The 72,089-nt window shown below is 44.9% G+C and overlaps 1 pseudogene; it reads right to left on the reverse strand.

The window, feature by feature from the left end:
• Window positions 1-30,293: 30,293 nt before the first annotated feature.
• LOC141146495 (U4 spliceosomal RNA) lies at window positions 30,294-30,358 on the reverse strand (annotated as a pseudogene).
• Window positions 30,359-72,089: the final 41,731 nt, after the last annotated feature.

Consider the following 72,089-nt stretch of genomic DNA (forward strand, 5'->3'; position numbering starts at 1 on the left):
CTAGCAGCTCATCTACCAGCAGTACACCACCAGCTGTAGACTGTAGCCGGCAAATTTCTCTGCCCCATCTTCTGCAGCGGAAAAAAAAATACAGTCCCTGCCACCCACATGCCCAGCGCCTGAATGCAAGCTTGTCAAAGCTGTTGGATCTCCAACTTCTGCCTTTCAGCCTGGTGGATTCTGCCCCCTTCTGTGAATTCGCACAATGTGCTGTACCACAATGGCAGGTTCCCAGTCGATACTAGTTTTCACGTAAGGCTGTTCCATCACTCTACCATCACGTGGAAGGGAATGTTCTGGCAGCGTTGGGCAAGGCAGTCAGCTGTAAAATCCACCTTAGTGCTGACACGTGGTCCAGCAAGCATGGGCAGGGACAATATATTTTGTTCACAGCACACTGGGTAACGCTGCTTGCAATTCGAAAGGATGCAGGGCAGGCCTCAGTGCTGCAGCTTGTTGTGCCCCCATGTCTCCAAACAGCTGGTGGTGATGATGTCAGACCTGTGAGCTCTACCCCCTCCTCCTCCTCCTCTTTCTCCTCCTCCACCACCTCAATGCCCTCCTCTGCAGAATTGTCCTATGAACATCAGGTATCCCTAAGCGTTCAAAGGGCTTTTCCCAGAGTCAGGCTAAAAGGTGCCATGCAGTGCTTCAGCTAGTGTGTTCAGGGGACAGGAACCAGACCAGAGCAGAGCTTCTTGCAGCTCTGCAAGGACAGGCCCAGAGGTGGTTCACACCATGCCAGCTGGAACCAGGAATGGTGGTGTCCGATAATTACTCAAACCTCCTGTCCGCCCTTAGACAGGGTAAGTTGACACATGTGCCATGCTGGCACATGTCCTCAATTTGGTGGTGCAACGTTTCCTAAGTAGGTACCCAGGGTTGCAAGATGTACTAAAGCAGGCCAGAAGAGTCTGTCAGGTGGTCATACACAGCCAGTGCTTGGTTGGCTGAAATTCAGCAGGAATTTCACCTGCCCATAAACTGCCTGATTTGTGACATGCCCACCAGGTGGAACTCAACTTTGGGAATGCTGCAGCGGCTATACATGCAGCAGAGGGACGTCAACGAGTACTTATGTCAGTATGGCACGACGACAGGCTCAGGCCGCCTCAGCTTTTTTCTCCCATGCCAATGGCTGATCATTAAGGATGCATGCACTGTATTGTCACCATTTGAGGAGGCCACAAGGATGGTGTGCAGTGACCGTGCATGCATCAGTGACACAATCCCTGTTGTGTTCCTGCTGGAGCAGAATCTGCGTGGCATTATGGACTAGACATGTGCAGAAATATTTCGTTTTGGAATTTCGTTTTCGGCCGAAAAATAAATTTATTTAGTTACTCCCGAAATTTGTTTTTCTTTATTTCATTTTTCGTTAAAAACTTGCATTGATCCGAAAATCCAAATTAATTAAGGTTGAATCTGACATTGAAGGCTTATGGTGTCTGTCGAATGTTCAAAGAAGATTTGACGGAGCAGCTAAACTGTACGACACCGTATAGTTTAGCTGCTCCGTCTAATCTTCTTAGAACTTTCAACAGACACCATAAGCCATAATCCTCTTTGGTTCCAATCAGCCAATAACATTCATCATCATCATTATTTTTATTTTACTTCCCCCACCCAATTCCAGCAGCGATCTTTTCTCCCCATGTCGAATCTTTTCTCTCTATATCGAATCCTTTCTCTCTATGTCAAATCTTTTCTCTCTGTGTAGAATAATCTTGGACTAATAGAGTTAAGGTCAGGCACATTCGACCACAGGTTTGATGGACACAGATTGTTATTATCAGCATCATGTCGAATCTCCTATCTATATTGAACTGCTGTAGCAACGAAAACGTAAATAAAGCATTTGTTTATGTCGGATCTTTTGTTTTTTGGATTCTGCACTTTCGTTATCGTTTGTCAAAATGGATAACGAAAATACCTGAAATTCGGACAAAAACGCATTCGGACAAAAACTAATGCACATGTCTATTGTGGACAGGGCACTGGAGGCAGAGCAGCAGGAGGAAGAGGAGGACTTTCACTTTATGCAGACACCATCATTCCTATGTCACAGAACACACAGGAGAGAGAGGGGAGGAGGATGAGGAGGAGGATTCTGGCACTTTCATAGGCTTTGAAGAAGAGGAAGACATGCGTCAATCTGTAAGCAATGGCTTTCCAACCCCAGGACTCTTGGGAGTAGTACGTGGCTAGGAGGAGGAAGTTCCAGATGCTGTCATCCTGAGTGACCCCGAGGAGTCTGCTTCTCAAGCCTCTGCAAATTTGAGGCGCATGGGCAACCTCATGCTTCAAAGCCTGCGAAAGGACCCAAGAATACATGGCATAAAGGAGAAGGATGATTACTGGTTGGCAACCCTCCCTGACCACCGTTATAAGGGGAAGGTCTCTGAACTCATTCTGTCCCCACAGAGAGTGCAGAGGATAAAATCTCTTGAGGACACATTAAAGAGGATTTTATTGAACGTTTTTCCTGATTCTAGTAGGTTACAGTGTGGTGGAAAACGTCGTTTTGAGTCTTCCGTTGGTCAAGAAAGGAGCGCTGGAGAAGGCATCCGTCTGAGTGAGGCATTTCGGAATTTTTTTAGTCCTCCCCACCCAGGGCTGTCAGCTTCCACATCCCATCGGCAGCGTCTGCATCACATGGTGGACGATTACCTCGGGGCCAAAACAGAGACGGAGAGCTTGCCAGCTGATGATCCACTGGCTTACTGGGTCATGAGAATAGACCACTGGCCGGAACTTGCCCAGTATGCTATTGAGTTGTTGGGCTGCCCTGCATCCAGTGTGCTTTCAGAATGGGCATTCAGTGCTGCAGGAGGTTTCGTTACTGATCATAGAACGCGTCTGTCCACAGACTCTGTGGACTGTTTGACTTTTATAAAAATGAATCAGTCCTGGATTACCAGCTATGAAGCCCCTGATGCCGATGTCACTGATTAAGTGTTTTTGGGATGTGGAATCTCTGCAGGACTTCGAGGCTGCCTAGCTTTGAGGGTGTTCAATCATTTCATCTGGAAGAATGTGTTTGGTATAGGTTTCATGGGCACAATTAACACCCAAAGACCAATTTTTCTGCACCTGTCTGACAGGTGCATATCATTGCAATTTTTTACAGCAAGGCAAATTCTTGCTTTCATCAAGAGTACCTCTAAAGGTTTATGGTGTGAAGGCACCACCGACAGCCAAAAACCAATTTTTCTGCACCTTGCATATCATTGCAATTTTTTACAGCAAGGCAAATTCTTGCTTACATCAAGAGTACCTCTATAGGGTTACGGTGGAAAGGCACCACCGACACCCAAAGACCAATTTTTCTGCACCTGTTTGACAGGTGCATGTCATTGCAATTTTTTACAGCAAGGCAAATTCTTGCTTGCATCAAGGGTACCTCTATAGGGTTACGGTGGGAAGGTACCACCCAAAGACCAATTTTTCTGCACCTGTTTGACAGGTGCATATCATTGCAATTTTTTACAGCAAGGCAAATTCTTGCTTTCATCAAGAGTACCTCTATAGGGTTACGGTGGGAAGGCGCCACCAACACCCAAAGACCAATTTTAACGCACCCGTTACTTCTATCCAAAGTCAAAGTGACACCACAATGTATCCAAAAAATCTCTAATCTTGATCCCAGTGCACTACATTGTGGCCTCATCATACACACTGGCTCACCAGCTGTTGCTGAGCAAAATAAAAGGGGCTTGCAGTAAAAATGTCATTCTTTTTGGCTTTGTAAATTCAATTACTGCTGCAGCACATTCTAGACATGGTACAGATCTGTAACTTTACAGTTAGACTAAGGGGACCCCCTGGCACTATATTGAAATGATTTTTTCATGTTTAGGATTTCACTTTAAAAATCAAAAAAATCACTGCTCATTTAAAAATGACCTTTTTCACAAACTTGTTTTTATTGATCCATCCCCCCAGGGCAGGACCCGGACCCCTATAACCATTGTATGCCTAATTACTTGTATTTAAACCTTCAAAATGGGCACTTTTGATGTTTAATATTCGGGTCCCATTGACTTTAGTGGGGTTCGGTGTTCGGGTTCGAACGTTTGCGGTGTTCGGAAGTTCTGGTCCAAACCGAACAGGGGTCCGTTCAGCCCATCACTAATCTCTACATGTTGGAATAGACCACTGCACAATTCTGTTTTTCACCCATAATGCTAGCATATATACAAAATGCTTGCAACCAATTGTTGAAATTATAAGGACTAGACCTTCGCCATTCATCCTCAAATTTTTCACCATCTCTTTTTTCAAGCCTATTGTCTTTCAAAGAGGGCAATAATGAAAGAAAATCAACATAGTCTCCTTTCTATATCTTTTCTTTTATGGCAATATTTGAATGGAAACCTAACGGTGACAATTTACAAGAAAGAACTTCTTTCATACACGATTCTGGTATTAGAGATCCCGCCGTAATAGAAGGATCGGCAGACAAAGCAGGGGCAGACAAAGCAATATTTTGTAATACAGGAGAATCTACAGCATGCATATTATCTCTCCATACAGAGGCTAATCCAGCTTGAGCAGTAGAATTAGGTAATACAGAAGTAGGTAACAATTTTGACAATAATTTAGACATAGACAAAGCAAAGTCTTGTAAATGTGAGGCATCAAAAGACTCACCTCTGGACACTTGTAAATTAGACTGCAGCATTAACAATGCCTTGTGGAACCGCATCAGTAGCCATGGAATTAGCATCTACAGTGTCTTGTTTATAGCTAGTTGTCATAGCGACAGCATCAACAGCAGGCACATCAACACATAATTCACCAGAAACTGAAGAGTTAATTCCCAATGTATGAACATCTGAGCAGTGAGCAATGTCATCATGTAATTTGTTATTTAAATTACGTTTCTTACAGCTTTTCTTGAGACCATCTTTTTAATTTCTATTCCATAATCCTGTGGCATCAAAGGGGATTCAAATCTTTGCAGCCTCTTACAGCTTCTTTTCTTCAAAGCTGTAGGCCATATTGCGCATGCGTCGTCTTCTTCGACCGGAGAGTAGCCGAGACAATCCCGAACAGCTCCGAACAAGGGATCCTGCGTCATGGGGTCAATAGGAGGTCCCCAGTGGGAAGAAGAGGCAGTCGCAACAGGAGGAAGATCCGGAAGAGCAAGAGGGGCGACATCCACCAGAGTGTCATGGTAGAAAGGAGAACGTGGAGAAGCTGAAGGACCTGGATGGGGAGCCCTGTAGGCCGAGGATGAAGGGGGAGGCATAGGCAAACAGGACCGAAGCCACAGTTCTCCGTCGTCAGATCCGGCCGGCTCCATCATCTGGCGCAGCAACGATTCCATGGTACAGCCGCAGATGTGCTTCTTTCTCTTAATCCTGCTGACTGCACTGTTATGACACATTTTTCTTACTTTTATAGGTCTTTACCTCTGCCAGGACCGTTACAGACATCCTAAGCCAGTCAAAGGTAAGTAAAATAACTGACAAACTGGTTTAAACAGTAATATTTTACTGTCTACCAGCAACCCATATGTGGTGGGTGGGGACATTTCTTGCCCCCCCACCACTTTTATTACCTTTCACACTGCAAACAAATGAGGCTCGCAGCAGGGGTCCGGTGCGTCCCTGTTTTCCATTTCAGGGATGAATCAGGGCTGAATTTTTGCCTGAATTCGATCCTGAAATGGAGCCAAAGATGCACAGGACTCCTGTGCAAGCCACTCCGCAGCAGCCTGGTCAGAGAGCCGGTCACAATCTCCTGTCATGCGAATTGGATGCGCGGAAACCGCATCCAATTCACACTAGTGTGAACCCAGCCTTAATTACAAGGTCTTCAGATGTATAAACCCAATAAGGCTATTCCCCCACTGTATATCCTTAATAGAAAAAGGGATCATAAATACCTATAATAGTTAAAGCGGTAGTAAACCACATCCAAAAAAAAAAAGTGTCCTGGACAGTTTAAGTCATAATGTGTAATGCCCCGTACACACGGTCGGACTTTGTTCGGACATTCCGACAACAAAATCCTAGGATTTTTTCCGACAGATGTTGGCTCAAACTTGTTTTGCGTACACACGGTCGCACAAAGTTGTCGGAATTTCCGATCGCCAACAATGCGGTGACGTCAAGCGCGTACTACGAGACTAGTAAAGGCCAGTTCAGAACCAAGCGCGGCACCCTTTGGGCTCCTTTTGCTAATCTCGTGTTAGTAAAAGTTTGGTGAGAGAAGATTCGCGCTTTTTCAGACTCGTGGCTTTCAGATAGTTTTCTGCGGTTCAGTTTGTGCTTGTGGGTTTGTATCTGCTCCTACAGTGCGTGCAAGCAAGCTCCTCATGACTTTAAGTAGTCATTGTGTTCTTGTTCGTTCGTTACTGTTTTCCAGGTCGCTCTTCACAGGCTTTGTTGTTCTTCAGTGCGTTCTGTTACTTCGTTCTGAGCAGCCGACCGTTTTCTAGCCATGTTTGGTATACATACTCCTCGTAGAGTTTGTGCTGTGCGGGGGCTTGGTGTTGGGGTCCTGACCTTGACACAAGTCCAGTCCATGAACAGGGTGGAGAGGAGTTCATGGACCAAGAATTGGTTGCTTCAGCGTGACCAGTTCTCTCATATACCTTTGCTCCGTGAGATCCGTGAGAATAATCCCGATGATTTCAGGAACTTTCTCAGGATGACGGACCCCGTATTTCACCGTCTGCTGGCTTCACTGACCCCCTATATCAGCAGGCTGTATACCTGCATGAGGCAAGCCATCACTCCAGAGCAGAGGCTCGTCGCTACCCTGCGGTACATGGCGACAGGGAGAAGCCTGCAGGACCTCAAGTTCTCGACAGGCATCTCCCCCCAGGCTCTGGGTATCATTATCCCAGAGACCTGTTCTGCCATCATCCAGGTCCTGCAGAAGGAGTATATGAAGGTAAGATTTGTATCCTTTAATATCACATTTTATTGTATTGAATGATTGATAATATATTGTATTTCTTTCCTCATTCCCTAATTACCATGATTGTAATACCCTGTTTCCCCGAAAATAAGACCTAGCGTGATTGCCGGTGATGGCTGCAATATAAGCCCTACCCCCCAAATAAGCCCTAGTTAAAGTCCTTGTAGGTCTTATTTTCAGGGTAGGGCTTAGTTTCAGGGAAACAGGGTAGGGCTTATTTGGGGGGTAGGGCTTATATTGCAGCCATCACCGACCATCACGCTAGGTCTTATTTTCAGGGAAACAGGGTATGCTGTGAATGTCCCCTTTGTCCTCATGCAAGCAGGATTTTTATGTAATTTTTTTTTTTAGTCCTTCATACAGATTGGCCTTCAATAACCTCCCCAGCATGCTCTCCTGCCCTATATTCACCTCATGTAGTCACTTAACAATGCATTTTGTCAGCTCCATAGTAGTGCTTTACCCCAAACACCCCCTAAAATGTTTTTAAATGTGATTTGTGCTTTAAATTCAGGCAGAGTGCCAGAGGCTTTTTTTTTGTGATGTCCCCAAATCATTTTTAGTAACCCTCCCTCCCCCCAACTGCTAAGTCAGCTGATCCCAATTACCTATCTATCCTCAATCATTTATCTGCTGACTTTGCCAAACCCATACACACTATACCCACCTCTTTTGTGGTCAGATGTATGGATGAATTCCCCAAAGCATGTAGTGCAAGGGCCTGCCTGAATACTTTCAAATGGTACTGTTTAAACTTTTTATATCCTATTATTATCTTGACAGGTAATAGCAGAATGTCCAAATGTCCTCAAATGTGTACAGTGTGTATTTATATCTTTGTATTATGACACTTCTTACCTGTCCAGTGCGCTGGCAATAGTGTAACTAAGGAGGGGCTGTTCCAAGTAATACCCATTATTTAGGCATTCATCTCTCAATGAAGTGGAGAGGGTTACCTATCCAAGATTTCCCCACCCCCCATAATGTTAGAAATGGCCCATGAGAGGGGGAGGGGCAATATGATAGGTGTACCTTATACTTTGGTGTTGTTAAATTCCCCTTAATAAATGCTATCTGGAGGATGGCCAAGAATGTTTGTGTCTAATCTGCTTACCATGTTTATGTGCAAAAATATGAATTTATTTTTGTTTTCCTCAACAGTTTCCTTCCACGCCACAGGAATGGCAGACTGTGGCCTCCCACTTTGCCGAGCGGTGGGACTTTCCTAACTGCGGAGGGGCAATTGATGGGAAACACGTCCACATCGTCCCACCACCCAACTCGGGGTCGTACTATTTCAACTATAAGGGGTTCAATAGTATTGTGATGTTGGCGGTGGTGTCGGCTAATTACGACTTCTTGTATGTGGACGTGGGGAAGAATGGCCGGATGTCCGATGGTGGAGTCATTGCCCCGGACAGAGTTCTACAGACGACTCCAGAATGGCAGCTTGGACTTGCCACCTCCAGAGGACAAAGTGGAAGGACTCCCATTCGTGTTCGTTGCTGATGAAGCCTTTGCGCTGGGGGACCATCTTATGCGGCCATTCCCTATGAGGACCCTCACCCTGGAACAGAGGGTTTTTAATTACCGGCTGGCCAGAGCCAGAAGAGTGGTGGAGAACACATTTGGAATCCTGGCCAGCCGGTTCCGCCTATTTCTGACACCCATCCATATGGCGGAGTATAAACTTAATCATATAATCCTGGCGTGCTGTATTCTCCATAACTTTTTACGCAAACATTCCACCAACTATGCTGGCTCAGTTGGGCCTGAGGCCGGAATGATCCATGAAACAACACTGACGGCACTTGAAAGTGGCCGTCCTGGCTTGCCCTCCCTGAGTGCCCGTGATGTCCGGTTACGATACCTGGAGTTCTTTGCTTGTAGGGGGGCCATCAATATGCCAGCAAATTTGTGAAGCCTTTATCAAATAAAAAAGCAAAAAAAAGACAATCTTTGTGGACATTTACTGCTTGTGTTTGTTTTAGCTGACCGTGACAGAAATGTGTTGAGTCCAGAAAATGGCGTGATTGTGTAACCTTATACAAAGCACTATTGGGTGTTATTTACTAAAGGCAAAGACACTTTGCATTACAAGTGCAGTGAAACTGCACTTGTAGTGCAAAGTGTCTTTGCCTTTAGTAAATAACCCCCATTGTTCACAGAAAACAGCAATGACATCACCAACAAAGTGTTTTAGCGTTGACACAATAATCCACACATTCTTGCTTAACAATCTCTTTAATACCTGCACAATCACATGTGCATTTAGAAAAGTTTTTTCAAACAAAACAACATGTTTGTGGTATAACAATGTTTGGGGTAGCATTATCAGACAGATAAATGTCCATTTAAGCTAAAACAGGCATGTGTAAAACCAAAAAGAAAGCCACAAATCTTGAACTTACAAAGTTCACATTTGGTAGAACTTGAAGGCAATATCAGACATGAGCATTTAGGAACTGTGTTTGATATTACGTTCAGATGGGGTGAAGTCACCCCAGGAAAAGCCAAATTTGGAAGATGCACACAAATTTCCCAATGTCAACATGTGGTAGCTGCCATCACGGGGGATCAAGGGAAGTGTTTTGGGGGAGCAACCCCTTCCTCTCAGCTACTTTATTATTGAGGAAGGGGTTGTACCCCCAAAACGCGTCCATTGAGCTCCCGTGATGGCAGATAGCACATGTTGGCACACTGTGTGCATCCTCCAAATTAGGCTTTTCGACAAATCTTTCAAACATTTTGAACATTGGAGCACACAAAAAAACAAAGGGATTGGGAGGGGTTTTAAACTCGCCCCAAAACATCAATGATGTTTTTATTTTTTTGAATAACATCATTGATGTTTTTATTGAGGTTTTCCAATTCTAAATTACACCCCATGATTAGGGATGAGCCGAACACCCCCCTGTTCGGTTCGCACCAGAACATGCGAACAGGAAAAAAGTTCGCTCGAACACGCGAACACCGTTAAAGTCTATGGGACACGAACATGAATAATCAAAAGTGCTAATTTTAAAGGCTTATATGCAAGTTATTGTCATAAAAAGTGTTTGGGGACCCGGGTCCTGCCCCAGGGGACATGGATCAATGCAAAAAAAAGTTTTAAAAACGGCCGTTTTTTCAGGAGCAGTGATTTTAATAATGCTTAAAGTCAAACAATAAAAGTGTAATATCCCTTTAAATTTCGTACCTGGGGGGTGTCTATAGTATGCCTGTAAAGGGGCGCATGTTTCCTGTTATTAGAACAGTCTGACAGCAAAATGACATTTGGAAGGAAAAAACACATTTAAAACTACCCGCGGCTATTGCATTGCCGACAATACACATAGAAGTTCATTGATAAAAACGGCATGGGAATTCCCCCCCAGGGAAACCCCGAACCAAAATTAAAAAAAAAAAAATGACGTGGGGGGGTCCCCCTAAATTCCATACCAGGCCCTTCAGGTCTGGTATGGATATTAAGGGGAACCCCGGCCAAAATTAAAAAAAAAAAATGACGTGGGGTTCCCCCTAAATTCCATACCAGACCCTTCAGGTCTGGTATGGATTTTAAGGGGAACCCCGCGCCAAAAAAATAAAAAAAAACGGCGTGGGGTCCCCCCAAAAATCCATACCAGACCCTTATCCGAGCACGCAACCTGGCAGGCCGCAGGAAAAGAGGGGGGGACGAGAGTGTGGCCCCCCCCCCCTCCTGAACCGTACCAGGCCACATGCCCTCAACATTGGGAGGGTGCTTTGGGGTAGCCCCCCAAAACACCTTGTCCCCATGTTGATGAGGACAAGGGCCTCATCCCCACAACCGTGGCCGGTGGTTGTGGGGGTCTGCGGGCGGGGGGCTTATCGGAATCTGGAAGCCCCCTTTAACAAGGGGACCCCCAGATCCCGGCCCCCCCCCTGTGTGAAATGGTAAGGGGGTACTTACCCCTACCATTTCACTAAAAAACTGTCAAAATAGTTAAAAATGACAAGAGACAGTTTTTGACAATTCCTTTATTTAAATGCTTCTTCTATCTTCCTTCATCTTCTTCTTCTTCTGGTTCTTCTGACTCTTCTGGTTCTTCCTCCGGCGTTCTCGTCCAGCATCTTCTCCGCGGCGTCTTCTATCTTCTTCTCCTCGGGCCGCTCCGCACCCATGGCATGAGGGGAGGCTCCCGCTCTTCTCTTCATCTTCTTCTTCATCCTCTTCTCTTCTTCATCTTCATCTTCTCTTCTTTTCTTCTGCGGGCCGCTCCGCATCCATGCATGGAGGGAGGCTCCCGCTGTGTGACGGCGTCTCCTCGTCTGACGGTTCTTAAATAACGGGGGGCGGGGCCACCCGGTGACCCCGCCCCCCTCTGACGCACGGTGACTTGACGGGACTTCCCTGTGACGTCACGGGGAATGCCACAGGGAAGTCCCGTCATGTCCCGTGCGTCAGAGGGGGGCGGGGTCACCGGGTGGCCCCGCCCCCCGTTATTTAAGAACCGTCAGACGAGGAGACGCCGTCACACAGCGGGAGCCTCCCTCCATGCATGGATGCGGAGCGGCCCGCAGAAGAAAAGAAGAGAAGATGAAGATGAAGAAGATGAAGAAGAGAAGAGGATGAAGAAGAAGATGAAGAGAAGAGCGGGAGCCTCCCCTCATGCCATGGGTGCGGAGCGGCCCGAGGAGAAGAAGATAGAAGACGCCGCGGAGAAGATGCTGGACGAGAACGCCGGAGGAAGAACCAGAAGAGCCAGAAGAACCAGAAGAAGATGAAGGAAGATAGAAGAAGCATTTAAATAAAGGAATTGTCAAAAACTGTCTCTTGTCATTTTTAACTATTTTGACAGTTTTTTAGTGAAATGGTAGGGGTAAGTACCCCCTTACCATTTCACACAGGGGGGGGGCCGGGATCTGGGGGTCCCCTTGTTAAAGGGGGCTTCCAGATTCCGATAAGCCCCCCGCCCGCAGACCCCCACAACCACCGGCCACGGTTGTGGGGATGAGGCCCTTGTCCTCATCAACATGGGGACAAGGTGTTTTGGGGGGCTACCCCAAAGCACCCTCCCAATGTTGAGGGCATGTGGCCTGGTACGGTTCAGGAGGGGGGGGCTCTCTCGTCCCCCCCTCTTTTCCTGCGGCCTGCCAGGTTGCGTGCTCGGATAAGGGTCTGGTATGGATTTTTGGGGGAACCCCACGCCGTTTTTTTTTTTTTTTTTGGTGCGGGGTTCCCCTTAAAATCCATACCAGACCTGAAGGGTCTGATATGGAATTTAGGGGGAACCCCACGTCATTTTTTTTTTTTAATTTTGGCCGGGGTTCCCCTTAATATCCATACCAGACCTGAAGGGCCTGGTATGGAATTTAGGGGGACCCCCCCACGTCATTTTTTTTTTTTTTAATTTTGGTTCGGGGTTTCCCTGGGGGGAATTCCCATGCCGTTTTTATCAATGAACTTCTATGTGTATTGTCGGCAATGCAATAGCCGCGGGTAGTTTTAAATGTGTTTTTTCCTTCCAAATGTCATTTTGCTGTCAGACTGTTCTAAACACGGGAAACATGCGCCCCTTTACAGGCATACTATAGACACCCCCCAGGTACGAAATTTAAAGGGATATTACACTTTTATTGTTTGACTTTAAGCATTATTAAAATCACTGCTCCTGAAAAAACGTCCGTTTTTAAAACTTTTTTTTGCATTGATCCATGTCCCCTGGGGCAGGACCCGGGTCCCCAAACACTTTTTATGACAATAACTTGCATATAAGCCTTTAAAATTAGCACTTTTGATTTCTCCCATAGACTTTTAAAGGGTGTTCCGCGGCATTCGAATTTGCCGCGAACACCCCAAATTGTTCGGTGTTCGGCGAACTTGCGAACAGCTAATGTTCGAGTCGAACATGAGTTCGACTCGAACTCGAAGCTCATCCCTACCCATGATCTCCCCGATCAGGATCTGGGCACTTTCTGATGTGAAAGGATCTGGATCCACAACATCACGATCACCTAAAAAGAGAGAAACCCAAAAAAAAAGGTATCAAAAATATGCCGGCATCCATCTCTTACCTGAGCCTGTGGTCGCAGACACTCACCTGTTGTGGTGACTAGTTCCACCATGTCTTCTTCCTCCTGCTCTTCTTGGGTTGGTGGGATTTCACCTTCTTCCAGGGGTGGGGGTCTGTGTTCTCCTCGGATGGGGGGTGTCCTCCGAGTCTTTTCTCCCCTATGTAAAACAAAAATGCTATACTTAGCATACAGATATTTGATGGCAGAACTATAAAAAGGAAACATTGCTTGGAAGTGGGTTACAATTGTCTATTTTGGCAGAGTTCCAAAATGTAGCATTTTCAGTGTCCTTTGTCAAGCTTCAATACTTTACCTGTTTGGTACAAGCTTCACAGATGTAGCCCCCCCTATAGTATACACTGGAGCACCTGTGTGGCCCCCTAATAAAAATGGTGTTCTTGTGTCCCACACTAGTGCTCCAGTGTCCAGATGTGAAAACAGCTGCTGAGTGTCCTCTCCTTACACAGAATGTAGTTTGCATTTAATTCTAGTAACAAAGCCATCTACCCAACCAAAATAGTTTCTGACAAGTAGGGCGTAAAAATTGTGGCCAAATGCATATGGCCTAAACAATGGTGTTTTATAGGCTGAAAGAAAAATGTTTGATACGAACGAATAATGTACCCATGAACATGAAATTTGCCATGTAAAAATGTAGACTTGTAAGAAAAGCACATGGAGCAGCACGAACGTAAGAAACATAAAGAATAGGAACACAGGACAACTACTTACTTTTTTGCAGCACTCTCCGGATCTTTCTGTACTGCTCATGTTCTCGTAATTTGAGGTCCGACCACCGCTTCCTGAGCTGATCTTTCGATCGTCGTACCCTGAAATGCCAGTGCAGACTCTTGACCACTTTCGCCACGATCTTGGCCTTTCTGACATTGGGGTTGGGGTAAGGTCCATACTTCCCCTCATAGTCGGCCCTCTTCAGGATTTCCACCATCTCCAACATCTCCCCAAAGGACATATTTGATGCCTTAAATCTTCTTCTGGATCGGGACGTTTCAGGCTCCGGGCTTTCCTCCTCCTCGTTGCTATAATTAGCACGCACCTGCTGTGTCTCCGCCATGTGCTCTTCCCCCACTGCGCTGAACAAAAAGGGGCGGGGAATAGACTAGAAAGAATGTCAGGGGCGGGTGGAGTTACACGAATGCGCAGTGTGTATAAAGCGTAACACGCGTGCGTATTACGTACGATCTGTGAGCGGAGGAAGGAGCATCGAAAGCGCCGATCGTGATAATGAAGGTAAGATCTAAACTTGTGCCTATACTGCTTCGAAATTGAAGCCTATATTGTAACAAGATTAGGAGAGTTTGGCCTGACCTTAGGGTTTGTCTTGTGTTGTGTCTTGCAGAGAAAATGGATGGCTTCAACGACCACAATTTCCTCCCCCTATTCATAGACAAATACAGGGAGCTGCCCTGTCTGTGGCAGGTGAGACATCCCCATTATAACAATAAACAAAAGAGGCAGGCAGCGCTGGAGAAACTGCTGGAGTTGGTGAAGCCGGTGATCCCCGCAGCAACCATCCCTTATTTAAAAACCAAATTTGGTGGCCTGAGGAGCACTTATCTTAGGGAGCGCAAGAAGGTCACGGATTCCCAGAGGTCTGGAGCTGCAGCAGATGACATTTATGTCCCCAGGCTGTGGTACTATGAGAGGCTGCGATTTCTGTCAGACCACACTGAAGTCAGGGAATCCCTCTCCACCCTTCCTTCCACTCTTCCTTCCACCCCAACTGAGGCTTCTGATGTCCAACCTGGGCCTTCCAGCCAGGAAGAAGTGGAGGAGCCCAGCTGGAGTCAGGTATAGCATTCCTCTACAGAGTTCTGGTCAATAAATAAATGATGTTTATTAGATGTTATTATTGATCACTAATTGCTGATTGAAAAAAGTGTTTTACATATCAATAGACAGTAGTGGGTAAAAATAATTGGGACAAGAATGAAAAATCCTGGGCTCAGAAGGATAGTCTGTTATATTTGGTAACAGTCAATTTGCAACAGTCAGGAGGTGAAAATTGTGTGTGATTGATGAATAAAAAAATAAAACTATGTCCCTTTTTCATACACAGGAAGACCTCAGCCAGGAGGAGGTTGTAGAATGTGGCAGTCAGGAGGAGGCGGGGGTTAGTGGCAGCCAGGAGGAGGCGGGGCTAAGTGTCAGCCAGGAGAAGCCTGGGACCAGTCGCAGCCTGACTGAATCGCAGGTTCCTCCCCTCCGCCTTCCATATAAAAGAGCGAGGAAGATGACTCCCATGCAGGATTCAGCGCTCAGGCTCATTCAGGAGGCTTCTGCATCCCTCCGAGCCTTACCCACTCCTGAAGAGGCCTTTGCCTGCATGGCTGCCACCAAACTGCAGGGCATGCAGGAGGGTCAACGCAAGCTGTGTGAGGACCTGCTTTATAAAGTCCTAAGTAAGGGGGTGAGTGGGGAACTAACACCCAAGACCGACGTGATTGAGTTGGACCGTCCTCCTCCTCCTGCTGCCCCAACTCCACCACCAGAGCCACCGCATGGAAGGAAGCGTGGAAGGAAGACAAGAGAGTCATGACCTGGGTTCAGTCTGGTCTGACAAAAGCTGCAGTCTCTCGTATGACCACAGCCTGGGGACACAGATGTCATCTGCTGCTTTCCGGATCTCTGGGACTTCTGGACCAGACTGCACTCCCTTAGATAAGGACTCCTCAGGCCACCAATTTTGCTTGAAAATAGTTGATGTCTGCCCTAGGGGTCCAAGGCTTCACCCATTTCTGCAGTTTCTCCAGCGTTGCCTCCCTCTTTGTTTAGTTGTGAGCCCTTAATAAATGATTTTTTTTTGGAAATTTATACTCTCCTATGTGTGTTTTCATCCAAAAAGGACAGTTTGTTGGTGACGATTCAGGTACATTTCTAACATAAAATGTGAAATTAACAAGGGACAACAACACCAAACAATCTCCTATAGATTAAATAGAACAACATATCAATGGTGTTGTGGTAACTTGACACAAAAAACACACACAAACATTTTCAGGAGTACAAATAAAAATCCCAAAAACAAAAAATAAGCCTTGAAAAAAATACAAACCAAAAACAAAAAAATCGGCCTTAAAAACCAAAAAAAAAACCAAAAACAAAATAATGTAGTCAGATGTGACAAATCAAAATATATTGAGGGAATCCCGATAAATAGTAAAGAAATAAGTTTGTGAGAAGTGTGTGTGAATATGGGCAGCAAAACTACTTAATTCTTGTCACATTATAAAGAAGAAGAGAGTGCGCTGTATTAAACCATTTTTAACATTGCAGCGTGACGAAAGTGCTGTATCCATTGTGAACGCTAAGTTTACCAGACCGAGCTGTTCCGTGTCGGAATTTCTTCTGAGCATGCGTGGCACTTTGTGCGTCGGAACAGGCCACACACGGTCGTAATTGACGCGATCGGACTTTGTTGTCGGAAAATTTTATATCCTGCCCTCAAACTTTGTGTGTCGGAAAATCCGATGGAAAATATCTGATGGAGCCCACACACAGTCGGAATTTCCGACAACACGCTCTGATCGGACATTTTCCATCGGAAAATCCGACTGTGTGTACGGGGCATTAGTATGTTTGCATACTAGCACACTATGACAGCCTTACCTGGAAACAAAGCCCTTCAGCAGTGCACTGTCACTTCCATCTTCACTCGGTCTTCTTTCCACGGGCTGCAGCTATCCGATTGGCCCAGCCAGCGATGGCGTCACTCCAAAGCATGCACGTGGGAATCACTGTTTATGGCACAGTTCTGAATGAACGGCATGGGTATGCTGTGCCGGTGATGTCACCGGCTGGATCTAAAGTAAATTTCTCCTAAACAGTGCATGTTTAGGACATATTTACAGTACCTATAGGTAAAAAACATACACTTTAAGGGATCCATACATACAAAACCTCCTCTTAACACACACATAAACTTTGTGATTAACTGGAGTAAATCTTGTTCACGCATCCAATTAAAATTTGCATTCAATACACACAAAATAGGAACAGTGATAATGTGCGGGGATTCAAACCAGGTCCTCCTCCCATTTCTAGATAAATCACCTTTTACACCATCCAAAATAACCTCTAGATTACCTTTTTCTCAACTTCTTTCCAAATACAATCTGGTAGATTCATGGAGAGAAAGTAACCCAATGAAAAAGAAATTCACTTATTTCTCGCACCCTCATCAAACCTTCACCAGAATAGATCATATTTTTCTAACAATAGGAATGATACCAGAAATTATTGCATCAGATATAATTCCGATTCCGTGGTCTGACCATAATGCAGTATACACTACTATAGCCTCAGCCATACCAAAAGCACATGACCCAACGTGGTACTTACCGGACATAATGCTCAAACACCCACTACATCAGATGGCCATTGAACAAGCTTTAAAGGAATACATATCAATTAATAATACAACAGACATCTCCCCAATAACACTGTGGGAAGCTCATAAGCCTGTCTTGCGTGGTACAATACAAAGACAAATGGCACTATTTAAACGGGAACGCAAAAATCTAGCAAAAAAACTAGAACTCAATTTTAATGCAGCCTACATATCATTTCAAGATAATCCATCTCAGAGTACAAAATCTCATCTGGAAAAATCTAGATTGGAATACGATCTATTTCTCACTGAGTCAGTTGATAAATCCCTCAAATGCTCCAAACACAATTTCTACATGAATACAAACAAACCAGGTACATATTTGGCTCGGGCATTAAATTCAACTAACAAATCTTTCAAACCAATACGTTTGAAATTATCAAAAAATGTTTACACTTGTAATCCAGTTAAAATAGTCCATAAATTTCACTCACATCTCGCAACTTTATACAAGACAAACAATGAATTTAATCCTACAGAGGCTGAATCCTTCTTCTCAAAAATAACCTTACCTGAGTTATCTCAGAATCAAAAAAGCAGTTTGGATGAGCCTATAACTATAGATGAAGTTGCTAACGCCATAAAAGACCTAAAACTTAACAAAAGACCAGGCCCAGACGGCTACTCGGCTTTATACTATAAAACATTCTCAGAAATACTCTCTCCCATTCTCACTGAAACTTTTAACAAACTTCTAGATGGACATTCTTTTCGGCAAGAAACACTAATGGCAATTGTTTGTATGATCCCAAAACCCTTTTCTGATGATACTTGCTGTGTGAATTATCGGCCTATCTCTCTGTTAAACCTCGATATTAAATTATTAGCAAAAATAATAGCAAAACGCCTCAATAGCATTATAGGAAAATTAATACATAGAGATCAAGTAGGCTTCATGCCAAATAGACAGGCAGGCGATAATATACGCAGGGCAGTGTTATTGGCACATATTGCTAAAAAACGGAAAATCCCTTTATGTTTTCTATCTCTCGATATTAAGAGGGCATTTGACACAGTATCCTGGCAATATATGCAATATTCATTACAAAAATGGGGTTTTGGACCCCACTTTTTAACATGGATCAAAGCATTATATAATAAACCCAAAGCCTATATAAAATATGCTGGATACAAATCTGAAGCCTTTAATATCGAAAGAGGTACCCGACAGGGTTGCCCATTATCTCCCTTATTATTTGCCCTTATACTCGAACCCATGGCCCAATACATCAGAACAAACCAAACTATAACTGGCATTGAAGTAGGAGGTATTACACACAAATTATGTATATTTGCAGACGATATATTACTTTTTCTATCATCACCACAGGTCTCTGGTCCTAACTTAATACCAGCTCTTGATGGATTTGCAGCCCTATCCGGCCTTATGATTAATCCTAAGAAATGCCTAGTGCTTAATATTTCACTCACAAACATGGAATTGATCCCGGCTAGGGCTGCACTCCCATTCACATGGGCAGAAAAATCAATCCCATATCTTGGAATTCATTTAACAGCATCTCATTCTGACTTGTTCTCAAACAATTATCCTCCTGTATTAAGACAGATCACAAATCTAATAAAACAATGGTCGCAACTTCCTTTATCCTGGATAGGGAAGATTAATGCAATCAAAATGACTATTCTACCCAAATTGCTTTATCTATTCAGAGTCCTCCCTATTCCAATTCCTTCCTATTTTTTTAGAATAGTACAAAAAAGAGCAACTTAGTTTATATGGGGCTCTTCTAAACCACGTATACCTATACACACACTACATCTTCCCAAAAATAAAGGAGGCCTGGGATACCCTAATTTTACTAACTACTACAGAGCAGCACATTTGGCCAGTCTGTCCAAATACCATGCAAAACAGGAAATCCCATTATGGGTATTTATAGAGGCTTCAGAAAATGACCCTCTATTAATATCAAATTTATTATGGCTTGATCCTAAAGACCGCTTTAAAATTCATAATCCCATAACTAAACACTTCCTATCTCTCTGGAATAAACTAAAAACCAAATATCAGTTACAATCTCCACACAATCCTCTCCTTTCTTTTATCAGAAATCCGGCCTTTTATCCGGCATGGATCTACCCAAATTCTTTTAAAGCTTGGACAACATCAGGCATTCAGACACTAAATGACTTCATAGCATCTAAATCATTCCTTTCATTCCCATCGCTTAGAGAAAAATATGATCTACCAAACTCTGAGATATTTAGATATCTCCAAATCAAAAATTTCTATACACCAGTCCTAAAGGGGGATACACCATTATCCCAATTATCCATTTTTGAATCAATCTGTACAAAAGATCCATTTGCTAAAGGTACAATTTCATCACTTTATAATCAATTATATGGAGTAGCAAATCTTAATAGACCCTCTTACGTTCAGCGGTGGGAGGAGGACCTGGGACGAACTTTAGAAGACACGGACTGGTCTAACATATGGCTCACATCTAAGTCATCTTCACCCAACATCTTAGCACTGAAGACAAATTATAAAGTCCTAACTCGCTGGTACCTTGTACCCACTAGAGTGGCAAAATATTCACCTAATACCTCAGCTCTTTGTTTTCGAGGATGCCCAGAAATAGGCACATATTTACACATATGGTGGACGTGCCCAGTAATCCAAACCTTCTGGAAGGAAGTCTTCGTGATTGCATCTAAAATATTTAAAAAAATAATACAACCAGATCCATATTTAACTTTACTTAATCTAAAACCGGAATGGTTAACACTCTCTCAATTCAAACTTATGATCCAACTAATAACGGCTGCAAAACAAACAGTGGCCAAGGCATGGAAATCTCCTACATTGGTACTAGCAGAAACAATTCACAGAATGAATAATACAATGTCCCATGCTAAGATGGTAGCCATCGATCAAAATCAAATTCCAAAATTTGAAAAACTTTGGCATCCTTGGATAAAACAACAGTTCCTGTCAAACTTCAATGACTCTGTCCTGTTGCCATGGTAACAGATTAAATGACTTACAGAGACACCCATTCTAAGGCTTCAAAGAGAACTAAAAAGAATAATAAACTGACGAGCGGGACAACCTTGTGGACCATACCTCTACCTTTCAACCCTTTTTCTTCTTTCTCTTTCCTTTTCTCCACCTTACGATTAAAGCTCATTATCAGAATTTATTTGACCTATATACACTCTACTTGTAAACAATATGTATAGTAGGTATAAATCATTTAAATACCTACAAAAGTAACTAAGGAAATGATATATATCTTTAATTTAGGTTTACGTGAACCCAATGTTTAATATTTGAAATTTCATGATATTTACCTATATAAACCCTACTGTAAAACAATGAGCTTACTTTATAGATCCTTGTAAACTTACTTTATGTATCTTTATAACATTGTATACTCAATAAACTTCTTTTGACAAGGAAAATTTGCATTCAAAAAGGCATCTTGTATTCTCAAATAAATACCCCAAATCTTACCCTGGTTTAAATAATTGCATTAATTCATAGAAATACTTAAGGACAATGGCTTCATACGTTCAGCCTTCTTTTGTTGTAATGCCACATCAAAATCCTCCTAACAAGGCCTAATATGAAGACTTCTTCTCCATTAACTCCAAGGCGTTTTTAGTTACAACCAAGAGATTTGCTTATTTATCGTGAACAGGTTTGTGATGTTGACTACTATGGAATGTTTTTTGTGATTCATTGCGATAGGCCACTATAGTGCCTAATGATGGCAATTCCTTTAAGCTTGTGTTGGCTAACTGTATTAGGTAAAAAAATGTCAGACCTATTGTCATTAGGCCTTTTAATAAATTCTGTCAGCTGGGTTTCACTCCCCTGCCACAACATAAGCTCAACATCAGTAACAACACAGCCAAATGGATGTTCACTGAACCTCTGGGAGTGAGAAACCATAGTCTAACCCCATTAGCCTAGCTATAAACAGGCATAGACCAATGCACAATGTACTCTCATGGCTGCACCATTTTTGCTAACAGAAATGAGCAAATTTACAATAAACTTGTTGTGAGTCTCAAATCACCGATCAAGGAAATTCTCACAAGCCATCAAACTAGTGGTATGAAGGTGTACAAAGATTCGAATTTCAGGCCTACTAGCCAATAATTGTTCTATATTTCTGCTCCCTGTCACTTTCTTTAAAAATACCCCATGTCTTTTGTATACAAATTGAGGCTCTTGACCAAAGGTCAAAGTTTACTATTCAAAAATGTGCCCATCATTTTATGTGGGACTCTCAGACACAATTCGGAGTCCCACTGGTTAGTATTTATTATATTGTTATGTTCTTAGAAAGAATGTAAAATGTTGGAATGATGTATGTATCTACCCTCAAAAATGCACACTCAAGTTCTGAAAGGACTTTCTTCACATACCACACTCTAACTTTCTATTTAACTAAATCTGGCTTAACCCCTTCAGTATGTCCATTATTATCCAACTGCCTCAGGATCTCTTGTCCGTATTGGGCCTGATATTGTAAGACAATTTTGCTGGTCACATTCTGTGCATTTTTTAGCTCATGCAAGGCTTCCATTTCACCGGGAAAAAGGTTGACCACGGTTCTTCAACTTTTTGATAGCAGATTAGACCAAATTCAAACATTTAATTACAGTAAATGTTTATCCAGGACAATGGATAGATGAATGGACATCGTGGGACATTTTTATCTTTTTATTTTTTAATAAAAGACTTGTCCCCAAGCTGTGTCTTGTCGTTTTTAACATTTTAACACTTTTTTGTGAAATGGTAGGGGTACATTTGTACCCCGTTACCATTTCACACAGGGGGAAGGCTGGGATCTGGGGGTCCCCTTGTTAAAGGGGGCTTCCAGATTCCGATAAGCCCCCCCGCCCACAGACCCTCACAACCACTGGGCAAGGGTTGTGGGGATGAGGCCCTTGTCCCCATCAACATGAGGACAAGGTGTTTTGGGGGGCTACACCAAAGCACCTTCCCCATGTTGAGGGCATGTGGCCTGGTACGGTTCAGGAGGGGTGCTCTCTCTCGTCCCCCCTCTTTTCCTGTGGCCTACCAGGTTGCGTGCTCAGATAGGGGTCTGGTATGGATTTTGGGGGGTCCCCTACACCATTTTTTTAATTGGTGCAGGGTTCCCCTTAATTTACATATCAGACCCAAAGGGCCTGGTATGGATTTTAGGGGGACCCCCACGCAATTTTTTAAAAAATTTTGGTTTGGGGTTCCCCTTTATATTCATACCAGACCCAAAGGGCCTGGTAATGGACTGGGGGGATCCCATGCTTTTTTTTTTCAATGAGTTTTATCTATATTGCCGAGACCCGACAATTCATTTCAACCACGATCAGTTTTAAATGACAATTTTTCCTTTAGAAATTTCATTTTGCTGTGGTACTGTTCTAAACATGGGAAAAATGCACCACTTTACAGGCATACTGTCAGGGACGTGTCAGTGCCTTTCAAGGGAATATGCGTGCCCGCATGCGCACGCGGGGTCTGTCCAGAGTCACACAGCAGAATTCTCCCACTGGCGTGCGCACGCGTGCATGCGCCTGTGCGCGTTAGCGCTGTTTGGCACCAAGGTGCCTTTAAAAGTGTGACAGCTGCACTCATGTGGTGCTGTTTGTCTGCAGCTCCGTACCTGTGTTCCTGTATCTGCCTGCTGATTGTTATTACTGTTATCGACCCGGCTACGTCTGACTCTTCTGCTATCTCCAATCCGACCCGACCTGCCCGACTCTTCTTGTGACCTGTTGCCGAACCCCTGCTTGCCTGACTACTCTGTGATTATCCATGTGCATTATCTGCCTGATCTCCTGCCAATCCGGACTGTCTTACTCTGCCATTGCCTTTGCCTTGTATTGCTGCATTCCGCCCTTCTCATCCAGCTCCAGGTGTTGCTGCTTCAGTAACTCCTACCTGTCAGTCTGCTGATCCTCTTCTGCCTGCCAGCATCTACAGCTCAGCCATCCCTGAAGGATCTCTACTCAGCTTCCGTGCCGGTCTCTGCAACACCTTCACCAGGCACTCCTACCCATTGTGCTCACGAGACCACTGTTCCCACTCCAGTGGCTCCTGAACCAGCGTTGTAAGAGGGGTCTTCTCCTACCAGTCGGGCTCAACTACCAGGTACCTAACACATACTATAGACACCCCCCCAGGCACGATATTTAAAGGAATATTTCATTTTTATTGTTTCACTTTAAGCATTAAAAAAATCACTGCTCCCAAAAAAAGGCTGTTTAAAAAAAAAAAAATTGCATTGATACATGTCCCCTGGGGCAGGACCCGGGTCCCCAAACACTTTTTATGACAATAACTTGCATATAAGCCTTTAAAATGAGCACTTTTGATTATTCATGTTCATGTCCCATAGACTTTAATGGTGTTTGTGTGTTCTGCCAAATTTTTTGCCTGTTCGGTATGTTCTGGTGCAAACCGAACCGGGGGGGTGTTCGACTCATCCCTATTAATGAGATATATCAACAAGATAAAAAGATGACATCCTCTGTACCCATGATGGATTCATGTGCAACATTTTTACATGTTCCATAACAGAGTAGAGTAATGCCCCGTACACACGATCGGACATTGATCGGACATTCCAACAACAAAATCCTAGGATTTTTTCCGACGGATGTTGGCTCAAACTTGTTTTGCGTACACACGGTCGCACAAAGTTGTCGGAATTTCTGATCGCCCAGAACACGGTGACGTAAACCACGTACGACGAGACTAGAAAAGGCCAGTTCAGAACCAAGCGCGGCACCCTTTGGGCTCCTTTTGCTAATCTCGTGTTAGTAAAAGTTTGATGAGAGATGATTCGCGCTTTTTCAGACTCGTGGTTTTCAGATCGTTTTCTGCTGTTCAGTTTGTGCTTGTGGGTTTGTATCTGCTCTTAAGTGCTTGCAAGCAAGCTACGCGTGACTTGTCATTGTGTTCTTGTTCATTCGTTACTGTTTTTCAGGTCGCTCTTCACAGCCCTTGCTGTTCTTCAGTGCGTTCTGTTACTTCGTTCTGAGCAGCCGACCGTTTTCTAGCCATGTTGCGTATACGTACTCCTCGTAGAGTTCGTGCTGTGCGGGGGCTTGGTGTTGGGGTCCTGACCTTGACACAAGTCCAGTCCATGAACAGGGTGGGGAGGAGTTCATGGACCAAGAACTGGTTGCTTCAACATGACCAGTTCTGTCACATGCCTTTGCTCCGTGAGATCCGTGAGAATAATTCTGATGATTTCAGGAACTTTCTCCGGATGACGAACCCTGTATTTCACAGTTTGTTGGCTTTGCTGACCCCCTATATTAGCAGGCTGGATACCTGCATGAGGCAAGCCATCACTCCGGAGCAGAGGCTCGTCGCCACCCTGCGGTACTTGGCGATGGGGAGAAGCCTGCAGGACTTGAAGTTCTCGACAGGCATCTCCCCCCAGGCTCTGGGGATCAGTATCCCGGAGACCTGTTCTGCCATCATCCAGGTCCTGCAGAAGGAGTATATTAAGGTAAGATTTTTATCCTTTAATATCACATTTTATTGTATATAATGTTTGCTAATATATTGTATTTCTTTCCTCATTCCCTAATTACCATGATTGTAATATGCTGTGAATTTCCCCTTTTTCCTCATGCATGCTGGATTTTTATGTTTTTTTTTTTTTGGTCCTTCATACTTATTTGCCTTCACTGACCTCCCCAGCATGGTCTCCTGGCCCTATATTCACCTCATGTAGTCACTTAACAATGTATTTTATCAGCTCCATAGTAGTGCTTTACCCCAAACACCCTCTAAAATGTTTTTAAATGTGATTTGTGCTTTAAATTCAGGCAGAGTGCCAGAGGCTTTTTTTGTGGGGTCCCCAAATCATTTGGAACTCTCCCTCCCCCCAACTGCTAAGTCAGCTGATACCAATTCTCTATCTATCCTCAATCATCTATCTGCTGACTTTGCCAAACCCATACACACTATACCCATCTCTTCTGTGCTCAGATTTATGGATGAATTCCCCAAAGCATGTAGTGCAAGGGCCTGCCTGTATGCTTTCAAATGGTAATGTTTCAAGTTTTTGTATCCTATTATTATCTTGATAGGTAATAGCAGAATGTCCAAATGTGCTCAAATGTGTACAGTGTGTATTTATATCTTTGTATTATGACACTTCAGTTCTTACCTGTCCAGTGGGCTGCCAATAGTGTAACTAAGGAGGGGCTGTTCCAAGTAATACACATTATTTAGGCATTCATCTCTCAATGGAGTGGAGAGGGTTACCTGTCCAAGAGCTCCCACCCCTATAATGTTAGAAATGGCCCATGACGGGGGGGAGGGGGAATATGATAGGTGTACCTTATACTTTGGTCTTTAAAAATTCCCATAAATCAATGTTATCTTGATGTTGGCCAAGAATGTTTGTGTCTAATCTGCTTTCCATGTTTATGTGCAAAAAGCCTATTTTTTTTTTGTTTTCCTCAACAGTTTCCTTCCACGTCACAGGAATGGCAGACTGTAGCCTCCCACTTTGGTGGGACTTTCCTAACTGCGGAGGGGCAATCGATGGGAAACACGTCCACATCATCCCACCACCCAACTCAGGGTTGTACTATTATAATTATAAGGGGTTCAATAGTATTGTGATGTTGGCGGTGGCGTCGGCTACTGTATGTGGATGCGGGGAAGAATGGCTGGATGTCCGATGGTTGACTCATCACCCAGACCAAGTTCTACAGGCGTCTCCAGAATGGCAGCTTGGACTTGCCACCTCCAGAAGACAATGTGGAAGGACTCCCATTCGTCTTCATTGCGGATGAAACCTTTGCGCTGGGGGACCATCTTATGTGGCCACTCCCGATGAGGACCCTCACCCCAGACCAGAGGGTTTTTAATTACCGGCTGGCCAGAGCCAGAAGAGCGGTGGAAAACACGTTTGGAATCATGGCCAGCCGGTTTCGCCTATTTCTTACACCAATACATATGGCGGAGTATAAACTGAATCACATTATCCTGGCGTGCTGTGTTCTACACAACTTTTTACGCAACATTCAGCCAACTAAGCTGGCTCAGTTGGGCCTGAGGCCAGAATTCAAAATGAACCAACCCTGACGGCGCTTGAAAGTGGCCATCCTGGCTTGCCCTCCCTAAGTGCCCATGATGTCCGGCTAAGATACCTTGAATTCTTTGCGGGTAGGGGGGCTGTCAATATGCCAGACAATGTGTGAAACCTTTATCAAATAAAAAAAAAACATTAAGCAAATCTTTGGTGACATTTCCTGCTTGTGTTTGTTTTAGCTGACCTTGACAGAAATGTGGTGAGTCCTGAAAATGGCGTGATTGTGTAACCTTATACAAAGCACTGTTGGGTGTTATTTACAAAAGGCAAAGACACTTTGCACTACAAGTGCACTTGAAACTGCACTTGTAGTGCAAAGTGGATTTTCCCTTAGGAAACAACACCCATTGTCACAGAAAACGCCAATTAGAGCACCCCAAAAGTGTTGTAGCGTTGAGACAATAATTCACACATTCTTGATTAACAAACTTTTTAATACCTGCACAATCACATGTGCATTTAGAAAAGGTTTTTAAAACAAACCAACATGTTTGTTGTATAACAATTTTTGGGGTGACATTAGAAAAAGTAGAAATGTCCATTTAAGATAAAACAGGCATGTTTCAAACCAACAAGAAAGACACAAATCTTGAACTTACAAAGTTCACATTTGGTAGAACTTGAAGGCAATATCAGACATGAGTATTTAAGAACTGTGTTTGATATTGCGTTCAGATGGGGTGAAGTCACCCCAGGAAAAGCCAAATTTTGAAGATGCACACCAATTTACGAATGTCAACATGTGCTAGCTGCCATCACGGGGGATCAAGGGACGTGTATTGGGGGAGCAACCCCTTCCTCTCAGCTACTTTATTATTGAGGAAGGGGTTGCACCCCCAAAATGCGTCCATTGATCTCCCGTGATGGCAGATAGCACATGTTGACACACTGTGTGCCTCTTCAAAATTTGGCTTTTCTACAATTCTACAAAAAATTTAAAAATTGTAGCACACCATAAAAGAAAGGGTTTTGGAGGGGTTTTAATCTCTCCCCAAAACATCAATTATGTTATTATTTTTTTGAATAACATCATTGATGTTTTTCTTGATATTTTCCAATGCAACATTGCACCCCAAGATCTCCCCAATCAGGATCTGTGCACTTTCCGAGGTGAAATGCCCTGGATCCACAAGATCACGATCACCTAAAAAGATAGAAACCAAAAAAAAACATGTATTATAAATATGCCGGCATCCATCTCTTACCTGAGCCTGTAGTCACAGACACTCACCTGTTGTGGTGACTAGTTCCACCACGTCTTCCTCCTCCTGCTTTTCTTGTCTTTGGGGGATTTCCCCTTCTTCCAGAGGTGGGGGGTCTGTGTTCTCCTCGGATGAGGGGTGTCCTCCGAGTCTTTTCTCCCCTATGTAAAAAAAAAAATGGTATACTTAGCACACAGATATTTGATGGCAGAAATCTAAATATGAAACATTGCTTGGAAGTGGGGTACAATTGTCTGTTTTGGGAGAGTTCCAAGATGTAGAATTTTTAGTGTCCTTTGTCAAGCTTCAATACTTTACCTGTTTTGTGCAAGCTTCACAGATGGAGACACCCCTATAGTATACACTGGAGCATCTGTGTGGGACCCCTAATAAAAAGGGTGTTCTTGTGTCCCACACTAGAGCTCCAGCGTCCAGATGTGAAAACTGCTGCTGAGTGTCCTCTCCTTACACAGAATCGAGTTTGCATTTCGTTCTAGTAACAAACCCATCTACACAACCAAATTATTTTCATACAAGTAGGCCCTAAAAAATGTGGGCAAATGCATATGGCCAAAACAATGGTGTTTTATAAGCCGAAAGAAAAATGTTGGATACGAACGAATAATGTGCCCATGAACATGAAAGTTGACATTTTAAACTGTACAACAGTAAAGAAAAGCACACGGAGCAACACGAACGTAATAAACACAAAAATAATAGGAACACAGCACAACTACTTACTTTTTTGCAGCACTCTCCGGATCTTTCAGTACTGCTCATGCTCTCTTAATTTCAGGTCTGACCACCGCTTCCTGAGCTGATCTTTCGATCGACGTACCCCAAAATTCCGGTGCAGACTTTTGACCACTTTCGCCATTATCTTGGCCTTTCGGACATTGGGGTTGGGGTAATGTCCATACTTTCTATCATAGTCAGCCCTCTTCAGGATGTCGACCATCTCCAACATCTCCCCAAAGGACATATTTGATGCCTTAAATCTTCTCCTTCTAGATCCAGACGTTTCTGGCTCCGGGCTTTGCTCCCCCTACTCCTCGTTGCTATAATTAGCACGCACCTGCTCTGACTCCGCCATGTGCTCTTCCCCCACTGTGCCGAACGAAAAGGGGTGGGGAATAGACTAGAAAGAATGTCGGGGCGGGCGGAGTTACACGCATGCGCAGTGTGTATAAAGCGTAACACACGTGCGTAGTATGTACGATCTGTGAGCGGAGGAAGGAGTATAGGAGGCGCCGATCGTGATAATGAAGGTAAGATCTAAACTTGGGCCTATACTGCTTCTAGATTGAGGCCTATATTGTAACAAGATTAGGAGAGTTTTGCCTGACATTAGGGTTTGTCTTGTGTTGTGTCTTGCAGTGAAAATGGATATCTTGAAAGATAATGACTTTATGGCAATCCTTATTGATATGTTCAGGGAGCTGCCTTGTCTATGGGAGATAAACCACCCTGAATATAAGAACCAAACAAAGAGGAAGGCAGCACTGGATCAATTGCTGGAATTTGTGAAGACGGTGATCCCCACGGCAGACATCGCCTATTTGAAGATCCTAATTGGCGGCCTGAGGAGCACTTATCTAAGGGAGCACAAGAAGGTCCAGGATTCCCAGAGATCCAGAGCTGCAGATGACATTTATGTCCCCAGGCTGTGGTACTATGACAGGCTGCATTTTCTGGCAGGTCAGACTGAACCCAGGTCATCACTCTCCAGTCTTCCTTCCAGGCTTCCTCCCCCCCAGCTGAGGCTTCTGAAGCCCAACCTGGGCCTTCCAGGCAGCAACATGTGAAGGAGCCCAGCTTGAGCCAGGTATAGCATTCCTCTAAATATTTCTGCTTGTCCAGTCAATGATGTTAACTAGATGTTAGTTTGGAGTACTAATTTATGATTGTGATTGATGATGCAAAAACTAAAAAACTACATGTCCCTTTTTCATACACAGGGAAGTCTCAGCCAGGAGGTGGCCGGGCCAAGCAGGCTGCCTGATACCCAGGTCCCTCCCCTACACCTGCAAAGACAAAGTGGCAGGAAGATGAGTAACCTGGAGGAGGCTGCCATAGGCCTCTTTTGGAAGGGTACAGAGGCCCTGAGAACCCCCCACACTGTGGAGGAGGACTTTGCTTGCATAACTGCCTGCAAAATGCTGCAGATGGAGGAGGGCCAATGACTCCTGTGTGAGTCCTTAATTTTGGAAGCTCTCAATAAGGGGTTGAGGGGACAAATAACATGTGCTACCCACATTTATGACCTCACACATAGTCCTCCTCCTCCTCCAGGTCCTACTACTCCTCCTCCTCCTCCTCCTCTTCCAGGTCCTACTCCTCCTCCTGCCACATCTCCAACACCAGAGCCACAGCCGGGAAGGAAGCGTGGAAAGAAGACCAGAAAGTGATGACCCTGGGTCCAGTCAGGTCTGGCAAAAGATGCAGCCTCTTGTAGTACCACAGCCTGGGGACACAGATGTCATCTGCTGCCGGAACTGCAACCGCAATCCCATCTCTATTTCGCCATAGATCAGGGACGGAAGCAAGCGCCACCTCCTGGAAACTGATAAGAACAGATACTACACTTGATCTTCGCCAAAAGGCCGAGAAGCAATTAGCAATAATCACGCCTCAGTTGAACCTCATTGGCTATGATACTGCCACTGCGCAAAGCTGTCCTTGACATAACAACTGCCTCACCTGAGTAGAGATAAACACAAAGAAATTCACACAGTAGCTGGAGATCATGCAAGCAGTTTGATGAGTGCCCAAGGCAATATCATAAGGGAGAGAGCCTAATCAATTTTTCCAAAAATTAACAATTAGGGTAAGCTATTACAAACAGGACAGCCTTTAATATTGTAGAGACTTGCTGCTCAATTAAGCAAGCTTATTTCTTTGTCAGAGGAAGAAATGAAGCATATTTTATTTAGATATTACATAGTACAGACACGCTGCAAACCATGTAAGTGTTTTTACTAGGCTGCTATGCAAGACAGAGAGACCAGGTAGGTTTGATACTCCTAAAATATAACTGTATATTAGAGTGTGCTTTTTTTAGAGCAATAATCAAGAAAAAACTGAACTGATCGTCAATTGGACATTATGGATTCCCTATTTGCCAGGATTCTATGTCAGAGGGAGATCCAGGAGACCTGATCTGGGATAAACAAATAATGTTTCTCAGGCCATATACCTAGACAAGATAAAATGAAAGAACAATCAGCGCAAACCAAATGTAAAAGAACAGTATGCAGGCTGAACACTAGGAGGAAAACACCAACCTCAATGATATACAATAAATTAAATAAGTGCAGCGCAAAAAATCATAAAGTATCGAATAATCTAATAAATGTCCTTAAATATGAAAAGGTGAAAGTAGCAGGTAGCGGAAGGTAGCAAATAACTCTCTTCTGGGGATACTGGTAACAAACTTAAATCCGTGCGGTAAATGTGAAAAAAGGTTGCGCTTACCAGATCCAATTGACCCCTTGATTATAGGGGGTCCGAAACAGCTTAAGTAGGTCCGTGGCAGACTGCTGGGCTAACTGGAATCTGTAGAAATCACCTCAGATCAGAAGTATTAGATCGAAATACCGCTGGATACTTTCTGTTCTTTCTCAATTAGGCTAAATCTCTCGGAGGGGGAGGAGGTCCGTGTGGAGATGCCAGGCGAAGAAGTAGAAATCCCCAGGAGCAGTAAATAACATAAATAAAAAAACTTCTAAGAGCGATCCGTGTAGAAATCAGTGTTCAACATTTAATCAGCAGTTTAAAACCAGAAGACGCTAACAGAGCGCCAATGAATACACGTGCTGTGGCAGTGAGCAACGATAAGACAGACTGCTTATGACAGAACAGCTGTCAGCGGGAGAATGCTGCGGGTGACGGTGGTCAAATCATACCGCCCTCGTACGCGGCGTTACGTCTACAAGACTTCGTCAGCAAGGGAGGAGAGCACCTGTCACCCGCAGATCCTTAAATGCACTCCTAATTAATGGGAGTGTCAGAGAGTCGTAAAACCAGAAGTCCCCAGAGGGGAGAAAATCCTCTGCAGTTTACTGGGGACATCATCCCGGGGTAATCAAATTTAAAAGGGAAAAAGAAATAAAATTTAAAACATGATGGAAGTAAAAAAAAGGTTGGTAAACCACAGCTAATAGGATAAGCAGCAGTGGTACCAAAGCTGTTTTAATAAAACGGAAATTTCAAAATGTTACAAATGTAACTAATAGTGTGTACTAAAAATGTGTAAAAAATTGCTATAAACATTATAAACAATCATATGACTCCTAGTGCACCCGCAACATTCTCCAGCTAGTGGTAAAGAGAACAATGTTTTTAAACTCATACATCAGTAAAGCACGCCTGCCTGTAAATAACAGCACAAAGATGTAAAAACTATAAATAAAAAGTTTTACATACATAGTAGCAGTATACTATAAACACTGGAGATAATAAAAAAATAAATAAAATTGGATACATAATGTCATTTATTAGAAATGAAACAGTTTAAATCAAACTCCACATTTAGTCCTCTCGGGACTGACACCCTGGTTTCATGTATCCAGAAGGATTCTCTCTGGCTGAGGTGTCTAATAAAATTACCCCCCCTCCAATTTTATTAGACACCTCAGCCAGAGAGAATCCTTCTGGATACATGAAACCAGGGTGTCAGTCCCGAGAGGACTAAATGTGGAGTTTGATTTAAACTGTTTCATTTCTAATAAATGACATTATGTATCCAATTTTATTTATTTTTTTATTATCTCCAGTGTTTATAGTATACTGCTACTATGTATGTAAAACTTTTTATTTATAGTTTTTACATCTTTGTGCTGTTATTTACAGGCAGGCGTGCTTTACTGATGTATGAGTTTAAAAGCATTGTTCTCTTTACCACTAGCTGGAGAATGTTGCGGGTGCACTAGGAGTCATATGATTGTTTATAATGTTTATAGCAATTTTTTACACATTTTTAGTACACACTATTAGTTACATTTGTAACATTTTGAAATTTCCGTTTTATTAAAACAGCTTTGGTACCACTGCTGCTTATCCTATTAGCTGTGGTTTACCAACCTTTTTTTACTTCCATCATGTTTTAAATTTTATTTCTTTTTCCCTTTTAAATTTGATTACCCCGGGATGATGTCCCCAGTAAACTGCAGAGGATTTTCTCCCCTCTGGGGACTTCTGGTTTTACGACTCTCTGACACTCCCATTAATTAGGAGTGCATTTAAGGATCTGCGGGTGACAGGTGCTCTCCTCCCTTGCTGACGAAGTCTTGTAGACGTAACGCCGCGTACGAGGGCGGTATGATTTGACCACCGTCACCCGCAGCATTCTCCCGCTGACAGCTGTTCTGTCATAAGCAGTCTGTCTTATCGTTGCTCACTGCCACAGCACGTGTATTCATTGGCGCTCTGTTAGCGTCTTCTGGTTTTAAACTGCTGATTAAATGTTGAACACTGATTTCTACACGGATCGCTCTTAGAAGTTTTTTTATTTATGTTATTTACTGCTCCTGGGGATTTCTACTTCTTCGCCTGGCATCTCCACACGGACCTCCTCCCCCTCCGAGAGATTTAGCCTAATTGAGAAAGAACAGAAAGTATCCAGCGGTATTTCGATCTAATACTTCAGATCTGAGGTGATTTCTACAGATTCCAGTTAGCCCAGCAGTCTGCCACGGACCTACTTAAGCTGTTTCGGACCCCCTATAATCAAGGGGTCAATTGGATCTGGTAAGCGCAACCTTTTTTCACATTTACCGCACGGATTTAAGTTTGTTACCAGTATCCCCAGAAGAGAGTTATTTGCTACCTTCCGCTACCTGCTACTTTCACCTTTTCATATTTAAGGACATTTATTAGATTATTCGATACTTTATGATTTTTTGCGCTGCACTTATTTAATTTATTGCATATACCTAGACAATTGTAAATATTTTATGTAGGCTTCTTAAAGCCTTTTTGCTATTCCACTATTCCAGAGGGTGTGAGCATGCAGATTACATGCACAAAAAGAAGATTTAGATCTTTTTTCTAAATGAGAAGATTGAAAATGGAACAGTTTTGAAAGACATCTTTTAAGCCTGTTTCATAGACCACAGTATTTGGAAGGAGAGAGAAAAAAAAACAGATTGTACCTTCAAATCTAAAATGTATCTCTTCTTTGGAAGACTAAACAAGAAGGATGAACATAGCATGCATGTTTACACCACAGCTCAAAAGCAAGTTTAGACAGGCTGCAATTTCTAAGAGCTTGAGAAGGTATTTAGAATCAGGAAAAAAATTTGGAAAGAGGCAATGGAAATAGCATACAGGTTTGCACCACAGCTATATAGCCTATTTGGGCAGGCTGCAATTCTGAGACATTTACCATCAGGAAATGAAAAAATGAATCAACCAATTCTGGACTGCCCACCACATATATACTGAGGTAGGGCAACCCAGCTGTGCAAAATCATGTACAGGTACTTGATTTTGTGCATGAGATCCAGGGGCCGTATCGCGTGATGGCCGCCGAGACCCGCTGATCATTCTGAAGAAAGAAAGAACAGCGGTCAGTGTAAAAGAGAGATCTTGTGTTTCAGCTAAACTGAAACATGGATCTCTCTTTTCCTCAAGTGCATTCACCCCCCACAGTTAGAAACCACTCCCTAGGAGCACACTTAACCCCTCAATCGCCCCTGATGTTAACCCCTTCCCTGCCATGTCATTTATACAGTGGCAGTGCAAGTTGTTTAGCACTGATTACTGTATTGGTGTCACTGGTCCCCAAAAAGCATCACTTATGGGCTGATATACAAAGCATTTGCGCCGATGCGCAAATTACATTTTCGTATTTACAAAGCATATGCGCTGGTAACACAGCGCAATTCCCCATTTACTATTCTCTTCCCGGCGCACGGGAAGAGGCGATCGGTACGCCACTATAGACATGGCGCATGGCATCTTTAACTTAAAATTTCAACAAGCTGGAAGTGCCAATATTATGGGGGTGATATGGGGTGATGTGAGCAATTATGGTACTAACTGCCCAAGTCACAAATATTGCCAAAATAGAATGAGAAAGTAACTTTCTCCGAACAAGCCGGCTGCGCCGGCAAATACATTTAGAACTGCAGGAGGTCAATCTATGCACTGCGCATGCTCAAACAGCATCTGCACTTGTTCAAATGCGTTGGTTCAGTGCGCCGGCAAAATCTTAGTAAATGTCAAACAACGTAAATGCATTTGCATGGGTTGAACAGGCGCACCTCTACACTTTTTTTTTTAACGCTGGTTCACTTCGCGGCTATAATGAAATGTCAATCCGGCAATACACATAAGAGTTCATTGATAAAAACAGCATTAAGAAAAAAAACAAAATTAAGAAAAAAAATGCGTGGGGTTCCCCTGAAATTCAATACCAGGCCCTTCAGGTCTGGTATGGATAATAAGGGGAACCCTACGCAAAAAAAAAATGGCGTGGGGGTCCCCTTCAAAATCCATATCAGGCCCTTCAGGTCTGGTATGAATTTTAAGGGGAACCCCGTGCCAAAATTTTTTTAAAAATGGCGTGGGGTCCCCCAAAAAATCCATACCAGACCCTTATCTGAGCACGCAACCTGGCAGGCCACAGGAAAAGAGGGGGGATGAGAACGGCCCCCCTCTCCTGAACTGTACCAGGCCACATGCCCTCAACATTGGGAGGGTGCTTTGGGGTCCCCCCCAAAGCACCTTGTCCCCATGTTGATGAGGACAACGGCCTCATCCCCACAACCATTGCCCGGTGGTTGTGAGGGTCTGCGGGTGGGGGGCTTATTGGAATTTGGAATCCCCCTTTAACAAGGGGACCCCCAGATCCTGCCCCCCCGTGTGAAATGGTAATGGGGTACAAAAGTACCCCTACCATTTCACCAAAAAAGTGTCAAGAATGTTAAAAATGACAAGAGACAGTTTTTGACAATTCCTTTGTTTAAATCCTTCTTCTTTCCATCTTCTTCGGGTCTTCTTCCTTCTTCCTTCCTTCATGCTTTGGTTTCTTCCTCGATCTTCTTCTTCCTCTGCTTCTTCCTCCGATCCTCTGCTTCTTGCTCCGGTGTTCTCGTCTGGCATCTTCCTCCCCCTTCGTGTCTTCTTCCCCGCTTCGTTCTCGGGCCGCTCCGCATCCATGATGGGAGGCTCCTGCTGTGTGACGCTTCATGTCTTCTGACACTTCTTAAATAACAAAGGTGACCCCGCCCCCTCTGAAGCAGGGTTCCGTTATATAAGTGTCAGAAGAAGAGGAGTGTCACACAGCAGGAGCCTTCCATCATGGATGCGGAACGGCCCGAGAACTAAGCCAGGAAGAAGACGCCGCGAAAGAAGATGCCGGACGAGAACACCGGAGCAAAAAGCTGAGGATCGGCGGAAGAAGCAGAGGAAGAAGAAGATGGAGGAAGAAACCGAAGGATGAAGGAAGGAAGAAGACCCAAAGATGGAAAGAAGAGACTTTAAATAAAGGAATTATCAAAAACTGTCTCTTGTCATTTTTAACATTTTTGACACTTTTTTTGTGAAATGGTAGGGGTACTTTTGTACCCCATTACCATTTCACAGAGGGGGGGCCAGGATCTGGGGGTTCCCTTGTTAAAGGGAGCTTCCAGATTCCGATAAGCCCCCTGCCCGCAGACCCCCACAACCACCGGGCAAGGGTTGTGGGGATAAGGCCCTTGTCCTCATCAACATGGGGACAAGGTGCTTTGGGGGGACCCCAAAGCACCCTACCAATGTTGAGGGCATGTGGCCCGGTACGGTTCAGGAGGGGGGGCGCTCTCTCACCCCCCTCTTTTCCTGCCAGGTTGCGTGCTCGGATAAGGGTCTGGTATGGATTTTTGGGGGAACCCCACGCCATTTTTTTTTCAATTTTAGCGCGGGGTTCCCCTTAAAATCCATAGCAGACCTGAAGGGCCTGGTATGGATTTTGAGGGGGACCCCCACACCATTTTTTTTTTGGCGCGGGGTTCCCTTAATATCCATACCAGACCTAAAGGGCCTGGTATGGAATTTCGGGGGAACCCCACACATTTTTTTTTCTTAATTTAGTTTTTTTTTCTTAATGCTGTTTTTATCAATGTATTGCCGGACCGACATTTCATTATAGCCGCGAGTAGTTTTAAATAACTTTTATTCCTTAAGGGCCAGTTCACACCACATGCAGTCCAGTGTGTTTTTTTCTGCATCAAAAACGCATGGAAAGTAGGTTATATGGTTTTCAATGGCATAGTTCACACCAGTGCTTGCAGTTCCAGTGCGTTTCCAGTTCCCAAAAAAAAGTAGAACATGCTGCATTTTTTATGCACTGGACTGTACTGAACGCTGTAAAATGCATTAAAAACGCACTGGAACGCACCAAAAACGCACTGCAACACACTTGTCCTTATTTAAGGTTAAGAAAAAAGAGGGGGGAAAAAAGCACTGGACTGCATCAAAAATGCACCAAAAACACACTGGAACGCATCAAAAACGTGCATGTTGAAAAGCACCTGGAACGCATCCGGACTGTGTTTCTATGGTGAGATCTGGCCCTTAGGGCCCTTAGGGCCAGTACACACCATAGAAATGCAGTCTGGACGCATTCCAGGTGCTTTTCTACTTGCGCGTTTTTGATGTGTTCCAGTGCGTTTTTAGTGCATTTTTTGATGCAGTCCAGTGCTTCCCCCCCCCCTTTTTTTTCTTAACCTTAAATAAGGACAAGTGCGTTCCAGTGCATTTTTGATACGTTTTACAGCTTTCCAGTACAGTCCAGTGCAGAAAAATTGCAGCATGTTCTACTTTTTTTTCAGGAACTGGAACGCACTGGAAATGCAAGCACTGGTGTGAACTATGCCATTGAAAAACCACAGAGGTGATCAAATACCACCACAAGAATGCTCTATTTGTGGGAACTTTAAAAAAAAAAAAAAACATTGGCTAAGTATGACCGCGCAATTGTCATTCAAGTGCATCAGCGCTGAAAATTGGTTTGGACAGCAGGGGGGTTTAAGTGCCCAGTAAGCGGCCAGTAAGTGGTTAATTTCCATGCCAAATATGGATTTCTGTAATAAAGATGTGTGCCCGCTGTGTATACGGCATGTGCGCATGGGCGTAAGCAAGTCGCACACATATGAACGGTACTCATTGTAAATCATGGGGTGCAACTTTTCAGTCCCAAGTGGCCTTAGGCTCTCTTTCCACTACTGCGAGTTCTTGTGCGACTTGACACATGTGAAGTCGCAGGACAAGTCAAAACACATGTATTTCAATGTTCCCCCGATCTAATTGGTGCAAATCCAAAAAAAGTTCTTGCACTACTTTGTTCCAACTTCAGTGCGACTTTTTCTCCGATGTTTTGAACTAGTCGCATGACATGGCATTAAAGCTCGGTTTCCACTATTGCAAGCCCAAAGTTGCGTGTTTTTTTGCGGCGAGTTTCTCGCAACTTTTTGCCCAAACTTGAAGCAATGCCTGTGTATTTTTGAGGTCTATGGACCTCAAGTCGCATCAAAGTGGGACCAAAGTAGTGCAGGGACTACTTTGAAGTTGCTGCGACTTGAAGTCACACAAAAAGTCCTGCCAGCAGCTTCTTTGGAGCGGTGAACTCACCGCTCCTCCCCATTGAAATCAATGGGGCAGCACTATGATACCGCCGCTCCAGTCCCATCATGCCCCGGGACTGTGCCGTCATAAGGGGAGGGGTCACCCGGTGACATCAAACGGTGACCACGCCCCATGCCTATAAAAGTCGCCGCACACCTCACAGATGACATTACAGCAGGAGAGAGCGTTGTGTCAACGTCGGAAGAAGAGAAGAGGGGAGAAGACAATGAAGAAAACTGGGCCACCGCTAGCAAAAGAGCTGCAAGAAGATAGCGGGGGAGTCTGGCAAATGATACCAGAGAAGAACTGGACAGCGACAGAAGAACCAGACAGCGGCAGAAGACCAGGCCCCCGCTAGCAAAAGAGCTGGAAGAAGATAGCGGGGGAGTCTGGCAGAAGATACCGGGGAAGAACCGGACAGCGACAGAAGAACTGGACAGCGGCAGAAGACCAGGCCCCCGCTAGCAAAAGAGCTGGAAGAAGATAGCGGGGGAGTCCGGCAGAAGATACCGGAGAGCGGAGAAGAACCAGACAGCGGGAAAAGACCGGGCCCCCACTAGCAAAAGAGCGGCAAAAGAGCAGAAGATAGCGGAGGAGCCCGGCAGAAGAATCAGACACCGGGAGAAGAGGCCGGACAGCGCGGAGAAGAACCGGACACTGGGAGAAGATGCGGAGAAGAGGCCGGAGAGCACGGAAGAGACCCCCGAAGTTGGAAGAAGACCCCTGGAGCTGTCTAATAAATTACTTTAAAAAACTGTCTAGTGTGTTTTTTTCTTGATACTTTTCTCCCCCAGGTGAATAGGTAGGGGTACCATGTACCCCATACTCATTCACGTAGGGCGGGGGGCCGAGATCTGGGGGCCCCCTTATTAAAGGGTGCTCCCGGATTCTGATAAGCCCCCCGCCCGCAGACCCGGACAACCAATGGCCAGGGTTGTCGGGAAGAGGCCCTTGTCCTCATCAACATGGGGACAAGGTGCTTTGGGGTGGGGGGGCCGCAGGGTGCCTCCCTTCCCCAAAGCACCCATCCCCCATGTTGAGGGCATGCGGCCTGGTACGGTTCAGGAGGGGGGCTCTCGCTCGTCCCCACCCCCTTTCTTGACCGGCCGGGCTGTGTGCTCGAATAAGGGTCTGGTATGGATTTTGGGGTGACCCCCACACCGTTTTTTCAGCGTAGGGGTTCCCATTACAATCCATACCAGACCAAAGGGCCTGGTATACCCCTGGAGGGGGAACCCATGCTGGTTTTTCTCGCGCTGGTTTAATAGGAAGATGTGTTTTTCCTATTGCAGTGAGCGCGAGATGTACCTCATCGAGAACCAGCACGATGGGATTGCACTGGAAACATTCTCGCGGGCAGGTAGTGCTGCGCGTGCGCCAGTTCACACGCTCAATTAAGGATTTTTCCGGCGTACCAATTAAGGTATGAACCGGTGCAGCGCATTCATCTTAGTAAATGACCCCCTTAGTGTCAGATTTGTCCACCGCAATGTTGCAGTCCCGCTAAAAAACGCTGATCGCTGCCATTACTAGTAAAAACAATTTTTAAAAGTCCATAAATCTATCTCATAGTTTGTAGACGCTATAACTTTTGTGCAAACCAATAAATATACACTTATTGGAATTTTTTTTACCAAAAATATGTATACATATTGGCCTAAATTGATAAAGAAATTAGATTTTTAAAAAACTTTTATTGGGAATGTTTTATAGCAAAAATTAAAAAATATTGTTTTATTTTCAAAATTGTCAGTTTTTTTTTAATTTATAGCACAAAAAATAAAAACCACAGAGGTGATCAAATAGCACCAAAAGAAAGCTCTTCTTGTGGGAAAAAAAAGACATACATTTTATTTGGGTAAAGTGTCGCATGACCGCGCAATTGTCAGTTAAAGTAACACAGTGCTGTATCGCAAAAAATGGCCACGTCAGGAAGGGGTAAAACCTTCTTGAGCTGAAGCGGTTAAACTCAGAAATTGAGAAAGAATACAGCTTAGCAATACAGCTAACCAAACGGTGTTTGCAATTTGCAATTTTGGAGGTATAGAGAAGATAAGCATTTTACACCAGGAAATTGTATATCAGTGCCTTTGTTTTGGACACTGAAGTAACAGCATAGGGTATTTGCCCTAAAACATGTCCTTTCCACCGACTGAGGATGGACAAATGTTACAGATTGTATGTACACCCTTTAAAACCTTTTCAGAATGTCTACTATTTGGAAGAATAAGAGAACAAAGATTGCACATTACAATTAATTATTTTTGTTTTATGCAGCAGATAGAAAAATGAAAGTACTTCACAACAAAGCGTTTATAGCCTTTTGTAGAGTGCACTATTGCTGAGGGACAGAGTGTGCAGATTTAAATTAAAAAAATTAAATTTGACTATATTTTTGCATAGATATGATAAAAAAAATTGTACTGATTTCAGACAGAGAATATCATCTTTATTATTGGGAGGCAGACACATAATTTAGAAAAATCATACTGATTTTCTGTACAGAACATAAACAGTGCTCATCAGAGGCGATTTGAGAGGGGAAAAACAGGCAGGCTCCATCTGTAGAAGAAAAAATACAATTTTATTCTCTGTGAGACAAAGGAGAAAAATGTTTTGAGGAATTATCAGCCCATACTTCAAATTATGTTTTATAGGCAAAGATTAAAGTGGTTGTTAACAGCAGCTGGTAAAAAAAAAAAAACAACAATAAAAAAATTGTAAGGCAATTGTATAATACGCTTATCAAAATATCAAAAACGCTTGGTAAATACTGCATAAAGCAGGAGTGAAAGTCAATTCACAAAAAAATTGCATTCGGCAAATAAGTAGTGGTCCCGGCATGCGATATTTAAGGAACCAGCAGTAAACAACCTGATTGTTAAGGAGCAGGTGGACAACGCATCCTTAACAACCAATGAGTCATCAGCTGTCAGTGAGGTTCCCTGCTGACAGCTAAAATTAAAACAAACAAATTGGCGGCAATTAAAAAATTGGGAAAAAAACAGCATGGAGTCCCCCCAAGTCCATACCAGATCCTTATCCGAGTATGTAGCCTGGCAGGTCAAGAAAGACAAGGTACGACTGAGTGACCCCCTCCTGAACCATACCAGGCCACATGCCCTCAACATGGGGGGGGATGCTTTGAGGCAAAGGGCCCTGTCCCCCCAAAGCACCTTGTCCCCATTTTGATGGGGACAAGGGCCTCTTCCCCAAAACCTTGGCCAGTGGTGGTGGGGGTCTGTGGGTGGGGGGCTTATTGAAATCTGGAAACCCAGATAACTACAGGGCGGGGCCAACCAGGGAAGTCACCAGGTGATTCCACCCTCTTGTGACATCATTGGTCAGGGGCATGCTGGGTCAATGGCGTCACAAGGAGCGAGGTCACCCAGTGACATCACTGGGTGGCACCACCCTTAGTTATTTAAGAACTGTCAGACGGCGGAGCGGGCAGACAGCTGGAGCCCTTGGCACGAGCGGACCTATTTTTTCTTTCTTTTTCGGGTTGACGGTGGCAGGGGGCATAGTGGTTGACGATGGATCTACATTGGGGGGATATTTTTATTTTTTAAATAAAACTTGTCAAAAACTGTCTAATGTCTTTTTTTTACACTACACATTTTTTTGGGGAGTGAATGAGTAGGGGTACTATATACCCCTACTCATTCACATAGGGGGGCTGGGAGCTGGGGACCCCCTTATAAAAGGGAGTCTCCAGATTCTGATAAGCCGCCCCACCTGCAGACCCCCACAACCACTGGCCAGGGTTGTGGGGAAGAGGCAGAGCCCCCCCTCCCCAAAGCACCACCTATGTTGAGGGCACGTGGCCTGGTGTGGTTCAGGAGGGGGTGGGCGTTAGCTCTTACCATCCCTTTCCTGGCATGCTGGGTTGCTTGCTCAGGCAAGGGTCTGGTATGGATTTTGGGGGGACCCCACGCCAATTAAAAAAAAAATTGGTGTGGGGGTTTCCTTCAAAATTCGTACCAGACCCGAAGGGCCTGGTATGGATTTGGGGGAAACCTACACCGTTTTTTTTTTTCACATTTTTTTAATGCTGGCAATTGTTTTTTTTTACCTTCAGCTGTCAGTAGGGAGCCCCGCTAACAGCTGATGACTCATCGGTTGTTAAGGATGCACCGGCCGCACCACTCCTTAACAACCATGTTGTTTAGTGGTTATTAAGGATGCGGGTGGCTGTTCGCTCCTTAACAACGCCTATTTTTTTATGTAAATAAATACTCCAGCTACCGCCAGATGGTAAATTACCGCACATGTCTACTACTAAATACCGCTTGACTTCATAAAATAATGAAGTATTTTAGTAGCGTTTTTTTAGTGAATGCCAAAATCTTTTTCAAAAACACTGTGCGGTATCTCACCACATACTCGGATATGGTAAGATACCGCTTTGTGAATGGAGCACATAGTCCCTAATCACTGCTACACATACAGTGTCCTTGATCACTGCCACACCAGTTATTGTGTCCCTGATCACTGCCACGCCATTTATAGTGTCCATGATCATCACCACACAAGTCATGTTGTCCCTAATCACTGCCACACCAGACATATTGTCCTTGATCACCACCACACCAGTTACAGTGTCCTTGATCACTGCCACATCAGTCATGATGTCCCTAATCACAGCAACACCAGTCATATTGTCCCTAATCATAGCCATAGCAGTTACAGTGTCTCTATAACTGCCACACCAGTTATTGTGTCCCTGATCACCACCACGCCAGTTACATTGTCTATGATCATCACCACACCAGTCATATTGTCCATGATCACTGCCACACCAGTTACAGTGTCACTGATTACAGCCACAACAGTTATAGTGTCTCTGATCACTGCCACAACAGTTACAGTGTCTTTGATCACCACCACACCAGTTACAGTGTCCCTGATTACACCAGTTCAGTGTTGCTCTGCCTGCTGCCTGTACTAACCCTGGTCTTTTTATTGACCATGTTTCTACCTGCTGTCTGGACCAATCCTTTTCCTGTTTGTTGAACATGTCTCTACCTGCACCATAAACTGACCCATCTGCACATCCCACCAATTACCTGTTCCTGAGAGACATCAGGCCAGTGAACATGGCATTTCTGTGGGCAGTCATGTACCAGTACTAGGCTTGCTTGGCTTTTAGGAACTGTGAATGCTATAGGTGATGCTACACTACACTATATTTTTTGACCACTTGTAAAGAGGTGACCACTACAGTACATTTTTTGACACAATTGGTTGCTTTGTGTGATTCACATAATATAATGTCCGGTACATAATCAGTCCAGATAGTGAAAAAGTCCCACACATGTGATATCGCCATACTCAGGGGGAAGAGCAGCAGAATGTGTTTTGGAGTGTAATTATAACTGTCCATGCTGCATGTGAGGTATATCTTGTTAAATTGCCAACTTTGTGTAAAAAAAATAATTTTCATTTCTTTTCTGCATTTTCCAAAATTTGTGGCAATAAAATGAAGTCTTCAAAAGACTCTCCGTGCCTCTAAAAAATATGATGGGGCATTCACGCTCCAAAACGTGGTCATTTTTTAGGCATTCCTACTGTCCTGGTGCTATAGGGCCTCCAAAAATGCAATAGGTAGTCAGGAAATTAGATGCATAATTTATGCCTCTAGAACACCTGAAGGCGCTTCCTTGGATTTTGTGCCCCTTTTTATGGCAAGACTGTGAAAAAGTCTCTTTTTTCCCACAAATAGAGCTTTCTTTTGGTGGTATTTGATCTCCTCTGTGGTTTTAATTTTTTGTGCTATAAACAAAAGAAGAGTGACAATTATTTAAAAGAAAAAACAATATTTTTTACTTTTTGCTATAATAAATATCCCCAATTTAAAAAAAAAAAAAAAAAATTTCCTCTGTTTAGGCTGATATGTATTCTTCTACATATTTTTGGTAAAAAAAAAAAAAAATCACAATAAGCATATATTGAGTGGTTTGCGCAAAAGTTATAGCGTCTACAAAATAGGGGAGATTTTAGGCGTTTTTCTAATTTTTTTTTTTACTAGTAATAGCGGCGATCTGCAATTTTTATCGGTACTGCGATATTGCGGCTGACAAATCGGACACTTTTGACACTTTTTTGGCACAATTGACATTTATACAGTGATCAGAGCTAAAAATAGCCACTGATTACTGTATGAATGTCACTGGCAGGGAAGAGGTTAACACTAGGGGGTGATCAAGGGGTTAAGTGTGTGTTCCCTAGGTGTGTTCTAACTGTGATGGGATAAGACTGACTGCGAGAGAAAACAGATCGTTGTTCCTACTTAGTAGGAACACACAATCTGTTTCTCCTCCCCTGACAGGACAGGGATTTGTGTGTTTACACACACAAATTCCCGTTCCTGCTCGGTGGCCGGCGGGGATCACGCCCACCAGCTACATGCATCAGGTCCCCCACCGTGCAGCAGGGGCGCGCCTGCTATGGCTCTTAAAGCAGCCGCAGTATATATACATGGCGATTCACGCAGCAGAGCCATTCTGCATCAGCATCAGACATTGTGTTAGTTGTTCCTGGAATGCGCACTGCATACATAAAAATATTTAATTGCAAACAACACAACACCAGATGACGCAACAATTGTACCACTGGCGCCGAGGAGGCCATCACATGATTAATGACTATGAACTACCCCAGTGTTATCACAATGAAGCCTCATCTTCCTGTCCTGAAAAATGGACCCCCAAATCTCCACTGCCACAATCACCGGAAACAATTCCAGCAATACCAGGTTCTTGAGGAACCCCGCCCCGCGCCAAGACTCTTACCACTTCCACCTCTGCACGCAAAATTCAACTTCCCTAACAGGGACTGCAGCTGCCTGAGTTAAATTTTACGTTTTCCCACCACTAAGCCTATCTCCGCCTGTAGCACATGTCACTTGTCCTCTGGTAATCGACATTCCATAGCCAGTGAATCAATTATTATACCCAAAAAACTAATCTCAACCACCGGGCCAACTGTTTTATCCAGCGCCAGCGGTATACCGAAACGCTCTGCAATATGCTGCAGTGTAGCTAGCAAAATCCAGCACGATCTGGAAGCAGGAGGGCCCACGCATAAAAAATCATCCAAATAATGGATGATAGAGTTTATGCCTGACACATCCCTAACCACCCATTCTACAAATTAAAAGGTCTCAAACAGAGATCATGAGATTGAACAGCCCATAGGTAAACCCCAATTGACATAAAACATGTCCAGCCACTGACACCCCAACAGGTAAAAACTGTCCGGATGAACCGGCAGCAACCGGAATGCAGCCTCCACGTCTGTTTTTGCAATAAGGGCACGCTGACCTTAGCACTGTACCCAACACACCGCAGCATCAAATAAAGTATATGATACCGAGCATGCCTCCGGATCAATGGCGTCATTTACAGAACCCATTTAGGAAAGGACAAGTAATGGATCAAACAAAATTTACCCGGCTCCATTAAGTTTGCCAGTGGAGGAGTTTGAAGGGGCCACTCATGCGGCCCAATGCCACCTCCTTTCCCAACTTTTCCGCTACTACCGAAGGATGTTGTAATGCTGACCGTAAATTTCTAGACAAGGGGGGATGCACTGTAATGAACACAAAAATGCGGAAACCTTTCCTGAAACCTGATTCCAAAAGTCAGGCAGCCGCCCGGTCTGGATATTCACTCTCACCGGAGTTGTCCTTCTTTCCTGAAGAATCACCGGAACGTCCCTTCCCCTGCTTAAAACACTGTAGCAAGGTGTGACTACCCCCGCAGCCAGAACATTCATGTTTGAAATGGCAACTGTTTCCAAACCTACACACTCCTTCATTAAACTGCCAACACCCTTTACGTTTTGCGGCCAGCTGTCCTAGTGTTTCTGAACCACCGACCCAGTTGGGAAAAAACGTTGTGGGTGCCCGCGCCAAGGACATAAGCTTCATTCATAAGCTGATGTCCTTATGGTCCCGGTATAAGGATTGGCAAATAGCTTTTCTCTGACGAAAATGTTTGTCATATCTGAGCCACACCTGCCCCCCATACACCCGTTCTGCTTCCCCAATGGCATCCAAGTAGCAAAAAAGTGCCAAGCAGCACTTGGGTTGTTTTTCGCCAATCACACTTGCCAGGATCGCACATGCCTGAAGCCAGTTCACAAAGGAGCAGGGAATAAGGTGATAACGCCGCTTTTCCTCATACTCTTTTTTGGACGCCTTTAAAAGGATCTCCAGTTTCACCCTGTCCAGATTAAACTTCTGAAATGGTAGTGAGGAAAAAATCTCTACATACTCACCCTTCCATATTTTTTCCCTTACTTCGGGCTTGAGATGTGCTCCTAAAGGGCCCTCAAAACAAACATACACCTCACATTTTGCAGCATCTGCTAAACACAGAGTGTCCGCCACCAGTAGCTTCTTTACCCACAGATTTATCAGCAACGGTCGCCCCCATCGCCCCCTCCCCCTGTTGTAACCACACCACTGACTGCCCCTAAGCCTGGGACCTCTGCGGACAATGAGCCCAACCCCAACTGACCGGGGACCCACCCAGACACCGGGGAAAGAGTGCTGTTACTTACCTCAAGGCGCTGGACCAGCGATTTTAAACCCTTTAAAAATTGTTGCAAATCAGATCCCACTCCTGATGTAGCAGCTGAGTGGGCTGCTGCATGAGGTGAAGGTAAATTAGGCAATACCAGCAGTGGAAGGGATGCACCCTGCCCCCTGCTGCCCCCACCCCTAAGCTTAAATGCCCACCCAACAATGCCTGTTAGGATGAAAAAGCATTAGCATGGAATCACCAGGCTGCACAGGAAGAGGACCCACAGCCGCACTACCAGCATCCACCGCAGCCACCCGAACTGGCACTTCATCCTCCAAGCTGAACAGCTCACCCTCAGTCCGGAGGAAGGCCACATCTGTCCGACTTGCCATGGAAGGGACGCTCAGCGAAGAAGCCTCGGCACCGGGTCCGGAAGTGCTGGTCCCAGCCCCCGGTCCACGCCTCGCTCCTGCACCAGCAACGCCATCAGAACCTGTGACAGACCTAGCCGGGAAAGAGACTTTTGGAGGGGACTGTATGTTAGCCTCTTGACGATTGATCGAGGGCCCTTGCATTTGGGGGAACGGTGCTCTTTGTGAGCTGTATGCCTGGGGACCCTTGAGGTGGTATTACTGTGGATTTGGGTCCTGGTCCCCCAGGACACACAGACTCTGGGGACCCTGGATTTGCCATATTAGAATAGTGGCTGATTCATAATGCTGGGACAGATACTGTTAGGTACTGATGTAAATTCCAACACCTGTCTGTCTATTGTCTGCTAAAATGTGTATTGTAAATAAGTCTACTATGGGATCTAAGAGTCATTAGATCCCCATTGTTATTTGTGTTAATTAACTCTGCTATTGTGTGAAGAAGAGTCTATGTTGATTGGGATAATGTTGATTGGATTTTCTGAACTACAAGACGGCCAGTCTGACCTAACGGTCATGTCTGAGTCATCTAGGCTGTCTAAAGGGATTAGTTAATTAGCTCATGTTAATTAGGTTAATTAGGTTACAGCTGTATTGTTAGAGTAATATGAGCAGGAGGTCTGCACCTCCACTTTGAGTGTATAAAAGCCACACTGAAAGACTTACTTAAGAGCTGTGGAGGGAATAGTGGGATCGTGCTTCCTTGCCATGAACACATCCAAACCATCACCTGGATCCAAGGTAGCAGGATAGCAGGAGAGGAGAAATACCAGCCACCATGGATGAGGAATTCAGAAGGAGGTTGCAAGAGGAGATACAGCACAGAGGACCAGTATCAGAGCAGGTCCTAGGATGGTTTGATTCTATCCGCTGTGAACACTGGAAGAAAGCGCTAGCCCGTGAGCAGTGATACCAGGGAAAAGTTCCCCCCTCCATCCATGTGAGGTACTGGTCACAGTATGAAGTGCGAATGCTGTTTTTGGGGGAACAGCTGAACCAGGATTGGACAGCCGAGTTAAGCAGGCTGATCCGGGCAGAAATGCGGTTGGACGAGAGCTACAGAGCCCTCCAGTGGTATGTAGCCCAAGTGTGCCTGTGGACAGCGGATGACAGCCCCACGAAAGGCTTTGACTACGATGGCCTGGGGTTGTTATACTGGAGGCTGTCCAGGGACCCTGACTTTGGGAGTGATCGGGAGTGGCGTTTGGAGGAAATAATGGAGCACAGAGAGCGGAGACTGAATGTCTCAGAAGTGCACTGGGCACTGGAAGATTTGGAGTTTCTGGCCGTTCAGGAATGGGAGTTGGAGATCGCCTACAAACAGCTGTTAGACTCTGCTCAGCAGCAGGGTGGTGCTCCCTTTGCCTGGGACTATCAGGAAATACCAGTTGACAACTCTGAAATCCTGGCTGAAGAGTTGACAATGTGGCAGAGTAACGGTGTGCTTTGCCAACCTGCACCCGCAGCTATGGAGGCGGAGGTCTTATGGCGGATGCAGCAAGTGCTGACTGACCTTGATGAACCTGTTTCTGCATTGGATGATCTTGGATGGAGGAATGTGCCTGTCCAGCAGAATGCCAGAGAATCGGCAGTGGAAAATCTGAAGATTGCCGTCCCCAAACCTGAAGTGCTGACAACAGGGCAGAGCTCTGCTAACCTCTGCCCAGCACTGATAGCATCTTCTGGGTTCCACGGAGAGGAGATGGTGAACCTTTAGCCCCAGACACCAGTTGCAGAGACAGGGGATTTGATAGACTTTTCTGCTGAGGAAGAACAACCTAGTGAGCCTCCAGCAGAAGAAGAGCTGTTATTAGGGCCAAACTTCACTGTGTTCTGCCCAGCACTGATAGCATCTTCTGGGTTCCACGGAGAGGAGATGGCGAACCTTTATCCCCAGACAACAGTTGCAGAGACAGGGGATTTGATAGACTTTTCTGCTAAGGAAGAACAACCTGGTGAGCCTCCAGCAGAAGAGGAGCTGTTATTCGGGCCAAACTTCACTATGCTCTGCCCAGCACCAACAGAAGTATCTGTGAAGTTACAAGGAACTTCCCCAGCTGAAGCGCTGGCAACCAGACAGAGGGTCCAAGATCTCTGCCCTACACCTGCGGCGGAAGCTCAGGGTGAGAAGGAGGTGGTCACTTCCTAGCAGCAGATCAGGATTCAGGGTGAGAAGGGAGAGGAGGTGTTCGTCGTCCCTCCCCAACAGTTAGCCGGAGCAGATGGTGTGGGATTTCCAGCAGAAGGGCTGGCAACAGGGCCAAGTACTGCTGGACTCTGCCCTCAACTAACAGAGGATGGATGTCCTGTGAAGGTGGATGGGACTTCAGTCTCCACCTGTATACCCCAGGGATACTGGGCAGTCAGCCCAGATCCCCAACAGCAGGACGGAGTGAGCCCAGACACCCTGTCTTCTCTCCAGCGGCAGAAAGGACTCCAGGGAGAAGGGCCAGTCCAGGCCTCTCCCCAGCGGCAGATATGTTCTCTGAGAGAGGCAGAGGTTGGCTGGGTGAGTAATGCTTTGTTTGGAACAATTTGTTTGGGGTACTGTGTGGGTACAGTCATTAGAGGACTGGAACTACTGACTAACTTCGGAGTCAACCCGTTTGGGGTCTCCTCCTGTGTTAGTCTCCTGCCGAAAGGGGAGAAATGTGACAGACCTAGCCAGGAAAGAGACTTTTGGAGGGGACTGTATGCTAGCCTCTTGCCGATCGATCGGGGGCCCTTGCATTTGGGAGAACGGTGCTTTTTGTGAGCTGTATGCCTGGGGACCCTTGAGGTGGTATTACTGTGGATTCGGGTCCTGGTCCCCCAGGACACACAGACTCTGGGGACCCTGGATTTGCCATATTGGAATAGTGGCTGATTCATAATGCTGGGACAGATACTGTTATACTGTTAGGAGATGCTGATGTAAATTCCAACACCTGTCTGTCTATTGTCTGCTAAAATGTGTATTGTAAATAAGTCTACTATGGGATCTAAGAGTCATTAGATCCCCATTGTTATTTGTGTTAATTAACTCTGCTATTGTGTGAAGAAGAGTTTATGTTGATTGTGATAATGTTGATTGGATTTTCTGAACTACAAGACGGCCAGTCTGGCCTAATGGTCATGTCTGAGTCATCTAGGCTGTCTAAAGGGATTAGTTAATTAGCTCATGTTAATTAGGTTAATTAGGTTACAGCTGTATTGTTAGAGTAATATGAGCAGGAGGTCTGCACCTCCACTTTGAGTGTATAAAAGCCTGTATTTTGCAATAAAGGATATTCCTGTTTGAACTTACATAAAGCCTGCCTGGTGTTTGTTCTGAGCTATCACAACTGGGTTAGAACGGCACATAGCTGAAGTTCTAATCCTGGAGCATTGGATGACCGAACCATCAGACATTGCAAACTGATTCTATAGCTGCAGAGGAGTGTCGGGAGAGTGGAACAGAGCTAGCAAGGGGCGAAGAAGCCCCGGCACCGGGTCCGGAAGTGCTGGTCCCAGGCCCCGGGCCACGCCTCGCTCCTGCACCAGCAACGCCATAAGAACCCATCGTAGACCTCCTTTGCAGAGTTTCTGTAGCTCGGGAAGGGGGAGGGGCACCCGCCTGCCCAGCCTCCTGACCTAAGGATCCAACCATCATGGTGGGTGGGGGCCGCCGGTCGCTCTGCCCGACTGGTCAGCGCCTGAGGAATGACCTCTCTCTCGACGGGCCACCCCCCTGGTAGGTGCCTCACCAGGGGGGATGGCCACACAATCCTGCCTCCCACGACTTGCTGGTGGGACTGGGGGGGTACAGAACCGCAGTCTCCGCCAGATAAGCTCTGCCTTCGCCGGGGATTCCTCCCAGAACAAGCACCGGCCGCCTGTGTGGTCGGCAGGGCCGGTGTACTTGGAGGGCCCCTCAAAGAGGGACTCCCTTGTTGTTGGCACTGAGCTTGGGGAGATGAGGGGGTGAATAGTGCTCCTGAGGCCGAGATCTCCGAGCGCACCGCCCCCCTGTCATGCCTACCGCATTGTGAGCCATTGTGAGCCCTGGGACGCTGAAGCAGCCCTCAGCTGCTCTAAGAAAGCTTCCATACCTGCCATGAAGCATGGAGGGAGAGGGAGATGAGAGACACACAGGCACATGCAGCTGCTTCTTCATCTGGTGATCAGAGACTAAAACCCGGACCTTGGCCCCTCCTACCACCAGGAAATAACTCCTAGTACCACCCCCTACCATGGCCATCACTCTCCCTCACTGTTAACCCCTTTCACTGCTGGTTTTCCCTGCTGCCCCAATCATAATAGCCCTGCGCCTAGCCTGCGTCTTACTACAGAATTTCCTGGAAGAAGGTGAAAGTGCCTGGTATTGAGGTGGTTAACAATCATTCACCATATCTGCAACTGTAAAACAGCTGTGAAAAAAATGGACTTTTGGTTTTGGTGGTGCCCAAACACCACAAGCCCGCTAAAACATTTGTGCAGAGCACAGGATTAACTCTGTTTTAACAAACATTCATGTACTTTATGTGCAACTGTTATATAACTGTGAAAAATGTTGTTTTAGGTGTTGATGGTGCCCAAACACCATAAGCCCGTAGAAACACTATTATGCAACTGTTACATAGCTGTAAAAAAATGGGTTTTTAGGTGTGGATTATTCCTAAACATTGTAAGCTCACAGAAAAATCCCTCCACAGCACAGGATAGACCTTGCTTTAACAAACATTCACAAAGATTCAACATTGTTGCAAAAAAATAGGTTTTAGGTGTGGATGGTGTCCATAAAACATAACCACACATACAAAATTCCTGAAAAGCACAACAAACACTCACGTATGTGTAACTGTTACAGAGTTGCATAAAAAAAAGTTTTTAGTTGTGGATGGTACCCAAACACTACAGGCAACATCGTTCAGAACACAGGATGGACTCTTTTATAAAAAATTCACAGCATTCACAACTGTGAAACAGCTGCTGAAAGAGTGTGGGTGTCACATTAAAATTCCTGTTGCAAAGAACAGCAGCTATTGCTATATTTTTAGACTGCATTAATAGCAGGCCTACAACAGTGGCAAGAGAGGTTAACAGTGGCAGGTAGTGGTATGTACTAACAGTGGCTGGGTGGGCTCAAAGGGACCGGGCACAGTTACAGCATGTGAGATTTTTTGTGGCCTGCAACAGGGAAAGGAGCAGGTTTGGATGAAGTAAGAAAAACAATGAAGGGTGGCAGGATCCCCAAATCTTTATTCAGAAGCATCTGAAGCAAGACTTTGGTAGCTGCTGCTGATCCAAGTACCATGAATGTCAGAAGGTCAACAGCAAAGTAAGCAATGCAATGAATGTACATTCAGAGAGCACCCTGGCTGCAGGACAGCCCAGCAGCTCAACTGAATACTGGGCAAGCTCTGGTCAATGGTCCAGCCTTGTGATCCACTAATCAAGGGGGTTTTCCATTCAGAGGATCTCTGTATCTGCTCTTTCCTTCAGTTAACCACTTCAGCCCCGGAAGATTTTACTCCCTTCCAGACCAGAGCACTTTTTGCGATTCGGCACTGCGTCGCTTTAACTGACAATTGCGCGGTCGTGTGACATTGTACCCAAACACAATTGACGTCCTTTTTTTCACACAAATAGAGCTTTCTTTTGGAAGTATTTGATCATCTCTGCGATTTTTATTTTTTGCTCTATAAACAAAAAAAGAACGACAATTTTGAAAAAAAAAAAAAAAACAATATTTTTTACTTTTTGCTATAATAAATATCAACATTTATTTTTAAAAAAGCAAATTTTTTCTCAGTTTAGGCCAATATGTATTCTTCTACATATTTTTGGTAGTAAAAATTGCAATAAGCGTATATTGATTGGTTTGTACAAAAGTGCGTCTACAAAATAGGGGATAGAGTTATAGCATTTTTACTATTGTTTTTTACTAGTAATGGCGGCGATCTGCGATTCTTATCATTACTATGACATTATGGCGGACACATTGGACAATTTTGACACATTTTTTGGGACCATTGGCATTAATACAGCGATCATTGCTATAAAAATGCATTGATTACTGTAAAAATGTCACTGGCAGTGAAGGGGTTAACACTAGGGGGCGATCAAGGATCTCACCCAGCTGAACACTAGTTAAGTAGGACCGCCTGAAGTGGCTACAAACTCTTCCAGCCTGCCTCAGAAGATCTTCTAACCCTGGGTACCTATCCAGGAACCCCTGCACCACCAGATTGAGAATGTTTGCAAGGCAAGTCATGTGTGTCAACTTTCCCTGCTGGAGAGCAGACTGCAGATTGGTGCCATTGTAGCACACCACCATTCCTGGCACAAGTTGCCACAGGGTTAACCACCTCTGAACCTGCCACTGCAGAGCTGAGGAATCTATGCACCCATGTGGCTCCTGTCCCCTAGGCATACCAGCTGCATCATTGCGTGTCATCTTTTAGCTAGAGCCTTAAAATGGCTCTTGAATTCTTAAGTGGGTCTGGTTAATTGTGTTCCTTAGTGTGTGTTCTAACTGAAGGAGGGTGGGGACTGACTAGGGGAGATGACAGATCGCTGTTCATATTCTGTACGAACAGACAATATGTCACTTCTCCCCTCAGAGAACCGGGATCTCTGTGTTTGCACACAGAGATCTCGGTTCTCGCTGTGTTACAAGCAATCGCGGGAGCCCAGCGGTCATCCAGACCGCCGGCACTCGCATCAGCTCTGGGGGCGAGCTGCAAGCACGCCCCTAGTGGCCACCAGAAGCAGCGACGTAACATAATGGCGATTCGCCTGCCTATGACATTCTGCCGCAGTACAACTGTGGTGGCTGGTCGGCAAGCGGTTAATCAGCGACCATGTGATGCAGCAGTCATATTGTACACGAGACCTTACCTGCCAGCCTTGCAAAATGAGTGACAAAAGTTCTGTTGTAGTGCATTCTCCAGATGTTCCATTTTCTGCTCCCTCTGAGAATGCAAGATGTGCTCTGCAACTTTCCCCCTGTAACATGGATCAAGGAGGGTTGACAAGCAATGATGGTTCTTTCTTCTTAATACCACAAATCCTAGGGTCCTTTCACAGGCGAACATGAGTCCTAATGCCCGCTGAGGTTGATGTTAACCTCAGCTACCTCCCCCAGTCAGGTAACACTTCCAGGGTTTGGCATGAAGCATGAAACCCACCCCTGGAACACTGGTCATGTGATCTTTAGCCTTAGTGTTCCCACAACAACCATGCTCCTCCTCTACTTCCTCCTCCTCCTTCTGTGCCTGGATAGAGTAGCCCCTGAGATGCAAGGAAGTTCTCCTCTTTCTCCTGCTGCTCTATTTCAAGTGCCCCGTCCATGATGCCATGCAGAATTTTCTCCAGCATCAACAATATTGCTGTTGCATGCATTGTCTTGGCTCACCATTCTTGTTGCCTGCTTGAATGGCGACAATGTAGTGCATGCTTCCTGTATCAGTAGCCATTGGCAAAGAAAAAAAAGCCAAGACCCCTGAATCTGTCCTCATGTCATACTCATACAGGTACTCATTTATGGCCCTCTTCTGCATGCACAGCCACTTCAAAATGGCCAAAGTCAAGTTCCACCATGTCACAGATCAGGCAGTTTGCAGGAAGATTCAATTCCCAATGAATCTCACCCAGCTGAACACTGGTTAAGTAGGACCACCTGAAGTGGCTACAAACTCTTCTAGCCTGCCTCAGAAGATCTTCTAACCCTGGGTACCTATCCAGGAACCCCTGCACCACCAGATTGAGAATGTTTGCCAGGCAAGTCATGTGTGTCAACTTTCCCTGCTGGGGAGCAGACTGCAGATTGGTGCCATTGTAGCACACCACCATTCCTGGCACAAGTTGCCACAGGGTTAACCACCTCTGAACCTGCCACTGCAGAGCTGAGGAATCTATGCACCTGTGTGGCTCCTGTCCCCTAGGCATACCAGCTGCATCAATGCGTGTCATCTTTTAGCTAGAGCCTTAAAATGGCCTCTTGAATGCTTAAGTGGGACTGGTGGATCAGAGAATGACCCCGCAAAAGAGGGCATTGAGGAGGTGAGGAGGTGGAGTAGGAGGAGATGCAGGGAACAGCTCTAGGCCAGGTCATATGGACCCTGCTGCTGACCGCATGGTCCAGCGATGTGGAAACATTGCTTTTCACAAGATGGTGAAGCACAGGAATGGCAAAGAAATAAAAACCTGCCACTGCGGTACAGAACAGGCTGCAAATTTTAAAAAGAGGGCAGACTCCACTGGCTGGAAAGGCAGGAGCAATTTGGCCAAGCTGGCATTTATTAGCTGGGCATGTAGGTGGCCAAGGGTGTATTTTTTTTACTCTAGCAGCTGGGGTAGCAAAACTTGTCTGCTCAATGCTACAGCTGGTGGGGTTGACAGAATCAGAGCAAGGTTACAGCCTAGACATCTCCCAGCATCTGCATGGCCCCATGCAGATGCTCTTCCCCACTGTAGGAGCTGTAGGGTATACCTTTGACACTAGGGATGAGCCGAACACCCCCCCCCCGGTTCGGTTCGCACCAGAACCTGCAAACGGACTGAAAATTCACATGAACGTTAGAACCCCATTGACGTTTGAATGTTTGAAATCAAAAGTGCTAATTTTAAAGGCTAATTTGCATGATATTGTCCTAAAAAGGGTTTGGGGACCCTGGTCCTGCCCCAGGGGACATGTATCAATGCAAAAAAAAGTTTTAAAAACTGCAGTTTTTTCGGGAGCAGTGATTTTAATGATGCTTAAAGTGAAAAAAAAAAAGTGAAATATTCCTTTAAATATCGTACCTGGGTGGTGTCTATGGTATGCCTGTAAAGTGACACGTGTTTCCCGTGCTTAGAACAGTCCCTGCACAAAATGACATTTTTAAAGGAATAAAAGTCATTTAAAACTGCTTGCGGCTTTAATGTAATGTCGGGTCCTGGCAATATGGATGAAAATCAGTGAGACAAACGGCATGGGTACCCCCCAGTCTATTACCAGGCCCTTTGGGTCTTGTATGGATATTAAGGGGAACATCGCACCCAAATTAAAAAAGGAAAGGTGTGTGGCCCCGAGGCCCTATATACTCTGAACAGCAGTATACAGGCGGTGCAAACAAGACAGGGACTGTAGGTTTGTTGTTAAGTAGAATCTGTTTGTAATTTTGAACTGGTACATTTTTAACGTGTTTAGCTCCAGCCAAAAAATCTATTTCAAACTTTTTGGAAAACATAGGGAAGGGTTATCACCCCTGTGACATTTGTTTTGCTGTCTGTGCTCCTCTTCAGAAGATTTCACCTCACTTTTTGTCCCAATGACAAATGTTTTTTTGAAAATTTGGGGTTTTTAGTGAAACAAGGATTGGTGATAAAGCATCAGTGTAAAGGAGAAAAGTTTTTCCCATATTAACTCTTACAGGAGGGAATTTCCCTTCCTAGGGGTAGATTTCATCTCACTTCCTGTTGTCTCCTTCCGTTTGCAAGTAGGAGTCGTTTGTAAGTTGGATGTTTTAAAGTAGGGGCTTGCCCTATATATTCAGCAGAAATTTGGGCCTTAGGTGTTGTTGTGGCCACAACACTGTAAGCCCTCACAGGGCCATGCTGTGAAATATTTGATCAAGAATTGTAATTACATGCCCCTGTTGAACAGGGGCAGAAAAATTGGGCCTTTGGTGGTGGTGGTGGTGCTGGTGCCACAACACTATAAGTCCTCACAGTTACTCTTGGTGGGCGCAGAAATGGGCCCTGCTGTGAAATATTAGATCAAAAATTCTAATTACATGTCCTTGTTGAACAGGGGCTGAAAAATTGGGCCTTAGGCACTGGTGCTGGTGCCACAACTCTGCAACCCCTCACAGATACTCTAGTTGGAGCGCAGGAACTAGCCCTGCTGCAAAGAATTGCATCAAAAATTGTAATTACCCACCCCTGTTAAACAGGGGCTGAAAAATTGGGCCTTAGGCACTGGTGCTGGTGCCACAACACTGCAACCCCTCACAGATATTCTAGTTGGAGCGCAGGAACTAGCCCTGCTGCAAAGAATTTCATCAAAAATTGTAATTACACGCCCCTGTTAAACAGGGGCTGAAAAATTGGGCCTTAGGCGCTGGTGCCACAACACTGCAACCCCTCACAGATACTCTAGTTAGAGCACAGGAACTAGCCCTGCTGCAAAGAATGGCATCAAAAATTGCAATTACACGCCCCTGTTAAACAGGGGCTGAAAAATTGGGCCTTAGGCACTGGTGGCGGTGCCCAGAACCAAAAATGTTCTTACAAGCTATCAGCATGATCATTGAGGAGGAAGAGGATGATTACTCAGCATAACAGGATAGTCACTCAGCATCAGCATAGGCAGTCTTTGAAGGGATCTGACATTTCAAAAAAACATTTTCGGTTACATCAGCATCAGGTGCTTGGTAGCTGGTGGTGATCCAAGACTGATTCATTTTTATGAAGGTCAGTCGATCGACCGAGTCGGTGGACAGACGCACCCTGTGATCGGTTACAAAGCCTCCAGCAGCACTGAATGTGTGTTCCGAAAGAACGTTGGATGCAGTACAGGCCAGTAGCTCAATTGCATACTGTGCAAGCTCTGGCCAGTGATCCATCCTCAAGACCCAGTAACCCAGAGGATTTTCGGTGGGAAAGGTGTCCAAGTCAGATCTTGCCCCTAGGTATTCCTGCACCATGTAAAACAGACGCTGGCGATGATTGCTGGAGCTGATCATACCTTGGGCCTGCGGACTAAAAAATTGTCTGAACGCATCGGTCAGACGGCCACCTTCTCCACCGCTCCTTCTTTGACTGACCGAAGCCTCAGCAACACGTTGTCCAGAAACAGGAGTTTGTAACCTCCCAGTCTCTGGGAACGCGTTGCACAGACCTTTCTGCAAGGCCTCCCGAAGATGTTTCATCCTCTGCTCCCTCTGCGACGGCAAGATAAGGTCCGCAACCTTACCCTTGTAACATGGATCAAGGAGGATTGCCAGCCAGTATTGTTCCTTCTCCTTGATACCACAAATACAAGGATCCTTCCGCAGGCTTTGCAGGACCAGGGAGGCCATGCAGCATAGGTTTGCTGGGGCATTCGGTCCGGAGTCCTCTGGATCACTAAGGATGACATGATCCGCAGCCACCTCCTCCCAGCCACGTACAAGTCCATGTGTTTCTTGGGACTGTAAATGATCCCTTAAAGACTGCTGCTGATGCTGAGTGCCAGGCTCCACCTCCATACTGACACAATCCTCCTCCTCCTCGTCCTCTTCCTGTGTGATCGGCAGGCATGCATGAACACTGTCTGGATAAAGGGGGCCTTGAGAGCTAAGGAAGTCCTCCTCCTCCTGCCACTGTTCTGCCTCAAGTGCCCTGTCCATGTGGATGGCTGGGAGAGAACTTCTTTTTGCGATGCAGCAGCTGGGGTAGGGAAATTTGCCTGGTACAATCTGATGTCGATGTACCGATAGCAGATTGCCCGCAAGTACTTGGCTATGACACACCTAATTCTACACCTTCATTCCTCTCAGTGCAGGTCTCAGAGAGGACTGAAGGTATAGTGGGGTTGGAGATCCCAGCTGATGAGGAGTAAGGAGAGGTCCTCTTTGTTTTTTGGTGTGGGTCTTTTAGGTACACTTGCCAACGAACTGCGTGGCAGGTCAACATATGTCTGGTCAAGCATGTGGTGCCCAAGCAGGAGAAGTTTTGGCCACACGAGATACGCTTGAGACATATGTTGCAAATAGCAGCGGTGCCATCTGATGCACTCGTCTCAAAAAAGCCCACACCAAAGAACTTTTGGAATAACGCACAGAGACAGCAGCGCCCTGCACATGCGGAGCTCTGAGGTGTGATGCAGTCAGTGTGCTGCCCTTAGGCTGGCCGGTGGAGGGTATCCTGTCTCGTTGGTGATGTGCCTCCTCCTCCTCTCTCCTATCAGGCACCCACGTTGAGTCAGTGACCTCATCATCCCCTCCCTCCTCATCACTGGAGCAAACCTGGCAGTATGCTGCAGCAGGGGGAACGTGACTGCCAGATTGCTGTCCTTCTTGGGCACCCCCTCTGTCCGTGCTCATGTCACTGCCTTCATCTAGCTCAGTATCATCATCAGAGCCTTCTAAATGCTGGGCATCCTCCTGGAGCATGTACCCTAAACTGTGGTCAAACAGTTCGAGGGACACCTCAGGAGGACATGGTGGGGCTAGGGAAGGATTCACTGATGCCACTGAGCTGAAGGAAGAGGCCGCGTTGGCAGCTGCTTTGCCAGACAAAGTACCCTGAGCATGGGTGAGAGAGGATAAGGAGGATGATGACGGCTTGGTCATCCACTCGACCAAGTCTTCCGCATGTTGCGGCTCAACGCGGCCAGCTGCCGAAAAAAAGGCCAAGCATGTCCCACGGCCACGTGCTGATGAGGATGCACCGTGTCCACGACCAGCACTGTTGCCTCTAGACACAGAGCCTGCTTGCCCTCTTTTATTGGCTTGTGACTGTCTGACTCTCCTTGTTGGCCTTCCAGACATACTAATGCCCTGCAGTGAGATGTAGCTGCACTAAGCTGGGATATATATATATATATATATATATATATATATATATATATATATACTGATACTGCAGCTAGCAAAATCAACTGCCTGCCTGTAGTATTATTAGTATGAAAACACCACCAATCTTCTACAGGTAGCTTTAGCTGAACACTGTGCAGAGGTCGCACTACACTAACTTGTAGCTTTAGCTGAACACTGTGCAGAGGTCGCACTACACTAACTTGTAGCTTTAGCTGAACACTGTGCAGAGGTCGCACTACACTAACTTGTAGCTTTAGCTGAACACTGTGCAGAGGACGCACTATACTAACGTTTAAATAATGTAGCTGCCTGCGGTAGTGATAGGATCAGGAAAACACCACCAACCTTCTACAGGTAGCTTTAGCTGAGCACTGTGCAGAGGTCACACTACACTAACGTGTAAATAATGTAGCTGCCTGCGGTAGTGATGGGATCAGGAAAACACCACCAACCTTCTACAGGTAGCTTTAGCTGAACACTGTGCAGAGGTCGCACTACACTAAGTTGTAGCTTTAGCTGAACACTGTACAGAGGTCACACTACACTAACTTGTAGCTTTAGCTGAACACTGTGCAGAGGTCGCACTACACTAACTTGTAGCTTTAGCTGAACACTGTGCAGAGGACGCACTATACTAACGTTTAAATAATGTAGCTGCCTGCGGTAGTGATAGGATCAGGAAAACACCACCAACCTTCTACAGGTAGCTTTAGCTGAACACTGTACAGAGGTTGCAATACACTAACGTGTAAATAACGTAGCTGCCTGCGGTAGTGATAGGATCAGGAAAACACCACCAACATTCTACAGGTAGCTTTAGCTGAACACTGTGCAGAGGTCGCACTACACTAACTTGTAGCTTTAGCTTAACACTGTGTAGAGGTCGCACTACACTAACTTGTAGCTTTAGCTGAACACTGTGCAGAAGTCGCACTACACTAATGTGTAAATAATGTAGCTGCCCGCGGTAGTGATAGGATCAGGAAAACAATACCAACCTTCTACAGGTAGCTTTAGCTGGACACTGTGCAGAGGTCGCACTACACTAATTTGTAGCTTTAGCTGAACACTGTGCAGAGGTCACACTACACTAACTTGTAGCTTTAGCTGAACACTGTGCAGAGGACGCACTATACTAACGTTTAAATAATGTAGCTGCCTGCGGTAGTGATAGGATCGGCAAAACACCACCAACCTTCTACAGGTAGCTTTAGCTAAACACTGTACAGAGGTTGCAATACACTAACGTGTAAATAATATAGCTGCCTGCGGTAGTGATAGGATCAGGAAAACACCACCAACCTTCTACAGGTAGCTTTAGCTGAACACTGTGCAGAGGTCGCACTACACTAACTTGTAGCTTTAGCTGAACACTGTGCAGAGGATGCACTACACTAACGTTTAAATAATGTAGCTGCCTGCGGTAGTGATGGGATCAGGAAAACACCACCAACCTTCTACAGGTAGCTTTAGCTGAACACTGTGCAGAGGTCGAACTACACTAATGTGTAAATAATGTAGTTGCCTGCGGTAGTGATAGGATCAGGAAAACAACACCAACCTTCTACAGGTAGCTTTAGCTGAACACTGTGCAGAGGTCGCACTACACTAACTTGTAGCTTTAGCTTAACACTGTGTAGAGGTCGCACTACACTAACTTGTAGCTTTAGCTGAACACTGTGCAGAAGTCGCACTACACTAATGTGTAAATAATGTAGCTGCCCGCGGTAGTGATAGGATCAGGAAAACAATACCAACCTTCTACAGGTAGCTTTAGCTGGACACTGTGCAGAGGTCGCACTACACTAACTTGTAGCTTTAGCTGAACACTGTGCAGAGGTCACACTACACTAACTTGTAGCTTTAGCTGAACACTGTGCAGAGGACGCACTATACTAACGTTTAAATAATGTAGCTGCCTGCGGTAGTGATAGGATCAGGAAAACACCACCAACCTTCTACAGGTAGCTTTAGCTGAACACTGTACAGAGGTTGCAATACACTAACGTGTAAATAATGTAGCTGCCTGCGGTAGTGATAGGATCAGGAAAACACCACCAACCTTCTACAGGTAGCTTTAGCTGAACACTGTGCAGAGGTCGCACTACACTAACTTGTAGCTTTAGCTGAACACTGTACAGAGGTCGCCCTACACTAACTTGTAGCTTTAGCTGAACACTGTGCAGAGGACGCACTACACTAATGTTTAAATAATGTAGCTGCCTGCGGTAGTGATGGGATCAGGAAAACACAACTAACCTTCTACAGGTAGCTTTAGCTGAACACTGTGCAGAGGTCGAACTACACTAACATGTAAATAATGTAGTTGCCTGCGGTAGTGGTAGGATCAGGAAAACACCACTAACCTTCTACAGGTAGCTTTAGCTGAACACTGTGCAGAGGTCGCACTACACTAAAGTGTAAATAATGTAGCTGCCTGCGGTAGTGATGGGAACAGGAAAACACCACCAACCTTCTACAGGTAGCTTTAGCTGAACACTGTGCAGAGGTCACACTACACTAACTTGTAGCTTTAGCTGAACACTGTGCAGAGGTCGCCCTACACTAACTTGTAGCTTTAGCTGAACACTGTGCAGAGGACGTACTACACTAATGTTTAAATAATGTAGCTGCCTGCGGTAGTGATGGGATCAGGAAAACACAACTAACCTTCTACAGGTAGCTTTAGCTGAACACTGTGCAGAGGTCGAACTACACTAACGTGTAAATAATATAGCTGCCTGCGGTAGTGATAGGATCAGGAAAACACCACCAACCTTCTACAGGTAGCTTTAGCTGAACACTGTGCAGAGGTCGCACTACACTAACTTGTAGCTTTAGCTGAACACTGTGCAGAGGATGCACTACACTAACGTTTAAATAATGTAGCTGCCTGCGGTAGTGATGGGATCAGGAAAACACCACCAACCTTCTACAGGTAGCTTTAGCTGAACACTGTGCAGAGGTCGAACTACACTAACGTGTAAATAATGTAGTTGCCTGCGGTAGTGATAGGATCAGGAAAACAACACCAACCTTCTACAGGTAGCTTTAGCTGAACACTGTGCAGAGGTCGCACTACACTAACTTGTAGCTTTAGCTTAACACTGTGTAGAGGTCGCACTACACTAACTTGTAGCTTTAGCTGAACACTGTGCAGAAGTCGCACTACACTAATGTGTAAATAATGTAGCTGCCCGCGGTAGTGATAGGATCAGGAAAACAATACCAACCTTCTACAGGTAGCTTTAGCTGGACACTGTGCAGAGGTCGCACTACACTAACTTGTAGCTTTAGCTGAACACTGTGCAGAGGTCACACTACACTAACTTGTAGCTTTAGCTGAACACTGTGCAGAGGACGCACTATACTAACGTTTAAATAATGTAGCTGCCTGCGGTAGTGATAGGATCAGGAAAACACCACCAACCTTCTACAGGTAGCTTTAGCTGAACACTGTACAGAGGTTGCAATACACTAACGTGTAAATAATGTAGCTGCCTGCGGTAGTGATAGGATCAGGAAAACACCACCAACCTTCTACAGGTAGCTTTAGCTGAACACTGTGCAGAGGTCGCACTACACTAACTTGTAGCTTTAGCTGAACACTGTACAGAGGTCGCCCTACACTAACTTGTAGCTTTAGCTGAACACTGTGCAGAGGACGCACTACACTAACGTTTAAATAATGTAGCTGCCTGCGGTAGTGATGGGATCAGGAAAACACAACTAACCTTCTACAGGTAGCTTTAGCTGAACACTGTGCAGAGGTCGAACTACACTAACATGTAAATAATGTAGTTGCCTGCGGTAGTGGTAGGATCAGGAAAACACCACTAACCTTCTACAGGTAGCTTTAGCTGAACACTGTGCAGAGGTCGCACTACACTAAAGTGTAAATAATGTAGCTGCCTGCGGTAGTGATGGGAACAGGAAAACACCACCAACCTTCTACAGGTAGCTTTAGCTGAACACTGTGCAGAGGTCACACTACACTAACTTGTAGCTTTAGCTGAACACTGTGCAGAGGTCGCCCTACACTAACTTGTAGCTTTAGCTGAACACTGTGCAGAGGACGTACTACACTAATGTTTAAATAATGTAGCTGCCTGCGGTAGTGATGGGATCAGGAAAACACAACTAACCTTCTACAGGTAGCTTTAGCTGAACACTGTGCAGAGGTCGAACTACACTAACATGTAAATAATGTAGTTGCCTGCGGTAGTGGTAGGATCAGGAAAACACCACTAACCTTCTACAGGTAGCTTTAGCTGAACACTGTGCAGAGGTCGCACTACACTAAAGTGTAAATAATGTAGCTGCCTGCGGTAGTGATGGGAACAGGAAAACACCACCAACCTTCTACAGGTAGCTTTAGCTGAACACTGTGCAGAGGTCACACTACACTAACTTGTAGCTTTAGCTGAACACTGTGCAGAGGTCGCCCTACACTAACTTGTAGCTTTAGCTGAACACTGTGCAGAGGACGCACTATACTAACGTTTAAATAATGTAGCTGCCTGCGGTAGTGATAGGATCAGGAAAACACCACCAACCTTCTACAGGTAGCTTTAGCTGAACACTGTACAGAGGTTGCAATACACTAACGTGTAAATAATGTAGCTGCCTGCAGTAGTGATAGGATCAGGAAAACACCACCAACCTTCTACAGGTAGCTTTAGCTGAACACTGTGCAGAGGTCGCACTACACTAACTTGTAGCTTTAGCTGAACACTGTGCAGAGGTCGCCCTACACTAACTTGTAGCTTTAGCTGAACACTGTGCAGAGGACGCACTACACTAACGTTTAAATAATGTAGCTGCCTGCGGTAGTGATGGGATCAGGAAAACACCACTAACCTTCTACAGGTAGCTTTAGCTGAACACTGTGCAGAGGTCGAACTACACTAACATGTAAATAATGTAGTTGCCTGCGGTAGTGATAGGATCAGGAAAACAACACCAACCTTCTACAGGTAGCTTTAGCTGAACACTGTGCAGAGGTCGCACTCTACTAACTTGTAGCTTTAGCTTAACACTGTGTAGAGGTCGCACTACACTAACTTGTAGCTTTAGCTGAACACTGTGCAGAAGTCGCACTACACTAACGTGTAAATAATGTAGCTGCCCGCGGTAGTGATAGGATCAGGAAAACAATACCAACCTTCTACAGGTAGCTTTAGCTGAACACTGTGCAGAGGTCACACTACACTAACGTGTAAATAATGTAGCTGCCTGCAGTAGTGATAGGATCAGGAAAACACCACCAACCTTCTACAGGTAGCTTTAGCTGAACACTGTGCAGAGGTTGCACTACACTAACGTGTAAATAATATAGCTGCCTGCGGTAGTGATAGGATCAGGAAAACACCACCAACCTTCTACAGGTAGCTTTAGCTGAACACTGTGCAGAGGTCGCACTACACTAACGTGTAAATAATGTAGCTGCCTGCAGTAGTGATGGGATCAGGAAAACACCACCAACCTTCTACAGGTAGCTTTAGCTGAACACTGTGCAGAGGTCGCACTACACTAACTTGTAGCTTTAGCTGAGCACTGTGCAGAGGTCGCCCTACACTAACTTGTAGCTTTAGCTGAACACTGTGCAGAGGACGCACTATACTAACGTTTAAATAATGTAGCTGCCTGCGGTAGTGATAGGATCAGGAAAACACCACCAACCTTCTACAGGTAGCTTTAGCTGAACACTGTACAGAGGTTGCAATACACTAACGTGTAAATAATGTAGCTGCCTGCAGTAGTGATAGGATCAGGAAAACACCACCAACCTTCTACAGGTAGCTTTAGCTGAACACTGTGCAGAGGTCGCACTGCACTAACTTGTAGCTTTAGCTGAACACTGTGCAGAGGTCGCCCTACACTAACTTGTAGCTTTAGCTGAACACTGTGCAGAGGACGCACTACACTAATGTTTAAATAATGTAGCTGCCTGCGGTAGTGATGGGATCAGGAAACACCACTAACCTTCTACAGGTAGCTTTAGCTGAACACTGTGCAGAGGTCGAACTACACTAACATGTAAATAATGTAGTTGCCTGCGGTAGTGATAGGATCAGGAAAACAACACCAACCTTCTACAGGTAGCTTTAGCTGAACACTGTGCAGAGGTCGCACTACACTAACTTGTAGCTTTAGCTGAACACTGTACAGAGGTCGCCCTACACTAACTTGTAGCTTTAGCTGAACACTGTGCAGAGGACGCACTACACTAACGTTTAAATAATGTAGCTGCCTGCGGTAGTGATGGGATCAGGAAAACACCACTAACCTTCTACAGGTAGCTTTAGCTGAACACTGTGCAGAGGTCGAACTACACTAACATGTAAATAATGTAGTTGCCTGCGGTAGTGGTAGGATCAGGAAAACACCACCAACCTTCTACAGGTAGCTTTAGCTGAACACTGTGCAGAGGTCGCACTACACTAACTTGTAAATAATGTAGCTGCCTGCGGTAGTGATGGGATCAGGAAAACACCACCAACCTTCTACAGGTAGCTTTAGCTGAACACTGTGCAGAGGTCGCACTACACTAACTTGTAGCTTTAGCTGAACACTGTGCAGAGGTCGCCCTACACTAACTTGTAGCTTTAGCTGAACACTGTGCAGAGGACGTACTACACTAATGTTTAAATAATGTAGCTGCCTGCGGTAGTGATGGGATCAGGAAAACACCACCAACCTTCTACAGGTAGCTTTAGCTGAACACTGTGCAGAGGTCGAACTACACTAACATGTAAATAATGTAGTTGCCTGCGGTAGTGATAGGATCAGGAAAACAACACCAACCTTCTACAGGTAGCTTTAGCTGAACACTGTGCAGAGGTCGCACTACACTAACTTGTAGCTTTAGCTTAACACTGTGTAGAGGTCGCACTACACTAACTTGTAGCTTTAGCTGAACACTGTGCAGAAGTCGCACTACACTAACGTGTAAATAATGTAGCTGCCCGCGGTAGTGATAGGATCAGGAAAACAATACCAACCTTCTACAGGTAGCTTTAGCTGAGCACTGTGCAGAGGTCACAATACACTAACGTGTAAATAATGTAGCTGCCTGCGGTAGTGATAGGATCAGGAAAATACCACCAACCTTCTACAGGTAGCTTTAGCTGAACACTGTGCAGAGGTCGCACTACACTAACTTGTAGCTTTAGCTGAACACTCTGCAGAGGTTGCACTACACTAAGTTGCAGCTTTAGCTAAACACTGTGCAGAGGTCGCACTACACTAACTAGGAGCTTTAGCTGAACACTGTGCAGAGGTCGCACTACACTAACTTGTAGCTTTAGCTGAACACTGTGCAGAGGACGCACTACACTAAAAAATAATGTAGCTGCCTGCGGTAGTAATAGGATCAGAAAAACACCACCAATCTTCTACAGGTAGCTTTAGGTGCACACTGTGCAGAGGACGCACTACACTAACTGTAAATACTGTAGCTAATAGGACTAATAGGATGAGAAGAACACCAGCAATGTTCTTCAAATATTGTAACAACACCTGCCTGCCTGTCAGTAGGAAGATAACAGGAACGGATCTAGCTAAACTGAATACAGTGTATATATATATATATATATATATATATATATACAACACCTGGGATGCATATATATACACAATACACTGTAAGTGCAGCTAACTGACTGACTGTCCTGCCTAATCTATCTAACTTAAATCAAACGACACTGTCTCTCTGTCTCTCAACGCCGGAACACACTACACAGGGCCGATGTGCAGGCGGCCTTATATAGTGTGGGGCATGTACTAGACCTCCTGAACCTTAATTGGCCAAAGCCACCCTGGCTTTGGCCAATTACAGCTCTCTGTACAGACGGCGCTGTGAATGGCCAAGCATGTGGGTCATAGTGCATGCTTGGCCAATCATCAGCCAGCAATGCACTGCGATGCCTCAGTGAATTATGGGCCGTGATGCGCCACTCGAATTTGGCGCGCGAGGCCAATATCGTTCGCAATTCGGCGAACGATCGAACAGAAGATGTTCGAGTCAAACCCACGAAGCTCATCCCTATTTGACACCCTTTAATACACCATCATCCCTTGCGCTGGAGGCTACTGAAATAAAGTCATGTATATTGGGGGCAGAGGTGGAAAGGAAAGAGTGATAAGGAGGGGGAGGTGGAGGATTGTGGCTCTTCCCTGATGAAGAGCATTCAGATGCTGTTCCCAATGAGCTGCATTGTTGGAGGTCAGATGTCTCTTCATAAACGTGGCACCCAAATAGCTGAAGTTATTGCCATGTTTGATATGCTTGAGGCAGAAACTGTAAATAATAATGCAGTCTGCTGCACACAGGTTAAAATGTTCTGCACAAGTGAGCTCTGTGTAGCAGCTCAGGGGACAACAATGCCCTGTGCCCGTGAAGCTCTGCCATCTGGTGAAACACGGCAGCTTCTTCCTCCACTTTTCTGTGAGCTGCCCCTGGATGACATCCTACCTTGCTCGGATTGTGCTTCTGACTCTCTTTCACACTTTTCTCTATTGGGAAACCAGGTATGGTCAGAGAGTTTATCAACATCCCCTCCATCCTCATCACTGGGGCTAACTTTTCCATATGATGTGGCTGCAGGAACATCACTGCCAATTGCCAATCCCTGCCTGATGTCCCCTACCTCTAGGCTTCAATTACCCTCCTCTTCAACCTAATGCCCCGTACACACGGTCGGATTTTCCAACGGAAAATGTTCAATGGGAGCCTGTTGTCGGAAATTCTGACCGTGTGTAGGCTCCATTGGACATTTTCCATCGGAATTTCCGTGACACAAAATTTGAGAGCTGGAAATGAGAAATTTTCCGACAACAAAATCCATTGTCGTAAATTCCGATCCTGTGTATACAATTCCAATGCACAAAGTTCCACGCATGCTCGGAATCAAGCAGAAGAGACGCACTGGCTATTGAACTTCATTTTTCTCGGCTCGTCGTACATGTTGTACATCACCGCGTTCTTGACGTTTGGAATTTCCGACAAGATTTGTGTGACCGTGTGTATGCAAGACAAGTTTGAGCCAACATCCGTTGGAAAAAATCCATGGATTTTGTTGTCGGAATGTCCGATCGTGTGTACGGACATTCTCAGTGTTGTATTTTTCTCAATGTGGACATAGAAGCATGGAGAAGGTATGTGTGTAAATCCAGGGACAGACTCTATCCTTGCCAATTTGTCAAGTGGATTGCATTTTTGGTTTCCATGCATGTGTCATTGCAAACTGTTTTGCTTCCTTGGCTCCATAAAATATATAAAGTTCTGTGCAGGAACCTGTTCAACAAGCGTTGTATAATATGCTTATAGTGTGATTTTGAGTTGCTATTGGTAACATTTATTTTTGTATGCATATTGTTATGCATATAGACAGAATCACCTCTCTTGGGCTGAATTGACAGTCATTGCTAGAATTCCTTCGATGGAATGAAAGTTTAACATGCATCTCCACAGAAAAAACTAAATAAATTTGTAAGCTGTAGAATTTATCCAGGAATCACTGCAACTGTGTTAAGGGCATATGTTGTGCATATACACAGTATATATATTTTTTCTTAGTGTTGCAATGTCACAATAAATATTTAATGCATCAATTATTCACTCATTTAATATGTCATAGAAAGTAAAAATCTGTCTAGGTTTACTAATTTCCCTATTTGAACAATATTAGGGATAGTTATTTGAGGAAAACAAGAAATGTATTGAACTTTGTGATAAACACAATTTATTTGCAATTGCATGTTCCTGTGGTTTCTATGCATGAAGAAACATCTCTGTGAAGTTTGAGAACGTGACATTAAAATGTTGTTTATTTATTCCAAATATTCTTAACATACATATATGAACTGGAATTAGAAATTGTATTTGATGTGCTGAAACACCATTCAAACATAATGTACATGGTTATAATTTAAAAGACAAACCTGGTGTAATCATTTATGTTTTTGAAGAGGGCATATTTCTTTTAGGCTCCATTCAGATGGGCAATTAACTTCTCTGTTGAGTCTTGCTAGCAGAGAAATTTCAGTCGCATGCACACATTTTGTGTAAACAGCTATGGTAGTTTGGTAGGTACAGAATATCTCAACCAACTACTATTTTTTAAATACTTGTATTTAACGTTTTCATCCTTTGTTCATTTGAGAGCTATTGATCTTCTATAGTGTCTTTGCAGCCACTTCCTATCTACATGCGCAAACTCCAGCGATAGCTACATGGCATTTCTCAGGGTGTTTTCTGATGGTAACCACAGTTGACTATGCATTTGCAATGTTTGTTGAACTAATCACTTGTAGCCTCCATTAGAGACTGTGTGACAAGGTGACAAAGCAAGATGACCATGAATTTTTTAGCTGCAGATTTCAAAATTAAGTTTGCAATTACATTACCATGGTAGGCCAGAACAAAATTCCAATGTGTGCAGATGAGTTCTGATCATAGTCTGCAAGTATATGTGAAAAAGGTTCTTGTCTCTATCAACATGGGAACAAAGTGCTCTGCCACGGGAGGCCCTCCTTGACTGATGGTGTGTAGCCTGGTATTATTTAAGAGGGGGAATGCATGCTCACTGCTCCCCCCCCTTTCCTGGTCAGCCAGGCTGCATGCTCATACGAGGGTCTGGTATGAATTTTGGGGAAAACCTCAATTTTCTTTGATTTTGAACACAATATGGGTTATTAGAAGCAGTCAGCCTTCTATCAATCAATCAATGACTTCACTAAATTCAAGGACACAGGCAGTTAGCCCACCAGTGGCATAGCAATCAACGAGAAGGGGCACATGCATGACCTTAAGTAAGAAGTTGTCAAATTTAGTGGCAGTAGTAATACTGCCAATAAATGTAAGACTTGCATCAAGCCGAGGTTTGCTTAGGTAGGCAGGCTAACAGCAGGGGCAGATCCAGAGTCTAGTCTCGAGAGGGGCACTGCCAGAAAATATGTTTTTTTGTGGGTAATTTCTCGGGGAAATGGCTGGTGTTGGTGCTTCAAACATTTTGGCACCATGGTTGTTATGGTGTCAGGATGATTGAAGCACATTATTTCTATTATTATATTGTTATATAAAATGAAATAGTTCAACTAACCATAATGCAGAATCAGTGGGAGCCCTGCCACCATCGCCTGCCACCAGATGTGGATTGTCACTTGCCATGTCACATGCCAGAAGCTGCGGATTGTCACTTGCCACATCACCTGCCACAAGTTGCGGATTGTCACTTGCCACAAGTTGCGGATTGTCACTTGCCACGTCACCTGCCACAAGTTGCGGATTGTCACTTGCCACGTCACCTGCCACAAGTTGCAGATTGTCACTTGCCACATCACCTGCCACAAGTTGCAGATTGTCACTTGTCACGTTGCTTGTCACCAGATGCAGATTGTCACTTGCCAAGTAACCTGCCACATATTGAGGATTGTCACTTGCCTGCTACAATTGTCACTTTCCTGCTAAGGTGGGGATTGTCACTTCCTGTGTCCCAGAGTGAAGTCAGGCAGCAGAGAGATTATGTACAGTGAGGACGGAACTGCAGGGATGCAGGGCAGGTGCCAGGCGGTGAAAGATGATGTCATCTCTTTGCTCCCCTGCCCGCCGGCCCACTGATTAGCTAGCCGCCTGCTCACCTGCGGATTGGCCCGCCCGCTCAACCACCGAGCCAACCGCCTGCCGAGCCCTCTGCTCACTCACCCACCAAGCCACCCACTCACTCACTCACCCGCTGACTGGCCTGCCGTTCACCCGCAACTAATTTCTCAGGGAGGAGGCAATTGCCCCATTGCCCCCCTGGATTCACCCCTGGGTAACAGGCTATTTAGTTCACCAATTGAACAACCAGAGTCAGCAGCAAACCCTGTATCATTGCAACCTTTAAACCCATCCCTAGTCGCATTCACAAATTTTTTTATTCAAAAGATAATGAATAGTGTTTCTTCGATATCCAATCTTCTGGGTGTGTCGGATTCTTATCTGTGTCAACTCTCCCTGATTCTATGTTACTGCTGTATTTTTGCAACACCAGCTTTTAATTGTTTCATGCTTATTTTTAAAGACCAGGAGACAATTAGAGTAAGTACTGCAATATTGTTATAAGTTAAAATAAATATTGAATATATTTTTAAAGTGTATCTATGGTCAAAATGTAAAATCGTATATTCATTTTAACACTGAATTTCAATTATTTCTAGCCTACTCTATTAATCTGGAATAATAAAGAAGTTTGAAAATGTACATTTTTAAAAATTCACACACATTTACCTTCTTGAATGCAGTAACATATTTACTGTGCCTTT

The sequence above is a fragment of the Aquarana catesbeiana genome, linkage group LG05 (assembly GCF_042186555.1).
Source record: "Aquarana catesbeiana isolate 2022-GZ linkage group LG05, ASM4218655v1, whole genome shotgun sequence".
NCBI lineage: Eukaryota > Metazoa > Chordata > Amphibia > Anura > Ranidae > Aquarana > Aquarana catesbeiana.